Below are 72,089 nucleotides of genomic sequence, written 5' to 3'. Positions count from 1 at the left end.
AAAGTGTGTGGTAACTCCCGTTCCCCTCTTGCTTCCGCTCTGCTGCATGAGATGCCTGATCCCACTTTGCCTTCCTCCAAGTATAAATGTGAGCCAATTAAACTTCTTTTTAAAATTACCCAGTTTCAGGTATTTCTTTATAGTAATGCAAGATTGGTCTAGTACACATACTATAGATGGAATAAGGAATATACTTTGGTTTTGAACTTATATAATGGCCACAAAGTTTCTCTTTATTTTGTGAGGAGCTTTTGATGGGGTGAAATGGCAGTGCCATATCATTTTGAAATTTATCTTAATTATATGAGACATGACTATGTCATAGCTTTTCTCTTCTTTGGGTATTTTGGTTACTCTTCTGACATAGTTTCAAGGAAACTGAATTAATTGAAAAAAATATCTGATGGCTTTTATATAAAGTGCATGCTTTTTTTCAGTAGCAAGGTAAGCAAGTACATTGTCTTTCCAAAATAATAATGACATGAAAATTTGTAATTGTACGTCTTATCAAACTTCCAGAGCAGCTGACATGCGTACTAATGATACACTGAGTTTTTTAGGATAACCAAGGCTTATAATCTGGATGGCACTGCTAAATTAGCAATGAAATTGCTATGCAAGTTGTATCACATCGTTGGCAAAACTTGTCTTAGAATTTATTCCAGAGGCATAGGAACTTACAAGGAGATGTGAAGGGAGTCACAGGAAACAGAGGCCTGGGAATTTTTGAAGGGCAAAGGGATTGTGAATGAATGGCTGAGCAGAGGTTAGGTTTTTTGCAGACCAGACTTTGGGGAGAGAAAAAGCTGAGGGAAATGGATACCTTAGCATGGAGACTGTATTACTCCATTTTTCAGGGGATTAAAGTAGGGCTGAGATGTGTGCAGAGATACTAAGAGGCAAAGAAATAATGTTCTGGAATGGTCTAGTATGCTCCAGTACGGATGAAGTTATCTTATGCCTGGTGAGTGAAGCTGTGTAGACATTAACCAGTGGTCTGTAGAAGGGAATCGAAACCATGCGTCAGCATGCAGCCACAACGTGTGGAGAGTTTGGCTAGGGGACGGACAAAGGAGCCGGGTCTTTCAAGCTTATTCAGCATCTCTAAAGCCCAGCAGTGGCAATGAAGCTTTAGAGATAGGAGGCAGAAATGTGATTAGAAAAATAAAAAGCTGATAAATTCAAATTCCTTCCAGGATTTGGTTCCACTTCATTGTTTCATTGTCCCAGCAACTGTTAATGAGAATCAATGGGAATAAATGTATCTACATTCCCATTACCCCATCAGTTGTTTCCATTTTTTCTGTGTCCATTACTGCTGTTGACAATATGTGTGCATATTTTACATTGTTAAAACATTTCCCAGATACATCTTTGCATAGTGTTTTTATCATCGAACATTGCAACACAATTATTTTTTCATGCTGCTAAAGTCTCCAAGATAATATTTTTAATTATTTTATCATAATTCCATGAACGGATCAATTGCTTAACTATTTCTCTATTAGTGAGCAAAGATAATCATTTCCTGTTATACATAAGCCAATTCTAAATAACTTTTGTTTTCAGAAGGTGCGTGTGCCCAGAGCAGAGTGGCAGAAAAGCAATGTGGTCAGTAAAATTTCACTTAATAAAAGATATTTCATGGTGCTTGCAAAAACTGCAGATTATCTTTCTAAAGATTGTACCATAACTTTACACTGTCTGAATGTACTTTTGACATCATTTTTGAATATGATCATTATGTTTTAAATGCAGTTGCTTGTGTATTGCTTTCACAAGAAGACATGGCTTGGAGTAATTTTGAGGCTTCATTTAGATATTCTCAGAAAAGTTTGGGACTTTACTATTATATTATAAAACTAGATGAAAATTTTACATCTTCCACAACGCATTGAGGTTGTGGTTGATGGAAAGGCCTATGACTAAGACTCAACTCTGCAAGCTTACAGAAATTGGCAAATTCAAATCAAGGCCTCCACATCTTAGGTACTTAAAAATGATTAGGAAACTTAGGAAAATCAGGCCTTATGATTGTTTGAAGTGTTTTCCATTTTAAAGCAGATGTCTTGAATTCGCTAGAGTAATTTAGGCCATTTAAAGTATTTACATAGCTGACAAAGTGAGAGCATGACTGCCTGATGTGCAAACAGCTAGTCAGTTCAGTTACAAATCAAGGTTTTTTCAGTCTTCACTGTACTGACTTGATATTCTAGTATTAGTTGGTAAGAAACTGTAATAAATTTATAGATATAAGCAATAAGTTTGAATATTTATTGAGTGTAAAATATATGCTAAGCATGAACCTAAGCATTTTATACCCATTTAGCTTATTTAATTTTAACAACAGTCACCATTTTCTACTATATAGATTAAGCATAGAGATGATGATTTTGATGATATGTATTTTCATGATGAAGATTTTATCATTAGCTGTTATTATTGAGGGCTTATTTTTTCCAGACATTATTTTTGTGCAATCCTTGTAACAAATTCATGAGATAGATAAGTGTTCTTATTTTAGAGGTGAAGTATCTGAGGTTAAGAGACTTTTCCAATTCACACAGGTAAGAAGTGAGGAAGTTGGGATTTACTCTAATGTGAACATAGCTGGAGGTCTGTGTACACCAGAGCTCATGCTGCCTTAACCAAGATGATCCCTACTGTTTGAAAGACCACACAAACTTGAAGCTTTGATGGCAACATATGTTTTCTATTTTCATACATTCTTTTAATAATTATGATATTGACACTGCAATTAGTCAACCACAAACATTCTATTTGTACTGAGTCCAGAGATTTGCATGGAGAAACAAAATTAACCTCTTGTATAGGCTGAATGAATTATCTGTCAAATAGAAAATATTAGATCCTGAAGTTAAAAGGTCAAGATATATCTCTGAAGATTTATTACAATGATGAAGACTGAAGTTTTATACTAAGTGGGTTGGAACCATCATTTATTCTATTTCTAGACTGTATTTAGGATCCTAGATTGCCAGAGATAGAAAGATGTTAGAGGACAACCAGTTCTAGTTTCTTATTTTACAAATTAAAAATCAAAGAAACATGCAAACCAACTATGACTTTATGTTTTGTTTAAACATTCTTCTAAAATTTTTTAAAGAATTTTCTAATTCTTATTTAAATAAATAAGTTTAAGATTGAGCCAATTTAGGCAAAATATATTATTTATATGCATAAAATTAGACTCTGAGGGACTACTTTTGATTCTACAAAGATAGAATAGCCTTACTATTCTATAACTAAAAAAGTTTACATATAACACAACAAATAAGCATAGGAAGACTCTGAGAAGTGAAAAGAAGATGCCAGACTTCATAGGGACTTTAGGACTTGGGGAACAACATGATGATGAGTTCCCAGGGTTTCCTTATTATCTCCCATATACCCTGGTGAGAGTGCTGCAGTGACCTCCAACTCAGTACTGACAATAGACATGGTCTGTTCTGTCAAGCAGTTTTATTTATAATTGCCAAAATCTTTCAAGCAACCAAGATATCCTTCTGTGGGTTAATGGATAAATAAACTCTGGCACACTCCAACAATGAATTATTATGAAGTGCTAAAAGGAAGTGAACTGTCAAGCCATCTAAAGAGCTGGAGGAACCTTAAATGTATATTGCTAAATGAAAGAAGCCAATCTGAAAAGGATATATTTATTTTACAATTCTGATTCTATATCATTTTGTAAAAGAAAAAAAACTATATAAACAGTAATAAATATCAGTAGTTGCCAGGGGTTAGAGGGAGGAAGAAATAAATAGGCAGTGCATAGATAATTTCTAGGGCAGTGAAACTACTCTGTATGATTTTATAACTGTGGAGACATTTCATACATATGTCTAAGTCCATAGAATGTGCAACACTAAGAGTGAACCCTAATGTAAACTGTGGACTTTTGTGATTGTAATAGTATCAATGTAGGTTAATAAATTTTAACAAATGTTTTTGTAGTGTGCTCAAAAGCACACTACAAAAGCTTCATAATGCAATCACGAGTATAAATAGCAGAGTAGACCAACTGAAGGAAAGAACCTCAGACAATGAACACTGGCTTTCTGAAATAAGACACTCAGACAAGAATAGAGAAAAAAAATAAAAAGGAATGAGCAAAACCTCTGAGAAATATGGGATTATGTAAAGATAACAAATCTGTGACTCATTAGTGTCCCTGAAAGAGACAGGGAGAATGGAACCAACTTGGAAAGGATATTTTAGGATGTCATTCATGAGAACATTCCCAACCTAGATAGAGAGGCCAACATTTAAACTCGGGAAATGCAGAGAACCCCAGTAAGATACTTCACAAGAATGTCATCCTCAAGACACATCATCATCAGATTTTCCAAGGCTGAACTGAAAGAATAAATGTTAAAGGCAGCTAGAGAGAAAGGCAGGTCACCTACAAAGGCAAACTTCTGAGCATAAACCTTACAAGCCAGAAGAGACTGGGGACCAATATTCAATATTCTTAAAAAAATTCCAACCCAGAATTTCATATTTGAAATTCATATTTGGCCAAACTAAGCTTAATAAGTGAAGGAGAAGTAGGATTTTTTTCAGACCAGCAAATGCTAAAGAAATTCATTACCACCAGACCTACCTTACAAGAGCACCTAAAGGAAGCACTAAATATGGAAAGAAAGGCCATTACTAGCCACTGCAAAAACACGCTGAAGTACACAGACCAGTGACAATAAAAAGCAACCACATAAACAAGCCTGCAAAATAACCAGCTAACAGATGACAGAATCAAATCCACACATGTTAATACTAACCTTAAATGTAAATGAGCTAAACGTCACAATTAAAAGACACAGAGTGGCAAGCTGGATAAAGAACCAAGACACATTGGCATGCTTTCTTCGAGAGACCCATCTCACATGCAATGACACACATAGGCTCAAATTAAAGGGATGGAAAAAAATCTACCAAGCAAATGGAAAACAGAAAATAGCGAGGGTCACAAGCCTAGTTCCAGACAAAACAGACTTTAACTGAGCAAAGATCAAAAAGGACAAAAAAGGCATTACATTATGGTAAAGGGTTCAATTCAACAAGACCAAACTGTTCTAAATATGCATGTACCCAACAGAGGAGCACCCAGATTTATAAATCAAGTTCTTGGGGATCTTCAAAGAAACTTAGACTCCCACACAATAACAGTGGGAGCGTTTAACTCCTCACCAACAACATCAGACAGATCATTGAGACAGAATATTAATTAAGATATTCAGGATCTCAACTCAGCACTGGATCACATGGATCTGGCAGACATCAACAAAATTCTCCACCCCAAAACAACAGGATATACATTCTTCTCATTGCCACATGGTACACACTCTAAAATTGATTACATAATCAGAAATAAAATACTCCTCAGCAAATGCAAAGGAACTGAGATAATAACAAACAGTATCCCAGACCACAGCACAATCAAATTACAAATAAAGACTAAGAAATTCACTCAAAACCACACAGTTATATTGAAGTTGAATAGCATGCTCCAGAATGACTTTTGTGTAAATAATAAAATTAAGGCAGAAATTAAGAAGTTATTTGAAACTAATGAGAATAAACATACAACATACCAGAATCTCTGGGACACAGCTAAGACATGTTAGGAAGGAAAATTATAGCACTAAATGCCCACATAAAACTTAGAAAGATCTCAATTTGACACCCTAAAATCACAGCCAGAGGAACTAGAGAACTAAGAACAAACCAACTATAAAGCTAGCAGAGGACAAGAAATAAAGAAAATCAGATCTGAACTGAAGGGAACTGTGATGGTTAACACTGAGTAACAAGTTGATTGGATTGAAGGATATAAAGTATTGATCCTGGGTGTGTCTGTGAGGGTGTTGCCAAAAGAGATTTAACATTTGAGTCAGTGGGCTGGGGAAGGCAGATCCACCCTTAATCTGGTGGGTACAATCTAATCAGCTGCCAGCAAATATAAAGCAGTCAGAAAAACCTGAAAAGGAGAGACGGGCCTAGCCTCCCAGCCTACATCTTTCTCAAGTGCTGGATGCTTCCTGCCCTAGAACATCAGGCTCCAAGTTCTTCAGTTTTGGGACTCGGGCTGGCTCTTTTTGCTCCTCAGCTTGCAAACAACCTATTGTCGGACCTTGTGATTGTGTAAGTTAATACTTAATAATACCTTTTTATACATATATATCTATCCTATTAGTTCTGTCCCTGTAGAGAAACTGACTAATACAGGCATTGAGACATACACACAAAAAAACCATCGAAAAGATCAATGAATCCAGGAACTGCTTTTTGGAAACAATTAATAGAATAGATAGATCGATAGCTAGACTAATAAAGAAAAAAGTAGAGAAGATCCAAATAATCACAATCAGAAACAACAAGGGGGATATTACTACTGAACCCACAGAAATACAAATATCCATCAGAGGATATTATGAACACCTCTATGCACATAAACCAGAAAATCTAGAAGAAATGAATAAATTCCTGGACACACATACACTCCCAAGACTGAACCAGGAAGAAATCCACCAAAATGTCCATCAATGAGAGATTAAACAAAGAAAATGTGGTGCATATACACCACAGAATACTATGCAGCCCTAAAAAATAGCAAAATTATATCCTTTGAAGGAACATGGATGGAGCTGGAGGCCATTATCCTTAGCAAACTAATGCCGGAACACAAAGCCAAATACTGCATGTTCTCACTTATAAGTGGGAACAAAATAATGAGAGCACATAGACACATAGAGCAGAGCAATAGAGTGGCCTATCAGAGGGTGGAGGTTGGGATGATGGAGACGACCAGAAAAAATAACTAATGGATACTAGGCTTAATGTGTGGGTGAGGAAATAATCTGTATGACAAACCCCCATGACACATGTTTACCTATATGACACTATATAACAAACCTACATATTACTCCTGAACTTCAAATAAAAGTTAAAGGAAAAAAAGTAATTACAATACAAAATGCTGGCAAGAATCTAGAGTAACTGAACCACTTAGTTATAACCAATTAAAATATTAAAAGGCAAAGAAGCCACTCTACAAAGCAGTTTGGCACTTAAAAAGAAACAATAAAAAGTAACAACAAAAGCTATACATACAACCGTGCGTTTGTCCCAGAGAAATGGAAACATATGTTCACATAGATTTCAGAATATTACTCAGCAATAAAATAGAATAAAACATTGACACATAAAACAACCTGCATAGACTCCGAAATATTATCCTGAGTGAAAAAGAATCCCAAATGTTACATAGTATATAATTTTATTTATGAAATGTTCTTGAAATATCAAAATTATAGAAAATATGAGTTTCATGGTTATTGGGGTTACTGAGGGAATGGTAGCAGTAGACAGGTGTGTGTGGCTATGAAAGGGCAATATGAGGTTTTATTGTGATGAACTAATCTGTATCTTGACTGCAACAACATCAGTATCCTGGAGGCGATATTGTAGCATAGTTTTAAAGAAGTTACCACTGGGGGAAAGTAGGTAAAGAGTACAGGGAAATTCATCTGTATTATATACTACAATTGCATGTGAATTAAATGTTATTTAAAAATGAAAAGTCAACGATATAGTTTAGATATTTGTCCCTGCCCAAATCTCATGTTGAACTGTAATTCTCAATGCCTGGTTGGAGGTGTACGGATCAAGGAGATGGATCATTTACAGCTTGGTGCTATCTTTGTGATAGTTCTCATGAGATCTGATCATTTAAAAGTGTGTGGCACCTCCCTCTCACTCTCTCTTGCTTTCACTATGTGATTTGTCCTGCTTTCACTATGTGATTTGTCCTGCTTTCACTATGTGATTTGCTTGCTTCCCCTTCACCTTCCATGTTGAGTAAAAGGTCCCTGAGCCCTCCCCAGAAGCTAAATTATATTAGCACCATCCTTGTACAGCCTGCAGAACTATCAGCCAATTAAACCTTTTTTCTCATAAATTAACTAATTTTAGGTATTTCTGTATAGCAATGTAAGAATAACCTAACACAGTTAATTTAAAAATACTGTAGACATTAGCATTATTAAAAATTACCAAAAGGTAGAAGCAACTCCAATTCATATCAACTGATGAACAGATAAATGAAATGTGGTATATGTATACAATGAAACATTATTCAGGCATAAAAGGAATGAAGTACTGATATATTATACGGTATGAATGAATCTTGAAAAAATTAAGTGAAATAAACTAGTCACAAAAAATAAATACTATATGATTACATTTATATATGTAAAATATTACATATATGTAATATTATATATAATATTTTACATACGTATGTTACCGTCCAAAATAGGCAAATACATAAAGACAGAAGGCAGGTTAGTGGTTGCCAGGGCCAGGGGAGAATGGGGAGTGATTAAGTGATACATTAGTTTTGGAATTTCCTTTGTAGTGATGAAAAGGTACTGTAACTAGATGGTGTTGATGGTTGCACAACGCTGTGAATATACTCAATACCACTTAGATGTACACTTTAAAATGTTTAATTTGGTAAATTTCATGTGTATTTCAAAACACAATAAAAAGAAAAAATAAAATAGAAAATGAGACATCAATATATTAAAATATTCATTTCCGGGTAAGTGGGTTATAAATTATTTATTTTCTATTTTATACACTTGTACTTTCTGAATATTTTAAATGAGTATATATTAATGTTATCATCATAAAAACTTAAAGAAAAATGGCAATGCATATGCACTAATACTAAACCTAGCATTTAAGGAAAGTTGAAGTCAGTGAAGTGAAAAGAAGAAAAGCTATTTAAAACAGACTTTTTATTATGGAAAATGACAAACACAAACAAAACACTGAATAGTGTAATTACCTTCTATTTACCCGTCGCTCAGCTTAAATATTCATCAACTCACGAGCTATATGATTTGTTTTCATCCCCACCCACTGAGAAAGCATTAATAAGTGTTGTTGTGCTGTGGGTGGAGAGAACATGGACCTAAAGGTAGACATATTTGTATTTTAATCTCAATTATGTCATTTATTATCTGACTTGGGAGTCCAGACACCTAGAATAAATGCTAGTTCTCTTTACTGATCTGTGAGTTTCTGACTGGTTGCATAAACTACTTCCTCCTCTGTCAAAAATGATAATGTTTGTGTGTCATAAGTGAAATGACACGGGGAAAAAGAAACAAAAATATGTATGTATTAGTCTCTTCTCACACTGCTAATAAAGACATACTCGAGATTGGGTAATTTATAAAGGAAAGAGGTTTAATTGAATCACAGATTCACATGGCTGGGGAGGCCTCACAATCATGGTAGAAGACGAATGAAGAGCAAAGTCATGTCTTTTATGGCAGCAGAGAAGAGAGTTTGTGTAGGGGAACTCCCTTTTATAAAACCATCAGATCTCATGAGACTTACTATCATGAGAAGAGTAGAGGAAAGACCTGTCCCCATGATTCAATTACCTCCCACTGGGTCTCTCCTATGATGTGTGGGAATTATGGGAGCTACAATTCAAGATGAGATTTAACTGAAGACAGTGCCAAACCATATCATTCTGTCCCTAGCCCTTCCTAAATTTTACGTCTTCAGATTTCAAAACCAGTCATGCCTTCCCAGCAGCCCTCCAAAGTCTTAACCCATTTCAGCATTAACTCAGAAGTCCACAGTCCAAAGTCTCATCTGAGACAAGGCAAGTCCCTTTCACCTATGAGCCTGTAAAATGAAAAGCAAGTTAGTTCCTTCCAAGATACAAGGGGGTACAGGCATTTGGCAAATACACCCATTCCAAATGGGAAAAATTGGCCAAAAAAAGTGGCTGCAGGCCCCATTAAAGTCTGAAATCTAACAGAGCAATAAAATCTTAAAGCTCCAAAATGATCTCCTTTGACTCCGTGTCTCACATCCAGGTCACATCAATGCAAGAGGTGGGGTCACATGGCCTTGAGCAACTCTGCCCCTGTGGCTTTCATGGTGCAGCCCCCCTCCTGGCTGCTTTTATGGGCTGATGTTGAGTGTCTGTGTCTTTTCCAGGAACATGGTGCAAGCTCTTGGTGGATCTACCATTCTGGGGTCTGGAGGACAGTGGCCCTCTTCTCACAGCTCCACTAGGTAGTGCCCCAGTGGGAACTCTGTGGGGGCTCTGACCCCACATTTCCCTTCTGCACTGCCCTAGCAGAGGTTCTCCATGAGGGCTGTGCCCCTGCAGCACACATCTGCCTGGACAGCCAGGTGTTTCCATATATCCTCTGAAATCTAGGCAGATGTTCCCAAACCTCAATTCTTGACTTCTGTGCAACCACAGGCTCACCACCACACGGAAGCTGCCAATGCTTGAAGCTTGCACCCTCTGAAGCCACGACCCAAGCTGTACCTTGGCCACTTTTAGCCACAGCTGCAGTGGCTGGGATGCAGGGCATAAAGTCCCTAGGTTGCATACAGCAGGGAGGCGTCTTGGGCTCAGCCCAGGAAAGCATTTTTTTTCTTCCTAGGCCTTCAGGTCTGTGATGGGAGGCACTGCCACAAAGGTCTCTGACATGCCCTGGAGACATTTTTCCCATTGTCTTGGTGATTAACATGAGGTTCCTTATTACTATTGCAAATTTCTGCAGCAGGCTTAAATTTCTCCCCAGAAAATGAGGTTTTCTTTTCTAATGCATAGCCAGGCTACAAATTTTTTGAACTTTTATGTTCTGCTCCCTCTTGAATGTTTTGCCAGTCAGAAATTCCTTCTGCCAGATACCCTAAATTATTTCTCTCAAGTTCAAAGTTCCACAGATTTCTAGGGCTGTGGCAAAATGCCTCCAGTGATTTTGCATAGCAAGAGTGACCTTTATTCCAGTTCCCAACAAGTTCCTCATCTCTATCTGAGACCACCTCAGCCTGGACTTTATTGTCCATATCACTATCAGCATTTTGGCCAAAGTCATTCAACAAGTCTCTAGGAAGTCGCAAACTTTTCCACATTTTCTTGTCTTTTTCTGAGTCCTCCAAACTGTTCCAACCTCTCTGTCTGTTACGGAGTTTTAAAGTCGCTTCCATATTTTCAGGTATCTTTACATCAGCATCCCACTCTACTGGTACCAAGTTACTGTATTAATCTGTTCTCATGCTGCTAATAAAGACATACCCGAGACTGAGTAATTACAAAGGAAAGAGGTTTAATTGACTCACAGTTCCACGTGGCTGGGGAGGCCTCACAATCATTGCAGGAGACAAACAAAGAGCAAAGTCATGTATTACATGGCAACAGGCAAGAGAGGTTCTGTAGGGGAACTCCCCTTTATAAAACCATCAAATCTGAAGAGACTTATTCACTAACATGATAACAGCATGGGAAATACCTGCCCCCATGATTTAATTACCTCCAACTGGGTACCTCACACAACACATGGGAAATATGGGAGCTATGACCCAACATGAGATTTGGGTGGGGACACAGCCAAACCGTGTCAATATATAATACAGGTCATCAGATTAATTGTATTGGCTACCTATCTTTTTATAACCTGAATGAAAGTTAACTAGGAATCTGGATGTTTTCAAACCAAATTTAACTATGTAAAAGTTGATTAATATACATTTGAGTAGAGGAATATTATGTCTCAGATGGCCTGAGGCAGTCTGTTTGTTCCTGTGATCAGCCAAAAGTATTGTCACAGCCCTCTTTACCTCTCAAAGGTTCCCAGTTTAAATGATGCATTTTAAGGGTACCCTATATTTAGAAAATGTAATTTTAGGAAAATAACATTCAGGAGATTTCAAAAATGCAGTAAAATATTTAAAAAATGAATATTATGTGCTTTTTAATAGCATGAACTTTTCAATATTGATGAATAATTTTTAAAATAAGCATTTTTATATGTTAACTGAATTTATCTGATATTCAGCCATAATTTCATTTATATTTTAGAATAGACTGTATGATTCTGGGTCATTCCCAAATGACTGTAGTTTGGCATAAATATAAAGCTTTATAGGACTTAACTCTTTTTACAGTGCTGTGATTGCATCCGTAATGCCCCTATCTTCCTATCTGCAAAGGCAAGCGGGTTAATTCCCTCATAAAAGAAGGACCCTTAAAGCCACATGAAGGAGCCCTTGTGGACAAGTCAGATTGCTGAACTAACCATAGTACTAATGGCTACTCCATTCAAATAAAAATCTAGCTGCTATCAAGCATGGCCCTAGTGCCCGAAAACTGTAAAGTGTTTTAAAACCACCTTTAGCAAGCCTGCCTCACATCAATCCAGGGATCACAAGTTGAAATAGCTAGTGTTTTTTTTCTAATATGAAAATATACCCATTCATTCAACATTTATTGAGTACATTACACATCCCCCTTCTATACAAGGCATTAAAGATACAAAGATGCATAAGGCAGTGTCCAAAGCTACTTAAGGAGCTCAGTGTGAACTCACAGATTCTGGCCATTCAAAATTTATTTCACCAGCTACAAGTATAAATTACAATTTATCATTTGTTTTCTAGAATCTGCCATTTTGTTCTATTTCTTCAAGAAATACTGAGTGCTCACACTGTTCCAGGCATTATTCTGGGTACTAGAAATACATGAAGGCCCTGTTCTCATGAAGCTAATAGCTTAGAGCGGGGACACAGAAAATTTAAAGAAACAAATATACAACATGTCAGGTGGTAATAAGTGTTACGAAAAGAAACTGACTCAGAGTAAAATGAGATAGAGCTTGATGAGAGTGAGGAGTGGGTCATTCCATATTGGGTGGTCAGGAAAGACTTTTTTTTCAAAAGAAGCCTTTGAGGAGAGACCTAAAAAAAGATGATAGAGATATAAAGAGAATTCCAGGCAGAAAATATGGCTTGTATATTCCCCGGAATATCAAGGATGCCAGTGTAGCTGGAGAGTGAACTGGGAAGACAGTGGTAATCTGGTGGTGAGGTCAGATGGAGAGAGGGAGGCAGGACAAACTATGTATTGCCTGTGAAGGATTGCATGAAAACTGGATTTTGTTCTAAGTGTGCTTCAAAACAATCACCTGTTTTTGGGAAGAGAAGTGAGATGCTTTAGGTTTTGAAAGGGTCACCCTGGCTGCTGTGTTGAAAATGATTGTAGGAGGGCAAAGGTTGAAATAGGTAGACCAGTTAGGACACTTAGGGAATAACTGAGGCGAGTGATTGATGGTGGCTTGAACTAGGATACTAGCAGTGGAGCTGGAGAAAAATGGTTGAGTTGGGGATAGAATCTGAAAATAGAGACCATATGACTTGCTTGACAGATTGGACATATTTGTAAAACTGTACATTTTTCCTTGAGAAAAATTAACTTGCCACTTACTGAGATGGGGAAGACTGTAAGAATAGAAAGCTAGGAGACAGAAATCAGGGTTTGGACAATGGATATATTAGGTTTGTGTTTAGACACTGAAATGGAAATGTAGAATAGGCAGTTGACTATGTGAGTCTAGAGTTTGAGTGACAGATCTGTGTTAAAGACAAAGATTTTAGAATCTTCAACATATACATGGCATTTAAAGTTATGAGACTGGATATATTTAACCAGAAAGTATGTGTAGATGCTTGAAATACTGAAAGGAAATAGCCATTAATTGTATAAGAGCAACCAGGAGAAAATAGTGTATCAGATGCTAAGTAAAAAAGGTATTTAAGAAGGAAAATGTAATCAGCTATGTCAAAGGCCACTTCAGGTATCTAATAATCACTTACTAATAAGTCTTTTTTTTTCTAGGCACTCTTCTAGTTGCTTGAGATCTAAAGCTGACAAAATAGTTGTTGTCGTGGAGGTGCTTCCAGTGTGGGAGATGGCCAGGCCACATAAGCAGACCATGTTGATATATTGTGAATAGTGCTAAAAGAGTCACATGCAAAATTTACCAGGGGATCGTGTGCCTTCTGTTATGTGGCTTTCCTATTACACCTGTAGAGGCAAGTGATCGGAGTGAATAAATCTTTTGTATTAGTATAATGCAGCGACTGATTGCTGCAAAAGAGGTACTGAATTACATTCTAGGTTTTATTCCCTAAGAGGTCAGTTAAATATAAGCCAAGTTTCTTGGGACATATTTTTCAGACTAGGCAAGATTTTGTTATAATCATGAAAGAGATTGGTATTCATACTCTTTTACTTTGTATTCAAACTAGAATTATACATTGAGAAAAAGTATTAAAATACATATTGGTATAACTATATGGAAGCACCAGACTAGCATTCCTTATCTAAAGCAATTGTGGTACCCCAAGGACACTTCCCAGAGGATGTGAGAATGGACCAGCAGAATTAGCAATACACACAGCTTCCAAGGTAAGCTGCTTATTTGCTTAAGTAATTTAACTATTTCGATTCAGTTCACTCAGATGATCAGTTCAGTTATAAAATAATCATTTGCTTGTCTTTATTTACTTGCCCATAGATAAAAAGACCACATGATTGACTTAGTGGATTTGTTTAATTAAATAATCCTTTGCTTGGCCTTCAGGTCACAGTGCATACTCTTTAGTGTGACAGAGCTTTTCATCAGAGAGTTGAGTAGAGGATTTCAAATAACATACTCTTGAGTCATACTGCCTTGTCTTGAATGCTGGTTTAATATTTCACTAATTGAGTGACCTTGGAAAAATTACATGATTTCTCTATTCATTAGTTTCTTCATCTGTAAAATGGGGGTAATAATAGAACATGACTCAGAGGGTTATTGTGAGTAGTAAATCTGTTACTTACATGCATTGTACTTAACAAGGCATTTGGGGCATAGTAGTGCAATATAAGTGTTTGCTATTATCATCTGGCTCAAATCCACTGGTCTGGACTCACCAGCTGCCACTTACAAACATCCAGTATCCTTCCCGTCAATCAAAGCTGCTTAAACAGAAGAACAGAGAGAGAACAGCCAGGAGGCTGTTTCACTGATCCAAGCAAGAGTTGATGGTGCCAGTGAGGATGAGGAGAAGTAGATTGACTTGGATTATATTTTGAAAGTTGAGCTGACAATATTTTCTAATGAACTACATGTGTAGGGTAAGAGCATGAGAAGCAAAACAAACAAACAAACCAACAAACGACACAATTCCTAGCGTTTGGGCTGGACTAATTGGATGGAAGTCTGGGAAAGGAGCAGGAATTCTACTTGGAACATGTTATGATTTTGACCATTTCCAAGCAGAGATGTCAAGTAGCCAATTGGATAACACATCTGGAGTTCAGGGGAGAAGTCAGTGCTGCAGACATAAATTTGGGAATCATCAGTATATAGATACTATTTAAAGTACAAAGCCATAGGAATAGCTGAGGTTATGTAGGGGCTGATATATCTGATGATTGTCATGAAGTTTATATGAGTAAGCTAATGTGACATATTTGGCAAAATTATTGCACATAGTAAGTGTGCAATATATGATAATTATTGTTATAATTGTGATTATTATTAAGGATAATTTATTGCAATGACAGAAATTATGGAAAACCTCCATTGTTATTTAGAGATGTATTTCCACACCTTTCTTCTATCCTGGCACACGTAGAAAATAACATTTGCACAACTACTGGGGTGAACAGCACTGCTTGAAGTACCTGCCTCAGGTCTTGCCCGCCTTCCCCCATTTATGTGAATGTAAGTATCTTTGGCTGTAATATTCCATTCTTACTACAGCACTGCATCAAACTAATTGAAAACCTCTAGTCTAGAGCCTTGATACTTAAAGTATGGTGCATAGACTAGCAGTGTGGGTCTTGTTTTTCCATGCATAATCTTGGGCCCAGTAAATCTGAATCTGAATTTCTACAAGATGCCCAGGTGATTCCTGCGTACATACCTTAAAGTTTCAGAAGCTGATTTATGGGATTACTGTGCAAATCATAAGTAATTTACATTCACTGAAACTGATATATGGAATGCCAAACTTGAAATGATCATTTCTTCTTCTTTCTTTCCACAGAAGGGAAGGATATATATTGTGTCGATTATGTGCTGGGCACATGGAGACATTTGCATCAGGGTTGTTTTGGCATTGCTGGACTTATTTGTAATGTGCAAAAGCTCTGGGGTTCGTTGTTTGTTTAATTAAGTAGTTTCCATTTTACAAGGGCACTTTGTACCCACATTGTGGCCATGCTTATATGTGATGAATAACCTGGGACTATCTCTTAACCTTGCAACTATGACAGTTGATATCAGGAATAGAGTTCAGGGTGGGAAACTTGACACCTCACTTTGGGCCACATTAATGGTTGCTGCTGAACTGAGTAAATTCCATTTGGCCTGGGATAGTGACTCTTAAGCACAATGATGAAATAAGGCTATCAGCTAAATTTGATGTAGATAGAAGGGGAATATGGTTAATTCAGGCCTCCACCAAAACTAATTTCTTCCCTAATCAAGGGTTTATTTTTTTAATTACCCACTTAATTTTATTATTCAAATTTTAATTTGTTCCATATAGATAATGCCAAAGCCTAGGTTAACTTGTGTGAAAATGACCCACTTATATTTGTAATATGTAAAACACTTTTAAAAATTAAGCTAATAAATAGGTTTAATTAAATTATTATTATTATTATTATTATTATTTACTTTGGGAACATCCAAACTTGCTACTGTAGCAAGTGGAATCCTGGAGTTCTCACCCATTCTTGAGTGGGTGTGGCCTGACTCACCTCACAACAGTGGGTATTGAGCCAAAGAAATTCTTCCATTAGACATTCCAGAGAAAAAGGACAGGTTCAAGAACCAAAGTGAGTTCAAATGAAACACTGTCCCAGGAGAGATGGAAGCTCCATAGAAGGTTCCTGGTCTGTAACTGAAAATAGTCCAAGGGGCAAGAAGGAAATATATCTGTTTGAGAATATGTCTAGGTGGGTTGAGGCAGAACTTGGAGACACACTTTATGCTTTCAATCTTAAAATAAACTATACCACTGTAATACCCACAGCCTTGCCCATATATGGCCAATGGGTTTTCAGAGGGCAGAGAAGGTATTTATATAAGACAAAACTAGTTCATATTTGAGTTTAGTCACTCCAGGGTTTAATCTGTGATATGATTTGGCTGTGTCCCCACCCAAATCTCATCTCAAATTGTGGTTCCCATAATCCTCATGTGTTGTGGGGAGACCTGGTAAGAGGTAATTGAATCATGGGGGCAGTTTTCCCCATGCTATTCTCATGATAGATAGTAAGTTCTCATGAGATCTGATGGTTTTATAAGCACCTGGCATTTCCCCTGCTGTCACTCATTCTCTCTCCTGCCACCCTGTGAAGGGATGCCTTCCTCCATGACTGTAAGTTTCCTGAAGCCTCCCCAGCCATGCAGAACTGTGAGTCAATTAAACCAGTTTTTTTCTTATAAATTACTTAGTCTCAGGTATTTCTTTACAGCAGAGTGAGAATGGACTAATACCGTAAATTGGTGCCACAGAAAGTGGGTTGCTGCTATAAGGATACCCAAAAATGTGGAAGTGACTTTGGAACTTGGTAACAGGCAGAGGTTGGAACAGTTTGGAGGGCTCAGAAAAAGGCAGGAAGGTATGGAAAAGGTTGAAACTTCCTAGAGACTTGTTGAATGGCTTTGACCAAAATGCTGATAGTGATATGGACGATGAAGTCCAGGCTGAGGTGTCTCAGATAGAGATGAGCAACTTGTTGAGAACTGGAGTAGAGGTCATTCTTGCTATGCTTTAGCAAAGGGACTGGTGGCTTTTTGCCCCTGCCTTGGAGAACTGTGGAACTTTGAACTTAAGAGAGATGATTTAGGGTATCTGGCAGAAGAAATTTCTAAGCAGCAAAGCATATAAGAGGTGATAGAGCATAAAAGTTTGGAAAATTTGCAGCCTGAAAATGCAATAGAAAAGAAAAACCCACTTTCTGGGAAAAAAATTCAGCCCTGCTGCAGAAATTTTCATAAGTAAGGAGGAGCCAAATGCTAGTTGCCAAGACAATGGGGAACATGCCTCCAGGGCATGTCAGAGACATTCGTGGCAGCCCCTCCCATCACAGGCCTGGAGGCCTAGGAGAGAAAAATGGTATTCTGGGCCCGGTCCAGGGTTTCCCTGCTGTGTACAACCTAGGATTTGGTGCCCTATATCCCTGGTACTCCAGCCATAGCTAAAAGGGGCCAAGGTACAGCTCAGGCCATTGTTTCAGAGGGTGCAAGCCCCAAACATTCACAGCTTCTAAGTTGTATTGGGCCTGTGAGTGCACAGAAGACAAGAATTGAGATTTGGGAACCTCCACCTAGATTTCAGAGGATGTATGGAAATGCCTGGATGTCCAGGCAGAAGTTTGCTACAGCAGCAGGGCCCTCATGGAGAACCTTTGCTAGGGCAATGCAGAACAAAAATGTGGGATCAAAGCCCCCACACAGAGTTCCCACTGGAGTACTGCTTAGTGGAGCTGTGAGAAGAGGGCTACCATCCTCCAGACCCCAGAATGATAGATCCACTGACAGCTTGCACCGTGAGCCTAGAAAAGATGCAGATACTCAATGCCAGCTGTGAAAGCAGCTGGGTGGGGGGCTGTACCCTGCAAAGCCACATGAGTGGAGCTGCCCAAGGCTGTCGGAGCCCACCTCTTGCATCAGCGTGCCCTGGATGTGAGACATAGAGTCAAATGAGATTATTTTGGAAGTTTAAGATTTAATGACTGCCCTACTGGATTTTGGACTTGCATGTGGCCTGTAGCCCCTTTCTTTTGGCCAATTTATACCACTTAGAATGGGTATATTTACCCAATGCCTGTATCCCAATTATATGTAGAAAGTACCTAACTCGCTTTTGATTTTATAGGCTTATAGGTGGAATGAACTTGCCTTGTCTCAGATGAGAGTTTGGACTTGAATGCTGAGTTAATGCTGGAATGAATTAAGACCTTGGGGGACTGTTGGAAGGGCATGATTTAAGGTTTAAAATGTGAGGAAATGAGATTTGGGTGGGGCCAGGGGTACAATGATATGGTTTGGCTCTGTCTTCACCAAAATCTCATTTTGAATTGTAGTACCCATAATTCCCATGTGTGATGGGAGGAACCTGGTGGGAGGTAATGGAATTATGGGGGCAGTATTTCTCAGGCTATTCTTCTGATAGTGAGTAAGTTCTCACAAGACCTGATGGTTTTATAAGGGGCTTCCCCCTTCCTTTGGTTCTCATTCTTCTCTTTCCTGCCACCCTGCGAAGAAGAACGTGTTTGCTTCCTCTTCTTCCATGATTGTCAGTTTCCTGATGCCTCCCTGGCCATGCTGAAGTGTGAGTCAATTAAACCTCTTTCCTTTATAAATTTCCCAGTGCCGGGTATGTTCTTATAGCAGAGTGAAAACAGACTAATACAATCTGTATATTCCATGCAGTCTTACGGCTATCTGCCATATAATGTTTGTGGCAATATATTGGAGGGTTTAAAGGATCACAGGTTGCATGTGAAAGGAATTGAGAATCATATATCTGGTTCTTGTCAGGCTGATACATTATATATTCAGGTGAGCTTGCATGAGCAAAACTTCCCATTCCCAATATTGATGAAGGAGGGTTACTGAGCAAAGGAAAGTAAGCAAGAGAGGGCTCTGGACACAAGAAAAGCCAGCCACCAGCTCACTATGTGACTGTGGACCAGGTCCTTCTTCTCTTAGAGCCTCACTTAGCCTATTTGTAAAAAATATTGTGGACTAAATGAATTTGAGTGGCCCTACTGGTTCAGACATTCTATAATCCTAGGCAAGCTGGCAATGTCAAAATAAATTTTAGCAAGTGTCATGTCAAAAATTTTAAAAAATTGTTATACAACCTGATATGTTTTGGCTATGTCCCTACCCAAAATCCCATCTTGAATTGTAATCCCCGTAATCCCCACAGGTCAAGGGCGAGACCAGGTGGAGGTAATTGTATCATGGGAGCAGTTCTCCCATGCTCTTCTTGTGATTAAGAGTGAGTCGTGTGAGATCTGATGGTTTTATAAGTGTCTGGCATTTCCCCTGCTTGCACTCATTCTCTCTCTTGCAGCCCTGTGAAGAAGGTGCCTGCTTCTCCTTTGCCTTTCATCATGACTGTAAGTCTCCTGAGGCCTCCCCAGCCATGCAGAACTGTGAATCAATAAACCTCTTTCCTTTATAAATTACCCAGTCTTGGCTATTTCTTCATAACAGTGTGAGAACAGACTAATACACAACCGAAATCTCAACAAATATTATTCTCAAAATGTGTTTTTTCTTTTTCTTTTTGAAGCATTCACTGAAGGAAAAGAGATGCAGGGTATCAGAGTAATAGAATTCTGAACTGGGAGACTTTGAGAAAAAGAAATCAAGTAAAGTCCAGGGTCTGGTGCTCCATCCCCCCTGAGGCACTCTAGGCTAAAACCTAGAGAATGTGAGGGGAAAATTATGAGAGATGGTTCTTCATGTTTACTTTACAGTGCTCTGCAGACAACCTTCTCTCACCATGACCAATTAGAAACAAACAGTAATCAGCATTATTGAAAGGAGAAAAAATATTTCTATGTTGAAAATATACACAGTCAAATAAAAACAAGGCATTTTAAATTACCTGTAGGAATTTCAAGACAGTGGTTGTCATGCTCTTTAATTGGCTATTTTGTTCACTGTACATGGTCAGGGAATACAATGACATGGCAGTAATTTCCATTTCTGTGAAAAGATTGTTGTTTTTTTTCAGGACATATACCCCAATTAAATTTTTTTCCTCCAAATACTTAAAAAACATGCATTTAAATCACTGAGTAAATTTCCCATTTCAATTAATATTCATACAAATGAGAAATCATAAAACTATAATGTGAAATTGAACAACAAAATGACTAAGATCTAGTAAAATGAAATGTAAATATTGAACATGCTTCAGTTTTTCATATCAAGTAGTTAAAGATAACATTAGCTCATAATTGTGGTATGAACTACAAAAACCTGTCAGCTAAAACATCGGGTAAGACTTGAAATAACATCCGTTTACATAATCTCAGTTTCAGAAAGGTGCTGGAATTCCAGGAAAAACTGCACCATCAGCATTTTTATATCTGTCTTCTAAAAGTTCTTTACTCTTAGATGGGCAATATAAATAGGCCAATTTTTGGCCTGAAATCAGAAGATCTGTTTGAATTTCTACTCTACCACTGATCTTGGCTGTGTGACCTCTGTAAGATCAGTTAACATTTCAGATTTTTGTTTCCTCAGCTATGAAAGTTGGGATAATATATATTTCATGGGGCAGTTATTTATTAAGATATATTAAAAGGTGTTTCTATAGAGTAAAACATAAGAAAACCATTGAGTAGTGAATCTGTCATCTAATACTGCATAACAGGCCACACTAAGTCTTAGCGGTTTAAAACAAAAATTATTTTACTCTTTCTCACTGTTTCTGAGCTTCCAGAATTTGGGAAGGGCTTAGATAGCCAATTCTGGCTTATTGTTTATCATGTAGTCTTAGCATTTCTCCATGTGTTATCTTCATATGGGCTAGTTTGGGCTTCCTAAAAATATGCCAGCCTCAGAGAAGTTCCATTGTTTACATGGTTGCTAGCATCACCAATATTAGGCAGAAGTGTATGGCATTTTTAGAGCTTAGTTTTGGAAGCCACATAACATCTCTAGTGGTCAAGGCAGTCACAAAAACCCAAATTCAAGGGAAGGGGCCATATACGATATATTTACTTTCAAAGAGTGTTAAAGTCATTTAGTAAGAATAGCATGTGCTGCTCTGATCATTCTTGGAAAATACAACCTGTCACATATGGCATTGAACCACAATTTTGTATCATTATTGCTAGTCTGATTTATAAGATACTTTTTTTTTTTTTTTTTTTTTTTTTTTGAGACAGAATCTCACTCCACTGCCCAGGCTGGAGTGCCATGGCATGATCATGGCTAAGTGCAGCTTTGACCTTCTGGGCTCAAGCAATCCTCCCATCTCAGCCTCCCAAAGTGTTGGGATTGCAGGCATGAGTCACCATGCCTGACCTGATTTATAAGATACTTTCACCACTAATTCTCCAATGGAACCACTCCCTCAAGGTCATTATTTCACTGATTAATTTAGAATAAAATTAATATATGGCAGCATCCTCTTTCAGGTAGCAAAGAATGATATTTAATACCATATGGGATATTGGCTCTTCATCAGACAATATTCCAGATGTGTTATGTATGTTATTTAAATCCTTAATTTGATTTTGTAAAGTAGTAAATATTCTCATTTTATTAAGGAGTATGAGATTCAGAGAGATTCACTTGCCCAGGTCACAGAAGTCAAATTTGGATCTGTTACCCTTATTACTATAGTGCATGGCCTCTCTATTAGCAAATACTTAAATAATGCTTGACACGTTCCAGGCGCTCTGACACACACAAATGCAGAAACACACACACACACTCTTAATCTTCACTCAACTTTATACAGACTAAGCTTGACACATTCCAGGCGCTCTGACACACACAAATACAGAAACACACACACACACTCTTAATCTTCACTCAACTTTATACAGACTAATATCTCCATTCTATAGATGAGAAAAATGAAGCACAGAGAGATTACATAATTTATCCAAAGCCAGATAGCTAGCAAATAGTGGAGCCTGATTTCACACTAAGACCTACGTGACTCCAAAATTGTTCTGGAATCATTCATATATTAACAATTAAGCATAAATTGGCTTCTCAACTTACTTTTCTTTTTTGCATGGAGAGATGGGTTTACACTGGGCATTTGGCAGGAGAGGTGAGCACGAGGAGTTTAAAGGGACTCTTTTGCCTTTTGCTTGAGGGTGATCACAGTGTTGGTAGTGGCATGGGAGGACAGGCAAAGCACAATAGCCAAAATCTGCCTACTCCCCAATTTTCCCGGGGTGGACCTTAATAAGACGTTGACTATAAAACTCATCTTAAATCATTGTATAGGCAAGATACATTTTCTGTGGCAAAATGGAAAAATACAGATCTCAATCAAACATGGTGTGTTTCTGCTACTTTCTGACAGATGGAAGCCAGACATATGCATTTATTGTCATTATGCAGGTATTTATAAATCAAGCTCCAAGACTTTTTGCTTTATTTGAACAAAAGCAATATCACGCAGCAGGTCCTTGTCCTTATTGTTTGTAATGCAGGGTAAGGAAAAAGTCAGCATTTGCATACTTTTATTAATACAAGAAACCTAAAATTCAACTAGAAAGTAAGCAATTCATTTAGTGACAGTTACACACTGGATGTGGTATTATTCTGCATATTCACAGTAACTTTTTTTCAGGATGTGTGACACTGCAACTGTACTAGTTTCTTTTAGAAACATCTTTCAACAAAGGAATTACACTTATTAGCTGTGTAATGTTAGGCAAAGCACATAAATTGTCTGAATTTCAATTTACTCAACTGCAAAATAGGGTTAATAAAGCCATAGGAGGCCAGGCACAGGGGCTGACGCCTGTAATCCCAACACTTTGGGAGGCCAAGGTGGGCAGATCTCCTGAGGTCAGGAGTTCGAGACCAGCCTGGCCAACATGGTGAAACCCCCTCTCTACTAAAAATACAAAAATTAGCTGGGCATGGTGGCATGTGCCTGTAATCCCAGCTACTAGGGAGGCTGAGGGAAAGTGGCCGAGGTGGGCAGAGCACCTGAGGTCAGGAGTTCGAGACCAGCCTGGCCAACATGGTGAAACCCCGTCTCTACTAAAAATACAAAAATTAGCTGGGCATGGTGGCATGTGCCTGTAATCCCAGCTACTAGGGAGGCTGAGGGAGGAAAATCGCTTGAACCCGGGAGGTGGAGCCAAGATCACGCCACTGAACTCCAGCCTGGGTGACAGAATAAGACTCTGTCCAAAAAAAAAAAAAAGCCGTAGGAGTTGTAGAAAAAGAAAGTGTAAGCTATAAGGTGCATATGGCTTGCAAGCAAGCTTTGTTATTATATTAATTTATATTAGAAGATTTATCTTCATTTGGTAAGTATACCCAGATATTACTATTTATTCAAAAGAACATTTATTGTTGCCTACTATGTGCCAACTGTAGTTCTAGGTGCCCAAGATAAATCATGAGAAAAACACAACAGTTCTATTCTCATTGAGTTTTTATTTTAGTGAGGAAGGTAGAATGTAAGTTAACAAGCATATCAGATGTTCGTGATGGGTACTAGGAGGAAAATAAAGGGTAAGGAGAGTGTGAAGAAAGTTGTGGTGATGAAGTTATATCTGTGGACTGGATGAGGGAGGGGTACTTGTTTATATAATAAAATTACTGAAGACCTCTATGGTAAGAAACCATTGGAAATAAAGAAAATCTGAGAATTTTTTTTTATCGTGGTCTTAAGATGATCCCAAGTAATAGAAACAATAATTATTATAAATCATTATTATAAAACCCTGCAATATTGGTTTAAAAAAAGAATTTCATCAAAAGAGTGGTCACTAGTTTTACATTGGGCTTCTTTAAATAGTAAGAATTTTTCTTAATCAATATTTTTTTTTTCTATTTTGCTTATTTAGAACAGGCATGGTGCTTTCTTTCCTCTTAATAGTGAAATGGGAAAAGTTCCCTTATCCCCCTCACAGGGTGTGCGACAGGGGCAGTGGCTCACTTCTTTGGTGCACTGCAGCTCAAACCACTACGGGGAGCATGCAGACGGGCAGGTCGTGGGGAGCCTGGGCTCGGACCCCACGGCAGTGTCCAGGGTTGAGTGTTTACAGCTCCCGCAGCCCCAGTGGGCTTGTGTTACAGTGTTCTCTTTCAGCTTAACCACTTGCAGGCAGCTTGTGTTAATTAGCTCAATTAGACCCTCTGCCCTATCTCAGCAAGGACAGAGGGCTTTCTGTATCCCAGGTTCTTGAGTTGGTGTATCAGAAAAATCGGATCGCACGTGTGGTTGGAGGATGGGTGCAAGGTTGTATAAGTTTTTTAAGTGGAGGTAGCTCTCAATGAGGTGAATGGAGAGGCCAGAAGGGGGATGGAGAGGGAAGATGATCTTCCCCTGGAGTCGGGACACCCAGTGGCTGGACTCTCCTCCAACTCAATTCCCGTCAGCGTCCCCGTTGTTCTGCTCTCAATGGCCTGCTGGCATCTGTCAGTGTGTTCTTCTGCTGGTGTGTTTGCCTTGACATCCAGCTGTTTGTGTCTGTGCCCGCTGGGGTCTTGGGGTTTTTATAGGCACAGGATGAGGGCATGGCAGACCAGAGTGGTCTTGGAAAATGCAACATTTGGCCATAAAAAGAGGAGTGTCCGTCCTCACTTAGGTCCCTGGTCACAGGCCCGAGAGTGAAGCCTTCACCAGGGACCCTGCCCTTTTTTACCCGGCACTTCACTGTCACACTCCCATATCAATAGTTATGATTTGCTTAGTATCTTCTATGTACCTTACATTTTACATGTATTATCTCTTGAACCAACAATAACCTTGAAGGGTAGGCATGGTTCTATTCAGTATATGTGTTACCCAAAACTATGTTTAATTATCAGGTTTCATCCTCACAACAACCTGGGACTGAAATATCACTCAAGTAATTTTAAACAAGAGAAAATACTTGTAGAAATCATGTGCTCCAAGGCTGCACACCCAGTAGGTGGCAGAACCCAAATGTGAGCATAGCTTTTCCTAACTCTAACATTGCTGTGCCTTTCCTCTACATCATGCTGCCTCTCATCCCTAGCTAATTAAAATGAAATACTTATCTATTGGAGTATGTTACATCAGTTCCAATATCCAGCCAGTTTTTCACTCCCTGCTTTGTGGCTTCTGAAATAGGTTTAACAAGAGTTGAGACCTAGCCATGGATAATTAAACCGTAATGGTTAATGAAGGGGAACTTAGGGCTTTCCACATTCCAACCAGAATCTTTGTACATGACATCAATTAAAGAAACTACTAGAGCTTCTTCAATATCATATTTCTTATTTCTCTTTGATCAGCACAGAATGTCCTTTCTGATCTTTGCAAAATGCAGGAGGCTTTCTCTTGATGATGATGGGAGTCTGTAAAGTCATATGAACACACACACACACGCACACACACACACATATACATATATATGTTATATTTATAATATACAACATTCTTCCTCATGTTAAAAAAATGTATTCAATGACATTTGTTAAAGATGACAAAGGCAGACTTTAATCAAGTGGGGGTTTGGGAGAGGTATAGGGACTACAGCAATGTGATCTTGCAGCGGGGAAGAAAGATTAGACTCAACTTCTGGTCCAACAAGTTCAAGTGGGGATTTATAACCAACAAGCAGAGTAAAAGTCAATGGATGGAACATTATTAAGAAGAAACACTAGAGGTAAGACAGGTTCTTGCTAGAACAATTCAATAGAATTCTTGCTTAAGGCAGGTCAGGTTGATACAACGACAAGGGTGGTCAGACAAGGGTGGGGGATTTTCTCCAAAGTGCTTTTGCAGAGTTCTTACTCAAACTGGATTCGTTAAGGACAGAAAGAGAAGCCCAAGATTGGGCTTAGTCAAGCAGAGAACTCAGAGGAGAGAAGCCTGTTTCAAGTTTTGGGTTAAAGAGATAGTCTTTATCAATTGCCATCATCTCCCATATTTAATCACTAAGTCGTGCCAATTCTGCCTCTAAAATATTATTTCATTTTCCACAATCACCACCTTAGTTTAAACCATCACCATGTGTTCTTGACTACTGCAGTAATCTTCTTCCTAGCTGACCTTCCAGTTTCCCCACGTATCCCTTTCAGTTCATCTTTCACACAGCAGCCAGAATGATCTCTTGAAAACACAAATCTAAAGACCAAGACTTTAATGTGACTTATGAAGCTCTGGGTGCTCTGAACCTTGGTAACCTGTCAGCACCCTATGCAGACATTTTGCATTGATGTGGCTATTTTTATTCACCATTGCATTCCCATTGCCTAGCTTAAGTCTTGACTCAGATCACATACTCAAAGCACATACTCTTTAAACAGTTCTTAAATGATTTTTGTTTGTTTGTTTTTTTACAATTTGGGCATTCACCATGTCTGTCAACCTGGTGGTCATGTTGGAATAAAAGATGGGCTCTGTCTCCCTGATTACTAGGAAAAATATGGAGAAGAGCAATTTAACACCCAAAGCCATAAGTCAAGTGCAAATATTAAGTCAAGACATCTTTAAAACCCCAATTTTGCATATTAATTTATTTAAGACATTTTCTAGGTAGCACTCTACTCCACATTTAAAAAGAACTGGCTTGGCCAGGCACAGTGGCTCACGCCTGTAACCCCAGCACTTTGGGAGGACAAGGTGGGTGGATCACGAGGTCAGGAGATGGAGACCATCCTGGCTAACACGGTGAAACCTCCGTTTCTACTAAAAAATACAAAAAATTAGCCGGGCATGGTGGCGGACGCCTGTAATCCCAGCTACTGGGGAGGCTGAGGCAGGAGAATGTCGTGAACCCGGGAGGCGGAGCTTGCAGTGAGCCAAGATGGCGCGACTGCACTACAGCCTGGGCGACAGAGTGAGACTCTGTCTCAAAAAAAATAAACAAAAAAACCCAAACAAAACAAAAATAAAATAAAAAATAAAAAGAACTGGCTTAAGTCAGGTTGGGTCTAGAGGGGTATTTTTATGTGGATCAAACTATATTTGTGCGAATGTAGCCAGACATTATTGAATATCAGTCATTATCTTTCCCTACACTGGACACTGTAACCAGTACAACTCATCTATTTCCAGCAACATTACCTCCAGTATTTGCCCAGGGCACTGTCCTCTGCCACTCATGACTTGCTGTCTCTTGCTCTAATCTTCCCAGGAAATCTGAAACCTCTGGTTCCATAATGCAGCTCTGAGTTGAGCTTGTGGCCTTTCGTGTTCTCATTACCATTAGAGATGTACTCCTCTGGTGGTAGACTGGGAAGGGTCTTCAGGAGCCTGTGTGGTCATTGCCCTCTGGCTCCATACATGACAGCTCTGGGCAAGACTCTGGCCTGCTGTTTTACCCTGAGAAAGTGACTGATAGACAGCTATAGCATCTAGATGGCATTCACAGCTTCACCTAATTTTATTTATGATTATAAAGATAAAAACAGCCTTGATTGAACAGTGCATCTGATGATAAAATCACCAAATCCTAATGAGCAACCCAGTAGCTAACGTAACGTTAATTAATAAAATATTTCACACTCTTCAATTCATTTGGAAATTGACTTAGCCAGAAATAAGAAGTGTAACTGAATTTCCTTTCAATTTGACTTGCAAAAATCACTAAGTTTTCCAAGAAAGTGGCTCTAAAAGTGGCTCTGGCTTAAGTGTCCTATTAAATATTCAAAATATATATTTTTTTCTATCTCCATGGAATCCAGGTATATAGAGCTCGAGCTCCTTTATCACCAAGTCCTAGATTATTCTCCAAGGAGCTCTCATAGTCCCAAATCCAGCTGTGTGCACCTACTCCTGAAACGGCCTTTCCTTTTTTTTTTTTTTTTTTTTTTTGAGACGGAGTCTCGCTCTGTCGCCCAGGCTGGAGTGCAGTGGCGCAATCTCAGCTCACTGCAAGCTCCGCCTCCCAGGTTCACGCCATTCTCCTGCCTCAGCCTCCCGAGTAGCTGGGACTACAGGCGCCCGCCACCACGCCTGGCTAATTTTTTTTGTATTTTTAGTAGCGATGGGGTTTCACCATGTTAACCAGAATGGTCTCGATCTCCTGACCTCATGATCTGCCTGCCTTGGCCTCCCAAAGTGCTGGGATTATAGGTGTGAGCCACTGCACCCGGCCAAAATGGCCTACTTTCAACCTTTGCATTTGTCATCCTTTAGGGAGAGATTCCTCAGGTCAGAAAGACACTAGTGAATCTACTGGAAGGTAACTCATATCTAAGACTTCTACTTATTGCTGCCATTTTGGATCTTAAGATGATTTTCTTAGCAATCTGAGAGATATTCTGGCAGCAAACCTGTGATACAACATTTCCTTTTCATGTTTTGGCATCCATCACCAGTCTTTTTAGAACACAAATTGGAATTTTCCTTCAGGCAGCATCAGCCTCTTCATGTGGACGGGTCAGCTTAGACTTATTCAGAATACTGGAGTCTCTGGGCATTGATTTTGATTCAATGATGGGTACATAACTTAGGCCAAGCAAATAAAATGCACTTTTTGGACTTTTGTTTCTCCCAATGAGAGAGACATGCTCACATTTCTTTTGGGTTTGGATTTGTGAGGTATATAAACAGGGTGGTGTGGAGAGCCTTGCAACCAGAAAAGCAAAGGCTGAGTCAGAACAGGGCTGATTGTTCAATTCCCACCTATGAGTGAGAACATGTGGTGTTTGGTTTTCTGTCCTTGTGAGAGTTTGCTGAGAATGATGGTTTCCAGCTTCATCCATGTCCCTACAAAGGACATGAACTCATCCTTTTTTATGGCTGCATAGTATTCCATGGTGTATATGTGCCACATTTTCTTAATCCAGTCTATCATTGTTGGACATTTGGGTTGGTTCCAAGTCTTTGCTATTGTGAATAATGCTAGATGACGAGTTAGTGGGTGCAGCGCACCAGCATGGCACATGTATACATATGTAACTAACCTGCACAATGTGCACATGTACCCTAGAACTTAAAGTACAATTAAAAAAAAAAAAAAATGAACAGGGCTGATGCAAAACAAGCCACAGCCAGGAGATGGAGTGAGTCTCTGTGCAGGTAACCTGAACAGAGCCAAGTCTTAAGCTATGTTGACCCCTAGAGTTTTCAGTTATGGAAACAAAGGCAGTCCCTTTATTTGCTTGAGCCAGTCTGGGGTGAGTATTTTTCACCTGGAATTGCAAGAATCCTTACTAATTCAAAACTATTTTATCTCTTTGAATCCCTCCAATGCATTTTGGAACAGGGTATTCTCTGCATAAGAATCCATATCAGGTTATCTGCCTGGACTGTGAATACCACCATTCATCCATGCATACACCAGACTTACTATGAGGCATCTATCTCTAATTTTGTTCACTTACTAGCTGTATAAAGGTGTTATAATGCTCAAATGCTCAACATTTTATTATGAAAAATTTCAAACATACACAGAAGAGTTGAAAGACTTTTAGTGAATGATCATAAATAAACTCACCATCTAGATCCTATGATTAATATTTTACTGCACTTGATTGATCTCCTATCTATCCCTGTATCTATCCCTCAATTCATCTCATTTTTTGATGTATTTCCAACTAAATTGCAGACATCATTATACTTTTCACTAGATAGCTTGCATACAGCTCAGTGCTTAACTCAGTGAAACATTTGGCAGGGCACCTTCCCTGGGCTTAGGTTTTTGCATATGAAAAAAAAAATGCAGGCGTTGTTTTAGATGACCTCCTAGTGCCCTTCTTTAGGGCTGTGACATTATGTAGTTCTATGATATTTACCTTTTTAATTGATTGACATGCTTGTATAAAAATGCCTTCTTGTTTGACTCAAAAAGGATTAACACGGAAAATATACTTTGCTTACCTATGGGATATTTACCTAACCGAAATCTGTTTGCTTTACAATAACCCCATTAAGCAGTCCTTGCTGACTCTGAGTCAAACAGATGTTTTCAGGGGCAGAATGGAGAAGAAAACAAAGTATCAGATGGATATTTTCAAAATTATGGGAAGACTGGAGTCTTATCTAGAAAACAAGAGAAATAACATGCCATTGAAAATGACTTCTAATGAAAGTTAAACTTTGCCAGTTCTGCGGGAGGGAGATCAAAATGTGATGACTAGACAGCAGAAAAGTGGAAGTCAGAGGTCTGAAGCAGCTGAACCTGATACCATTATCCCTTGTTTAATTCATGTTGGGCCATTTCTGCCAGGTAGCCTTTTAGACTGATGGTCTTGATGGATGAAGAAAATGGCTTAAAAGAAACGAAAAAAGTGCATAAAAGCCTGTCTGACAGAGAAGAGGCTATTTCCAGGAACAAGGAGCAAAAGGGAGAACACTCAAACGTGGCTTATTGTGGGAAGCAACCAAACCAAATAGAGTCTGCAACCCTAACTCACTGTGGACAGCCTGCTCCGCTAGGCTATGTTGTATTGAAACAGTTTCAACTTTCCATTCCCTTGGGGACCCCTAAAATGGCCCCTTCATCAGGGATGCAAATAAGTTACTGTGGCTCTGAGGAGTAGGGGGCTGTTGCCATCTTCTGTAAGTCTAATTACCACTGAAGCAACCTTAGACTGAGCCTCCTCCCCAGATCCTACTCTTTTGACTATAAAGATTGCTCTGGATTATTTTAAATAATTCTGGCCAAAATGAGAATATAAGTGAAATTCTTCATAACTCTAATCAAGCTTCCATAAAAAGGCCTCTTTCACACAACTTTCAACATTTACCTACAAGTGTGAAATAGGAGGGCCATTGAGCTTTCTTGGGATGACCTTTATGTGCACCAGGTGGCCAGTGCCATTAAATGCTGAACAGAATGGAAATTCTTACGTGTGTTTGGGATGAAAGAATCTGGATTAAGATGTGATGTCTGGTTATTTGGTCACAGTTCATCAGTTTCAGATCTAACCTAGGAAGAAGTAGTTATTCACATGCCATTTGCATGAGGGAAATAATACTGTGGAAAATCTAAAAATATTCAATAAAACTGCGTCTCAAATAGTATTTTTCCTTTTCGATTCCAAAACTCTATTGCTTATGATGATGGCTCATTAAACATTTTAGAACCTAATTCTCAAGCTTATTTGAAAATGGCTACTCTAATTTGGCATTAAAATACAGATAATATAGTCATGCCTACATTTGTTAACCTTGTACAGACTTGGATCAGGCAATTGTCGTTTTTCTAATAATCCATATTGGTCTAATGCTGTGTCTTTGAATATATTCCATTTTTGCCGTAACAATATTTCTGGGAAGTGGAGATAGAAATTGAGGATTGTGTGAATCCACCATGATATAGGATTTCAGAATAGAATTATGTTCTAGAATTGCAGCCAGAACATGCCGTATAGATTATGGAAATCAGCAGCTGTGTGGCCTCTTCATTTGATTATTTATTATTAGCAACATTCTTGATTAGCCCTATACCCTTTTAAATGGAATTACAAAATAATTATATGTTTTGCCTCCAAAGCTCTTCATTGAGAATGACAATAAACTGCCCAATGTTCAAATCATTGTATAATACATTTATATGATTATTAAATGCTTGTAAATTGCCATTTAACACTGCATGTGTTTACTACCTAGTAAAACAAGTGTTAACCCATCTATTTAAACAACTGGAGAGCATTCATCTTTGCTGAAGTCATTGTTTTATCTTGGGAAAATTCTGCTAACATACCAGTCAGCCAGCCAGCCAGCCAGCATATCATCTTTCGTCTGCATTTATTAACGGCTTAGAATGTCCATCTGTTGTTCTTAGTAAATGGAACACTATGAAAAAAAATTCATTGAGTATATCTATATATAACTGTTCCCTTTATGGAGAAAAGCTCCTTGGAATGTTCTTCGTAAGTTCAAAACTTGGGACAAGTGTTGGTCAGAGACAAATCGTCAACGTTGGCAAACTTTCAAATGACAGGCAACAGACTCCTCTCGTTTGGGGAGAAGATAAATATATTTGCTTTAGATCAAGAGAACATTTTCTCAAAATGTGTCAGATCACATTTCTTTAGACTTTGGTGATGGTTTGTTGAGTGATATAGAATACAAGAGAAGAAAAGCTAACAAGTCTTTCACATGTATTTGCGTTCAAATAGCCTCATGTACCGATTTTATCTTGTTTGTGGTTGGGGCTAGAGGTGGAATTCAGGAAACCTACAAGGATATCAGTGAACTACAGTAGTTCTTCCAAGAACTTTAGCAGAATTGTTTGTGGCCTTGCCAAGGTAAAATTGCAGTTAAAGTGGAACCATCTGATGATATTCCAGTGACAAGAACAGAGGGAAAGTATGAAGGCTCCAAGCACATATAAATAATTCAGATGGAAGTGCTCATAGTTTAACCTTGGATGAAAATAATATAACACATTCAGAAAGAAATATAACTTTTACTGGTGCTAAAACAACTCTGTTAAATTAGGACCAGGGATTAGGGTTAATAGAAAAGTGTAAGTTTACTATCTCTTCTTGAACATATTGTTTTGATATAGTGTACATAGGAAGAAGAAAACTATAAAAGTTATTGCTTGGAAGCCGTAATTACATCACCTCAGTCTGATGCCATGGAGTCTAACAGCAATATAATTTGTATAATCATTTTGATCATGGTGGTGATATTAAGGGCTACATTTCTGGGAATGTAAACTGTTGACACACAACACGATATATCAATGTAAGAATAACATCTAGGCATAGATAATACGGAAAAAGATCCGTTGGAAAAAATACATCATTTCTAGTAGAAAAGAGGCAAATTTGATTTGGAGACATTAGTTGCAAATTTACCATAATAAGATTCTCAATTCATGCTACATACAATAATTCAGACTGAAGTATCCTTGACAAATTAGTAATGCCTCTTTCTGGTTGCTTATTTGACTTGGAAAGATAATGTGATAAGTATTAATTTTAATATAAATTATCAAAGATTTATGTCTGCAACTTGCCTACAAGTTGTCTTCTGTGTTTAATTTCTTTCAATTCTACCACCATTCATCTCTTCCTCTGGGTAGTTAAACAAAGGGAAAACTAAGTCTTGATAAAGAAGGTATTTTATTTCACTTTGTCAGCTTTGCAAAATCTTCCAGTTTTAGATAGACTTTTTTTTTCTGATAATGGCTTTACAATTGATAGTAAATAAAGATGGAAATGCAAATCAAGATTCATCTTCCTTTGGTAAAGGCTTAAAGGCTCTCTATTTACATATAATTTGAGGACATTTAAATCTTAATATTGGTAAATATTTACACTTCTGTAATCATTGTGAACCCTCATCTTCACTGCACTACGTATCATTGTGTGTGTGGAGAGAAGAAATGACTTAATTTAATTTGCCTTAATCTCGCATCTTCCCCATAGGATACATTCATTACCACTGGCTGACTTAGATAACATAGAAGAAAATGGAACTAAGTATATGTGTCAACACATGGTAGTAATCTTTTAATGAATGTCTATAGGCATCTTATCCATACTATGGAGCTGCATCTTTAGTGAACAATAAATAATGGGAATAATGGAATGAATTTTTGTTCTCATTTTGTCTTGGTTCATCTTGTTCTCATTCACTTTGCTAGTGAAATATATACATACATACATCTTGGCCACAGCATGTCAGGTTCTGTGGCCTCCTGGGAAAAGAAATTGATTACCCAACCAAAGTACTGAAACTGGTTTTGTCCTCTGAAATTGACTTTTTAGGGTGACAAGAAGCATCTTGTGTTAGTTTTTCGTATATTCCATGACTCACTGAGCAGCTCTAATTTTCCCTTAGCAAATACCTAATGAATTTTAATGCAATATAGGAATCAATGTTTTTCAACCAGCTTCTTCTGCTGTGTTTTTTACCTCAATCCAGATACAACCAGAAACCTAAGTCAGTTATCCTTGACTGCTTTACCCCATCCTTTGTATCTCAACCAATCACCAAGCTCTATTGGTTCGGATCCTTAAACATTTCTGGAAGTTGCTCTCTCCATTCCATCTGGACTACTTAGTTCAGGCCTCACCTTACCTTCTCTTATATCTAGTACTGCCACAGTCTCCTAAATTGTCTTTCTATCTCTGATCTTGTCTCTCTCCAATTTATCCGCATGGTACCCGGATGATCCAGTTAAAAAAAAATGCTTCTGCCACTCCCTGGTTTAGACATTTAAGGATCTGTTCAATACCTGCAACAAGAGGAGCAACATCAATTGTCTATAGGGTCTAGGTAGGCAATAGAACATTTGGTGCCAGGTGGATCATGGCAGATATGAGAATCCATGGCTTATCTAAAGGAAGCAAGCACCACTCAGCTTGAATTACATTTTGGCAAGTAATGTATTTCTTTAATCCTGTGGGGTAGGGAAAATAAAATCGATCCGCAGGTTACTGGAATTACGGACTACCAGTTTGCAACTTCTATTCTCTAGGATAAAGTCTAAGTCCTTTAATGTGTTATACAAAATCCTTTGTTGGCACCTTCAGGCCTACACCTTGAGCCTCATTTCTCAAAGCTCCTATCAGTTCTACCTAGAAAAACATCTCTCAACATCCTTGCATTTTTCTCTGTCCCCATTGCCAGCCCTCTATTTCAGGCCATCGTAATTGCTTCCCTGGATGACTGCAATAGCTTCTTCACTGGTCTCTGTCTCAAATCTCTTCTTACTCGAAACAATCTTTTCAAACTGTGATCTTTAAAAATGTAGCAGTGTGATTTATTGGGAATTTCATATCAGAGTGTGACCTACTGAGAAATTAACTAGTGCTTTATTTTCTTATTCTGCAATTCATTGGGAAGGGATACAAGGCATTTTTCCATCTCCTAGAAAGAGAAGCTAGGACTATGTTTTCCAAAGAGACATGCAACAGGGCAGTTCTCAGTGGAATGCCTCTGCTGACATGGCTAGGAAGCTGGGCTAGAGGACACCCTATGCCTCCAGGAGACTAACTTTATGGAACACTATGAGGAACGACCGGTGGGGAGTCAGTGCCTGCAGAGCAGGAAGTTGCACATCTGTGAACTCTATTAGGCTGGTGTCTGTTTTGTAATTATCTCTGTACCTCAATTCAAGTATGGTGCTTAATATTTCATATAGACTCAGTGGATATTATGGAGCTTCATGAGAGATTAAGCCAAAAACCTTTCATTGCTCTTTGGAAAACTATGGATCCTCTCCTTAGATATTTTAACATAGTTTTGGAACATTCATGGACAACACCTCCAAAATAATCTATAGACCTGCCACAAGCTTAGCTTTCATCCGGGAAGATAGTTTTTAAACCTTACAAATCCCTGTGTGTTAAGTTAGGGTTCTCCAGAGGGGCTCACAGTCACAAGGCAAAGTCCTACCATAAGCTGTCTGCAAGCTGGGGAAGAAAGCAGTCAGTAGTGGCTCAGTCCAAGTTTGAAAGCCTCAAAACCATAAAAGCCTACAGTGCAGCCTTCAATCTGTGGTCAAAGGCCCAAGAGTCCCTGGCAAACCACTGGTGTAAGTCCAAGAGTGCAAAGGCTGAAGAATCTGGAGTCTGATGTTCAAGGGCAGGAGGAGCAGAAGGAAGCATCCAGCATGGGAAAAAAGAAGAAAGCCAGAAGACCCAAGCAAAGTTATCCCACCTTCTTTCCCTGATTTATTTTTTTTTCATGCTGGCGGCTGATTGGATGGTGACCACCCAATTCGAGGGTGGGTCTTCCTTTCCCAGTCCCCTAACTCAAATATCAATCTCTTTTGGCACCCTCATGGGTACACCCAGAAACAGTACCTTACCAGCCATCTAGGCAGCCTTCAATTCAATCAAGTTGACACTAATATTAACCATCATACTGTGCAAAAGTAGCAGCATGTACTTATTGATGACAGTGATTTTTTTTTAATGTCCAAAAGGGACAAAAACTAGAGAGATCAAAGTAATCAAACAAAAAGGATTCTGTTTTGTGCAAGATAACAAGCAATTAAGAGCAAATATTGTTTAAAAGAAAAAATCAAATTTACTTTCTCATTTAGAAGAGGTCATTTCAGTTCTATCACCATAAGTTATAAATTAAGTACAAGTTTTCTTAGTACTTTATAACTTAGAACACCGTAGCTTAGAAACATGTACCTCGCTTAAGTCAACTTTCAAATTTTTCTCAGCGATAAGCAAATAGTTTCATTTCACATGCTAACTCTAAAGACAGCCCTATATTTCCTACTTGAGGGACTATTTCTTGAAGAATTTTGAGCATAAGCTCAGATTCAGTAGGAAAAATTTCATGATCACAGTATAATGTTGGCCATGGATATAGGACTGCAGATTGGCTGATGGTACTTGGGCCAGTTTGGGCCACATATTAATATTTCCCTCAGACCACATATTCCTCTTGGCCAAATATCCTTTCATGAGCCGCATACCTCCTTTGGTCTATATAGGATACATGTATTCCTTGGGCTTCATATTCCCCATGCTACCTTGATTAAGAATTCCTTGCCTCTTTAGTTTATTTACTCCACAGATGTTTCGGAATAAACTATCATTTTATTTGATCCCTAGTAAACCTTTTGGCTTCAATTTATAGATAAAAACAAAGACCTTCTTGAGACGTGAGGGACTTGCTACTTACCCAAGAGTTGTAAATCACCAGCCATTTCAAAGATGAATCTATTCATTATTTCTACCTAAGCCTCAGACCGTGTAGTCTAGTAGTTAAGTCATGGGTTCTGGAATCTGATAGAGTAGGGTTTAGGTTTAATTGTCAGTTACTGATAGAATGACTTTTGGCTAAATTACTCTTCTCCAACCATCCTTCTTATCTGGAGAGTAGAGATAGTAATTCATACCTTAAAAAGTTGTTTTGATAATTAAATTGAATAATAAACACAGTTCTTAAACAAATACCTAGCATGTAGTAAGTACTGTATTAATGAAAATAGTAATAACTATTTTATAATCATTTTACAAGGTATAGAAGAAACAGAATAATTTGGACTGCTCTAAGCAGATTACCAAATTATCAAACAAGTCAGAGATCATTAGATTAATAAACTCAATGCTGTATTACTTTCTAAAGTGAATGTAAAACATGAATTTATAATATAAAAACATATTTTATCTATTGCTCTCTTAATTTTTCATATAGATGCTGGGCTAAATAAAATCTGCTTTCATTTTTTTATGAAATTATTATGTTCAACATTTATCTTAAGAAGTCAGCCAGATCTTAAATTTGTTTGAAAAACATAGAGGCACTTAAAATTATTATTATTATTATTTTTGAGATGGAGTCACATTCTGTCACCCAGGCTGGAGTACAGTGGTGCGATCTTGGCCCACTGCAACCTCCGCCTCCTGGGCTCAAGCTATTCTCCTGGTTCAGCCTCCCGAGTAGCTGGGATTATAGGCATCCTCTACCACGCCCAGCTAATTTTTGTATTTTTAGTAGAGATGAGGTTTCACCATGTTGTCCAGGCTGGTCTTGAACTCCTGACCTCGGGTGATCCACCCACCTCAGCCTCCCAAAGTGTTGGGATTACAGGTGTGAGCCACAGTGCCTGGCCCAATGTTTTTTTAAATGTGTCAAGATAAAGCCTTTAGGTAGATCATTTCGGATGAATTGGCTGCTCCTTCATTGAAATTAGTGACTTTCCTTTCTTGTTTTTGCACTTACAGGACCCATGAACTTGAGATGTTTCCTAATTTATACTTAAAACTACCATGAGAGGTCAACTTGAGTAGGCTTATTTACAGCTGAAGAAAGGAGGTCTTTCCCTGGTTTTACATTCTCTCCTTTATATCTTCAGGGTAACTCTGCAAACAACAAACTCAGCAAATACATTACTGCTGAAAGAAGGAGTGAGCAAGCTAAAGCTTTGAGAATGCAGGTGACTGATGGTCTACAGATGGGAACTGTAAGTCTGCCAAAGAGGACATTTCATCCATCTCTTGAGGGCCATACTTTAATCTGCCTCTACTGAGAAAATTCTTCTGATTTGGGAGACTTCAAGAGAAAGCTTTTATTTATTTATTTATTTATTTATTTATTTATTTTTCAGTTTCACTTAATAATGCTTCCAAGAATGAAGTGGCTTTTAAAGGTAAGAACAGGTACTATTGTAAGAAGAGAGGAAAAGAGCAATTTTTCTATATAAAACAAGAATAAAAATGAATTTACTATTAGTAATGGGAAGTGTCCAGTCACCTGTTTTGAAGTCAAAGCATCAGTTTCTCATCTGTATGTTGAAGGTAATGGTCATCTGTGCCTCACAGTCTCCTGGATGGAATTGAATAATGTACATAGGAGGCACCTAGTGTCTAGTTATTTGTAACATGGCAGGGGTTCAATAAATGTTAGTATATCTTCCTTGACATCTCATTGGGCAAAATCAAAATGGCAAAATGATCCTTAGGGGGAAAAATCAAAGAAAAAAATCGCATTCAGTTATGGGAAAAAATTAAAGCTGTAAACATTTTCTAAGTAGTTCAACTTGAAAACCAACAGAGGCAAGAGAGCAGAAAATAAAAATGGAACAGCCAAACGATGTGTATTTCAAACAAAATAACATCCTTAATAAACAGTATCTGTTACAGTCAGGAGGGCTTTCAAAGGTATCACTAGTCTCAATTCTCTGATAGAATTGATCAGTATTAATTGCACAAATGTGGGCACACATAGACACACACATCCAGCTGATAGGAAACTATTTCATTAACTCAAATAGACTGTAAATATTTTATTTGAAGTTCCAATCTTTCCCATGGACCTCCATGATCACACTGCACAGTAGAAGGGTTTTCATGATACCCAGCCATTTGGGGCAGCAGCTACTCCCAGTCTTTAGAGGCTGCTGGATCCCTGGCAGTATAAGAAGAGCTCCGGCCTGATATACAAGAAATACAAGGTATTCATTACACTAGAGGTTAATATTCACAGCCAGGAGGCTTTATATACAATGTAGACACAGAATCTCTGTCTTGCCTTTAGACTAAACAACTGTTTTTTTTTTTTTTTCTGCCCTGTGTGTGTTGCAAAACTGCCATAACTACATGGACAGCTACAGAAACCAACATGCAAAACCAAAACAGAAAAAAAATTAAATACATTTCATAAACAACATTCAAAATGAGTCTAATCTAATTAAAATGCTCTACTAATTGACTTAGATATCTACATGGAGACATTGATTGAGAGAGATTTCCTTCCTGTGCTACTTTAGTTGAAACAGAGAGGTCTTGCTTTAGAGAAACCTGCTATACCAATTCCGATTTATAGCTTAGAAAATGGAGTGTTCGTATTTTAAATATTTTTTATCACTATGGAAATCTGCTGTAAAGAATATAGAAGGTTGGGCCAGGTGCAGTGGCTCACGCCTGTAATCCTAGCACTTTGGGAGGCTGAGGCAGGTGGATTGCCTGAGCTCAGGGATTTGAAACCAGCCTGGGCAACAAGATGAAACCCCATCTCTACTAAAATACAAAAAATTAGCTGGGTGTGGCGGCGTCCGCCTGTAGTCCCAGTTACTCGGGAGGTTGAGGCAGGAGAATTGCTTGACCCCGAGAGGCGGAGGTTGCAGTGAGTCGAGATTGTGCCTCTGCACTCCAGCCTGGGCAACAGAGCAAGACTCCATCTCAAAAAAAAAAAAAAAGAATATAGAAGGTGGTTCTTAATATTCTGTAAGTATTTTACAGTTTCCAATGTGCTTTCTCTGACGTAATATCACTGGATTATTACAGGAATCACATGGGAAAGTAAAGCTAGATTTAATATCTTTTCTATACACGAGGCTTCAGAGGTCTCTGGGTCATTGATTTCATAAACGGTTAAGCCAGGATGAGGGGAGCTCCATCACTTTACTCCCAGTTAAGGGTCATCTTTATTGGACAGTACATTTGGCAAGAATTCAGTTGAATAAATGCAAAGCCAGTGGACTTTTCCAGGAACACCTATAGGCATAAAGTCAAGTATGCCTGAATTGTCCGTGCTTTATCAGCCCTTAGAAGATAGAGGGGGACCAGGAAGAGCCATTTTATCCATTTGGCATGGAAGGAACAGAATATGGGACCTGTGAGCTTTGAATGAGATTGTGGAAATGGTTGAGACCTAAAAACAAAATTAGCTCCCGATTGGGGGAAAAAAAAAAAAAAACAAAAAAGTAAAAATGAATAAATGTTTGATTGACTCTTTAACATTATGACATGCAGTCACATGCATCTGAAGTCTACCACTGTGCATAGATATTAAGAGATTAATTTGGATAAATTTAAGTATATATGGTACAACATGGGATGAAACTTCTAAAAGTTACCATGTCTAGTGCATATTAGGTTCTAAAGTTGTCAAGTTGAAAGAGTTGGGGGTTGGAGTAGAGTCAATGGTAAGTGAAAGGGTATCCTGGGAAAAGTTTATTTCATGTTTTTTTCTTTTTTGCCTGGAGTATATCACCGGTTGTCTTTTTACATGTGTCTTAGCAGCTTGATATACAGCAGGTCAGGCTACTCGAGGGATGGTATTGAAGGTGGGAGCATTAAATGTTATTTAATTATCAACCCATATTCTCTTGAGGCTAGAAGTTGCCAGATTTAGCAAATAAGAATGTAGAACACACAGTTAAATTTGAATAACTGATGAGTAGTGATTTATCATTGGTACTTCAGCATAAGTACACATTTTTTAGTATATGTATACCCCATGCAATATTTGGGACATACTTATGCTAAAATATGCATCGTTTATTAGAATTTCAAATTTAACTAAATGTCTTGTATTTTATCTGACAACCCTACTTGAGGCTTTTTAATCTGATTTACTTATGTTTATACATTTATGATTTGAGAGCCCTAGAGCCATGGCCAGCTTAGATTTGTCACTTAGTTTCTGGTGTATTTTTAACAAGTAGATGTTTAAAGATGACTCAGTTTAACAGGAATATTGCCCAAAGTGTTAATTTGCTATCTTAACTACCTTTCCCTTGTCCCTATACACTGCTTACTTAAGCCTAAGAAACTCTTAACTCCTCGAATCTGTGAGGAAGGTACATGCATCAATAATGTGCAGATGACAGCAAAAGAAAATATCAGCAGAGGGAACAGATAACCTAAAAACTGGGAGAAAATTTTTGCAATCTATCCATCTGACAAAGGTCTGACATCCAGAGTCTACAAGGAACTTAAACAAAGTTACAAGATAAAAACAAACAACCCCATTAAAAAGTGGGCAAAGGATATCAACAGACACTTTTCAAAAGAAGACATTAATGTGGCCACCAAACATATGAAAAAAAAAGCTGAACATCACTGATCATTAGAAAAATGCAAATTAAAACCAAAATGAGATAATATCTTATGCCAGACAGATGGCAATTATTAAAAAGTTAAGAAACAACAGGTGCTGGTAAGGTCGTGGAGAAAAAGAACACTTTAACACTGTTGGTGGGAATGTAAGTTAGTTCAGCCATTGTGGAAGATGGTGTGGTGATTTCTCACAGATTTAGAAGCAGAAATACTAGTTGACCCAGCAATCTCATTTCTGGGTATGTACCCAAAGGAATATAAATCATTCTATTATAAAGATACATGCACACATATGTTCATTGCGACATTATTCACAATAGCAAAGACATGGAATCAACCCATATGTCCATCAGTCACAGACTGGATAAAGAAAATGTGGTACGTATACACCATGGAATACTATGCAGCCAAAAAAGGGAATGAGATTATGTCCTTGGCAGGGACATGGACAGAACTGGAAGTTGTGATCCTCAGCAAACTAATGCAGGAACAGAAAACCAAACACTGCATGTTCTCACTTATAAGTGGGAGCTGAACAATGAAAACACATGTACACATGGGGGGAACAACACACACTGGGGCCTGTAGTTGGGGGCAGGGGGAGAGAGAGCATCAGGAATAATAGCTAATTGGTGCTTGGCTTAAAACCTAGGTGATGGGTTGATCTGTGCAGCAAACCACCATGGCACATGTTTACCTATGTAATAAACCTGCACATCCTGCACATGTACACTGGAACTTAAAATAAAGGTTGAAGAAAAAAAAGAAAATGAGAAAATGTGACATTTATATATAAACAATGGAATATTCTTCTGCCATCAAAAAAGAATAAAATCCTGTCATTGGCAGCAACATGGATGGAGCTAGAGGTCATTACATTAAGTGAAATAAGCCAAGCACAGGAAGACAAATTTTGCATGTTTTCACTCACATGTGGGAGCTAAAAATGTGGATCTCATGCAGACAGAGTAGATTGGTGATTACTAGAGTCCAGGAAGAGCTGGGTGAGGGGGAATGAAGATAAATTGATTAATGGGCACAAATATATGGTTTGACAGAAGAAATAACACCTAGTGTTAGATAGATCAGTAGGGTGACTATAGTTTAAAATAATCTATTGTGTATTTCAAAATAGCAGAAAAATGCAGATAGTTGTAGCATAAAGAAAATACAAATATTTAAGGTGACAGCCCAGATATGCTGCTTTGATCTTTACCAATTATATGAATATGTTCAATTATCACATGTACCCCAAAACTATGTACATCTATTATATATCAATTAAAAATAGTGCTTTGTAAAAAAAAAAATAATGTGCAGATGAGTTTGATGTGGAATGGGGAGTCTGGCCATTTTTTCAAATTGTGTTGCTCGTGGTTTGAGTGAGAGAGGCCTGGTTGTCTTTAGTACATAAAGGACTCCTGGTTGTCCTTCTTTTTTTTTTTTTTGAGACAGAGTCTTGTTCTGTTGCCCAGGCTGGAGTGTAGTGGTGTGATCTTGGCTCACTGCAACCTCCACCTCCCTGGTTCAAGCAATTCTCCTGCCTCAGCCTCCCTAGTAGGTGGGATTACAGGTGCCTGCACCATGCCTGGCTAATTTTTTGTATTTTTAGTAGAGGTGGGTTTTCACCATGTTGGCCAGGCTGGTCTCGAACTCCTGACCTCAGATAACCCACCCACCTTGACCTCCCAAAGTGCTGGGATTACAGGCGTGAGCCACCGTGCTCGGCCTATAATTATATTCTGGACTAGTATTTGTAAGGCCCAGACAATTTCTGACTTATCTTTAAATACCCAAACCATTGTACAGTTTCCAGACTTATGACAATACGTGCTGTGAAGTCACACACGTGGATTTAAATTCTGATTTCTATTTCCTACTTGTATGACCTTTGTAAGATGTTTTTATGTAACTACATGTTTTTATGTGTAAAATAAAAATATGAATACCTAAAAGCATGCAGAATTTTGTCACGGTTATTTCAAACGAATATATGTGTAGCTTCTGATAAATTACAAGAAGTCAATATATAGCTGTGACCTAATGGGTGCATTCATTTAGGCTATAATGAACTGTTTTCTTCCTTTAACTATTTATTGGCAAAAGCTAGCATGATGGTAAACGTAACAGTTTCTTAATACCTCACCCATTATATTTCACTTGTGGAGACTTGCTTAATTGAATTTTAAGAAATTTGATTCATGTATCCTTTGCACATGAGAAGCAGCATTAGAAATATGAATAATACTTCCCTGCCTGTGAAAATGTGGCCATATTCTCCAGGCTTTAAGTACAAGCACCATCCAGTCTTGAGTTTGCTTCTGTAATGAAGAGATTAGGAGAATTTGGAAAACCACATGATGCCATCTTTATGCTTTTTTTCTTTTACTGATGGTGGGGCACCAAGAATGTAGGCCATTTTCACGACACAAACAAGGTAGATACAGAGCAGTTAGACACTATTTCATGCCAACTGTCCAGGATCAGTCATTCAAAATACATTCACTTGGCTAAGAAAGAGAGTAGAGGTGTGGCTGGCAAGATGGCCGAATAGAAGCAGCTCCAGGCTGCAGCTCCCAGTGAGATCAACACAGAAGGTGGGTGATTTCAGCATTTCCAACTGAGGTACGCACTCATCGCATTGGGACTGGTTAGACAGGGGGTGCAGCCCACAAAGGGCAAGCCGAAGCAGGGTGGGGCATTGCCTCACACGGGAAGTGCAAGGGGTCTAGGAACTCCCTCCCCTAGCCAAGGGAAGCCATAAGAGATTGTGCCAAGAGGAATGGTGCATTCTGGCCCAGATACTGCACTTTTCCTATGGTCTTCACAAAATGCAGACCAGGAGATTCCCTCGGGTACCTACACCACCAGGGCCCTGGGTTTCAACCACAAAATTAGGTTTTGTGCAAACTACCCATTTGGGCAAACACTGAGCTAGCTGCAGGGTTTTTTTTTTTTTCATACCCCAGTGGTGCCTGGAACACCAGTGAGACAGAACTGTTCACTCCCCTGAAAAGGGGGCTGAAGCCAGGAACAAAGACACAATGCACCAGAATCTCTGGGACACAGCTATAGCAGTGTTTAGAGGGAAATTCATAGCACTAAATGCCCACAGGAGAAAGTGGGAAAGATCTAAAATTGACAACTTAACAACACAACTAAAAGAACTAGAGAAGCAAGAGCAAACAAATTCAAAAGCTACCAGAAGACAATAAATCAATAAGATCAGAGCAGAACTGAAGGAGATAGACACACGAAAAACCCTTCAGAAATCAATGAATCTAACAGCAGTTTTTTTGAAAAGATTAACAAAATAGATAGACCGCTAGCTAGACTAATAAAGAAGAAAAGAGAAGAATCAAATAGACACAATAAAAAATGATGAAGGGGGTATCAACATTGATCCCACAGAAATACAAACTACCATCAGAGAATACTATAAACACCTCTACGCAAACAAACTAGAAAATATAGAAGAAATGGATAAAGTCCTTGACACACACACCCTCCCAAGACTAAACCAGGAAGAAGTCGAATCCCTGAATAGACCAATAACAAATTCTGAAATTGAGGCAGTAATTAGTAGCCTATGAACCAAAAAAAAGCCCAGGACCAGATAGATTCACAGCCAAATTCTACCAGAGGTATAAAGAGGAGCTGGTACCATTCCTTCTGAAACTATTCCAAACAACAGAAAAAGAGGCACTCCTCCCTAACTCATTTTATGAGGCCAGCATCATCCTGATACCAAAATCTGGCAGAGACACACAAAAAAAGAAAATTTCAGGCCAATATCCCTGATGAAAATCGATGCAAAAATCCTCAATAAAATACCGGCCAACCGAATCCAGCAGCACATCAAAAAGCTCATCTACCACAATCGAGTCGGCTTCATCCCTGGAATGCAAGGCTGGTTCAACATATGCAAATCGATAAAAGTAATCCATCACATAAACAGAACCAATTACAAAAACCACGTGATTATCTCAATAGATGCAGAAAGGGTCTTTGATAAAATTTAACACCCCTTCATGCTAAAAACTCTCAATAAACTAGGTATTGATGGAATGTATCTCAAAATAATCTGAGCTTTTTATGACAAACCCACAGCCCATATCATACTGAATGGGCAACAGCTGGAAGCATTTCCTTTGAAAACTGGCAAAAGAGAAGGATGCCCTCTCTCTCCCCTCCTATTCAACATAATATTGGAAGTTCTGGCCAGGGCAATCAGGCAAGTGAAAGAAATAAAGGGTATTCAAATAGTAAAAGAGGAAGTCAAATTGTCTCTGTTTGCAGATGATATGATTGTATACTTAGAAAACCCCATTGTCTCAGCTCAAAATCTCCTTAAGCTGATAAGCAACTTCAGCAAAGTCTCAGTATACAAAATCAATGTGTGAAGATCACAAGCATTCCTATACACCAATAATAGACAAACACAGAGCCAAATCATGGGTGAACTCTCATTCACAATTGCTACAAAGAGAATAAAATACCTAGGAATACAACTTACAAGGGATGTGAAGGACCTCTTCAAGGAAAACTACAAACCACTGCTCAAGGAAACAAGAGAGGACACAAATGAATGGAAAAACATGCCATGCTCATGGATAGGAAAAATAAATATCGTGAAAATGGCCATACTGTCCACAGTAATTTATACATTTTATGCTATCCCCATCAAGCTACCATTGACTTTCTTCACAGAATTAGAAAAAAAACTACTTTAAATTTCATATGGAACCAAAAAGAACCCGAATAGCCAAGACAATGGTGATCATTAAAAAGTCAGGAAACAACAGATACTGCAGAGGATGTGGAGAAATAGGAACGCTTTTACACTGTTGGTGGGAGTGTAAATTAGTTCAACCATTGTGGAAGGCAGTGTGGCCATTCCTCAAGGATCTAGATCCAGGAATACCATTTGACCCAGCAATCCCATTACTGGCTATATACCCAAAGGATTATAAATCATTCTACTATAAAGACACATGCAACATCTGTTTAGTGCAGCACTGTTCACAATAGCAAAGACTTGGAACCAACCCAAATGTTCATCAGTGATAGACTGGATAAAGAAAGGGCACATGTATACACCATGGAATACTATGCAGCCATAAAAAAGGATGAGTTTATGTCCTTTGCAGGGACATGGGTAAAGCTGGAAACCATCATTCTCAGCAAACTAACACAGGAACAGAAAACCAAACACCTCATGTTCTCACTCATAAGTGGGAGTTGAACAATGAGAACCCATGGACACAGGGAGGGGAACATCACACACCAGGGCCTTTCAGTGGGTGGGGGGCTAGGGGAGGGATAGCATTAGGAGAAATACCTAATGTAGATGATGGGTTGATGGGTGCAACAAGCCATCATGGCACGTGCATACCTATGTAACAAACATGCACGTTCTGCACATGTATGCTAGAACTTAAAGTATTTAAAAAGAGACAGAGAGAGAGAGAGTAGGAAGGTAATTACCAGAGGCTTGGAAGAAGTGGGGGGATGGGGAAGAGGAAGATATTGATCAAGGGGACCGAAATTTGAGTTCTGCTGGAGGAATAAGTTTTAGTCATCGATTATACTGCATGGTGGCCACAGTTTATAAAAGAATATATATATATTTTTTAATGTTCTTACCACAGAAAAGATAAATTGGAAAAATGATGAATAGGTTTTTTGAATTTTTAAAATATTTTTATTTGTATAGATTTCAGGAGTCCATTTAAGCTGGGTGCAGTGGCTCACGCCTGTAATCCCAGCACTTTTGGGAGGCCGGGGTGGGAGGATCATGAGGTCAGGAATTCGAGTTTTAAGGAGTTCAGCTGTAGTTTTGTTACATGGATATATTACATAGTGGTGAAGTCTGGGCTTTTAGTGTAGCCATCAGCCTAATATTGCACATTGTATCCATTAAGTCATTTCTCATTTCTCACCCCCTCCCTCTCTCCCAGTCTTCTGAGTCTTCAATGTTTATTATTCTACTGTCTATGTTAATGCGTACACATTATTTAGCTCTCACTTATAAGTAAGAACTCGCTGTATTCGACTTTCTGCTTCTGAGTTACTTCACTCAAGATTAACAGCCTCCACTTCTATATGATAGATAAATATGTTAAATTGCTTAATCAAATCTTTCTACACTGTATATGTAGAACAAAACATCACATTATGCCCTGTACATATATACAATTATTATTAGTCAATGAAAAATAAAAAGGAAGGAAGGACAGAAGGATGGAAGGAAGGAGAGAGACAGAAGAAAAGAAAAAAAAGAAAAGAAAAAGAAAGAAAGAAAGGAAAAGAAAGAGAAAGACTGAAAACTTTACATTGGGAAGTTCTTTAGTAAAGATTCAGAATCCTGATTTAAAAATTCAAAATAAATCTGAAAACATCTATGGCTTGTATTTCTTAAGAAGTCCTCAATACCTTAAACAATGCAGATTGGCACCCATAGGCTTTCTGCCAGTGGTATGCTGGAATTTGTTCAAACTGGCCCAGGAGAACCGCTTGTTAAATTTTCAGAAATTTCTCTAGCTGGTTGTTATACCTTTGGTAGCTTGAAATCTACTATGGTGATAGTATGTATACCTCCAAAAATAAACCCACAAATTTACAAAATACCCACTCTTCAACCTCTTCACTGATATGTCACTGCTTTCTGCATGCCCATTTGTAAGGAAGATTATCCTGAGAGTCTTCCTCATTAGAAGATTGTTTTCATAAATTTATCAGAAAAACAATCTCATCTCATTATTTCAACTGGGAAGGAGAATGAGCCAGGTTAAGAAGAAATAGAAGAGAAGTAATTGCATTACTACTTCTACACTGGAAGCTTCATAGTACACAGTTTGTTGGTGGATCCTAAAATTACTATTATTACTCATAATAACTGACTCTTTTTGAGTTCTTACTATGTGTCAGGTGCTGTCTGAAGCAGTATGCAGTATGCAGAATAACATGCTATCCTCACAACAGTCACATGAGAGAATGATCTCCATTTTATAGTTGAGAGTAAATGAGATTCAGAGAAGTTGGGGACTCGTAAATGGTCACACAGTCAGGAAGAAGCAGAATTGAGATTTGAATGTGGGTCTCTGTCTCTAACAGGTCTGTGTTTTTCTGACTGTGCTAGGCATTTTTATGCTAGTCATTGCCCAGTGCAATGTCTTGTACATTGTAGAATCTCAATAAATATTTGTAGAATCAAATCATAACTTATGTATATATTATTTAACCTCACACCTAATTTAGATACTGCGAGATTCTAGTAACAGTGTTTTGTCTTATTTCTATATCCTCAACCCCTAGCAAAATCCTGCACACAAAATTCTGGTGCATTAAAAGCATTTGTTGGATGGAAATAAATGAGTCCACTTCCATAGCAGGTAGTCTGACTTAGGAGAAGAACAGGAGCTGATCTCTGGAATAAGCTTAGCCAGAGTGGAAGCTTTCTTGGCATTTCTGAAGTTTTGTTACTCTAAACATGGTTTTGAATAACAGTATTTGGGAGGGGACATAATGTTGAATGCATTTCCCTTGGTGCTAATAGACTATTCTTTCTATTTCACATCTTCTGTTAAAAAAAAAAAAAAGGAAAGAGAAAAGGCAATTAATATTTATTGATGACCAGTCATTTTGTTAGGATATTTCAAATCTATATTTGCACGGAAAGCAATCCTAATAGGTAGATACTATGACTACTTGCCTTTTATGCATAAGGAAACTGAGATTCAACATAGTAAACACAGTTGGAATTGAAAGCAGATTTGGAAGCCAAAACCGAGATTCCTCAATTTGGACTCTGATAATAACGGTATCAACCGCCTTTACTATTTATAAAAATTCTCCCTAACTCCTGTTTTGAATTAACCAAGAATATAGTTTTCCCAGGTTTGGATGTTGTATCTCTGACAACTATCATACCCTTTAACTCAAGAGATTGAGTGAGGGGGTCTGTCCTACCTAATGAAAAAGTCTCCATCTAGTGGTTACAAATCAAATAGCGTTCATATGCCCCGAAGGTGCTTCTGGAATCCATATTGGGTACAGTGTGCACTACTTGGGCGACGGGTGAACCAAAATCTCAGAAATCATCACTAAAGAGCTTATCCATGTATCCAAAAACCACCTGTCCCCCCAAAACTATTGAAATAAATACAAAAAAACCCCACAGGTTTATATTGACTGGTGCAGGACCAAGACTAGTGTAGGGTGAGTGAGGGGCAATTGCCTTCGTTGCAAAATTCAAGGATAGCCAAAAAACTCAGTATAATGATAAACAATACTTTAATCCAATGTTTTTTAAAAATCAAAATTAATGCATTAGATACACAATGAAGAAAACATCAAAATTTTAAATAAAGACAGGATCAGTATTACTGACTTTTCCTTTTCCCTCTGGCTTCATTATAGCTCTACACGCCACTAGACTAGTGTGAACGATGTAGAATGTTCATACACATTTTCTTGGCATGTAACCACAGCGAGGTCAAACCTCAATGTCCTGGCTTAAATATCCACGTCATAATATCAGAAAACAGCAATCACATGCCTTGAACAAAATCTCCTTTTCATAAGATTTTAGACATTATTGAAAATGGAGATGGATGGAAACTAAAGGGTGCCTTACTTATTCAATGACTTAACTGTTCGTAGGTAAAATGACTAACTTACTTGCACATGAAGGCACAACTTTAAGATGACCATTTGACCCAACTCTTCTACTGCCATAAAAACATAAAAAAAGTCTATTCCATTATGTTCAATTCAACCAAATATTGTAGTTTACCAATTATTATAAAATTGAAAGTGTTTTAGGACAAACGTGTCAACAGCAGATAACTCAATAAAGGTTTATTCAATCAGCATTTGGGAATTTTAATTAAATTTGAACTAGCTGTGCTTTAATAGACTCTGAATGGTTATTAGCACAACACAATATTTTTTTAAAGAAGTAAAAACTGTTTTTGCTGGAACTTGATTGGTTCTGAGTTCCAAAATTGGTAAATATCTACGAAATTAATCTGTACACGCTGCCAAACATCAGGAAGAAAAGCAGAAAACTTCGGTCAGTCATTTAGATGTTTCTTTTTCTCAGCTGTCATCTATCCTATTTGGAAAGAGCCAGTGTCTTGGCCCTAAATACTTTCTGACAGTGTCAGAGTACTATTAAATGGCACTGTCTATACATCAAGCATGGTTTTTAGCCAATTCAAAAATAATGCAAACTCACAACCTTCTTCTCTGAAATTTCAAAAATTTAAACGAACTTTGTCAACATTGGTACCTATTTACTCCATCTGAACAATGAGTAATTTGATTTATTTTAGGGACATAATTAGGCAGTTGATCATTCGAAGCTAATGCTTTACTAATAATGAGCTTGTCTAATTGTGTATTCCACAGAATGAACTGACCCAGGTAACATCGCTGTAGACTTAACTGAAACCTGGAGATGTTCTCACAGATGAACTGCAGGGGAGGGTTGTCATGGAAACAACAGGCAGGCCCAGGCATCTTTATGTAGACTTTAAAGTAGAAGAGATGTGGGGGTAAGAAGAAACCGCAGCAGCGTGGTGAAGGTTGGGTTTCCATTCAGATTGAGTTTGAAGGAAGAAAAAGTAGAGAAGAGTTTTGCTGCTACTTGAGACTGGGCAATGGTTCTTTACACTGAACATCTCTGAAAGCCAATATTATGGGTGATTTTCCTTGAAGACCGATGACAAAAGAAACTCTATGGAATAAACAGTGTACTTGAGACCATTAAATCCTTGTAGAATTAAGAATACAAGGGAATATTCTTTCCTATGACTGAATTGCAAGAAATATATTAGTGGATAGGTGTGTAACTGAATTACCTTAGTAGGTTTCATTATTTCCCCTTAGTTTAGTAATATAAATAAAATGACATGCAGCAAATACACACACACACACATACACACACACACAAGTGTTACCCACTGCTGCCCAATATTTACGCAGAAGCAGGCTACACACATGAGATACTTCCACCTTACCTGGTTGTGAACAATTAAAGGGCAAACATAATATCTTTTTTCACCTTCTCTTACAGACCCCTGCAGAGTGAGTACTCAACACTGTTAACTGAAGGAAAGATACAGTCCTGTAAACACTGTTATTATCTCCTCTGTGCTACTTACACAGTTTGATAGTTTCCTTTTGAAAACTCCCAGAGGAGACTAAAACTGCTTCCTTCTTGAAGTTGAATGATCCTGTTTAATACATACATAATTATTAACATTTGTTGTTACTGTTTTATTTTGTTATTTTAAGCTGAATTTGGTGGCAGGGTTTAACTACCTTGTAGTCCACAGGCTAATAAAGAAAATGTCTTTGTGGTGTTTTGTGAGTGGGTGAGGTAACAGCACTCAGTCATGTAGATAATGTTTTAGTATTTATATTCATATTGAGAATAGATACGGTTGCTGTTAATAGTAGGTAAATTAGTAGACTTAAGATTGTAATGACATGATTATAAATTAAAATTGCAATTATTCAAACTTTATCGGCAATTGACGTATATGCTAACATTTTTCAGACCTGTGTTTGATTGAGCCCCCCTTAATCTCCTACTAAGATAGATAGTGCTGCAATTGTTAATAGCGTATTTAGGTCCACCAAGGGAAAGATTTGGAATATGATAGAAATTGGCGCTAGTATCTGTCATTAAGAATAATTATACTGATATTAGTGCGATTCCTTATGTTACTACAAGAACTCAAAAGTGAAAGGAGGATATTTCCAGTTTCTGTACTAGAACAACAATAATTATCAGGAATGCTGTTTGGTTCAGCATGTTTGAAATTGTTCATTGCCCAGAATACATTATATTGATAATAATGGCTGTTATTAGACTTATGGATGTGGCTCCTCGTATTTGGAAGGAGGTATTTGGTGGCTGCTTCTGTGGAACAGAGTTTAGCCTTCTTGAATAAAATAAAGATGATGGCCAGCATGTTTATTTCTAACCCTATTCAAATGAAGAGTCAGTGTGAACCGATTGTGATTAGAGTTCCTGTAAAAATAGTGAAAAGGATGATGCGGTGACCTAAGGGCTGATTAGTACAGGAGACATATAAACCAACGTTTTCAGGGTATGGGCCCAATAGATCATATATGAGTATGATCTCACACTGCTAATAAAGACATACTTGAGACTGGGTAATTTATAAAGGAAAAAGGTTTATTTGACTCACATTTCTACATGGCTGGGGAGGCCTCACAATCATGGCAGAAGGTGAATGAGGAGCAAAGTCATGTCTTACATGGTAGCAGGCAATAGAGCTTCTATCGGGGAACTCCCCTTTATGAAACCATCATATTTTGTCAGACTTATTCACTGTCATGAGAACAATACGGGAAAGACCCACCTCCATGATTTAATTACCTCCTACTGGGTCCCTCCCATGACATGTGGGAATTATGGGAACTATAATTCAAGATGAGATGTGGGTGGGGACACAGTCAAACCATATCAGCTTTTCTAGCTGGCCTTACTGTAGGATATGGTAATATTAGGTAGCACAAAGAATTTTGAACTCTCAGGGGTAGATTCAATTCCTATAATTCTAGAAATAAGAGGGCTTAAACCTTTATGATTTACTCTATCAAAATAACTATTTTATCAGACATATTTCTTATGTTTATGGCAGGATACTAGATATTACGATGGGCACTGAAGGGTGTCATATGCATAACGCTAGTGTAAGAGATAGAAATCTTTTTCATTAAGAGTTGTATAAGTTGGTCATATTGGAATCATAGGTATGATGCTTGAATTCATAGGAAGAGGGTTGTTAATAGAACAGTTTTAGTAATGAAACTAATTGTATATAATTCTGGTATGAAGATATCATGTAATGCTCCTAGAAAAATGATAGTGGTTAGGGTGTTTATTATAATAATATTAGTATATTCTGCTATGAAGAATACAGGAAATGGGCCTGTAGTGTATTTGATGTTAAGCCTGAGACTACCTCTCATTCACCTTCTGTTAAATCAAATGGACTTCATTGGTTTCTGCTAGGGTTGAGATTAGTCATACCATGGACAGGGATCGTGACAAACTCTAGTGTAATAATAAGAGTTGACCAGGTGAATTACCTACTCTGCAAAAGGACTTATAAGATAGTAATGGCCAGGGTAACTTCGTATAAAATTGTTTGCGCTACAGCTTGCAATGTGCCGATCAAGGCATATTTTGAATTGCATGGTCATTCTGATGATAGGATTGAGTAGACGACTAGGCTTGGTGTGGCCAAGATGAATAATACTCCTATATTTACATTAACCAAGGGGTAAGGTATGGGGAGGCGGATCTATATGATGAGCACAAGGGTTGGAGCAATAATATAAAGGGGAATAGATGATGTTAGTTGTTTTAATGGTTCTTTAATGAACAGTTTAATTGCATCTGCAAAGGGTTGGAGTAGGCCAAATGGGCCTACAATGTTGGGATCTTTACGAAGTTGTATGTAACCTAAAATTTTTACTTCAATCAATGTTAAGAGTGCTATTGTGAGGATGGCAGGGATAATAAGTAGAAGAAGGTTGATTACAAACATGTTAATAAAAAGAGGAATTGAACCTCTGATTATGCAGTTTTAAGTTTCATGCAACTGCTGGGCTCTGCAATCTTAACAAACCTTTTTTTCTTGGGCAGAGTATAGTAATAGTGTATTAGATTAAGATAATATCATCTATTAAATGGAGGGCCCTTTTTGCAGCAGACTTTATTTCTCTTGTCCTTTTGTACCAGGAGAAATATTGAATAGATAGAAACCAACCTGTATTACTCTGGACTAAACTCAGATTACGTAGGACTTTAGTAAAACAAATGAACCATTAATAGCAGTTACACCATTAGGATGTCCTCATCCAACATCGAGATCGTAAACCCTATAGTCAATACGGACTCTAGAATAGGATTGTGTTGTTATCCCTAGGGTAACTTGCTCAGTTGGTCAAACTATTTGTGTCAATGTATGATACGTTACTTTGACTAGTGCGGTCTTAGCTAAAGTCATTTTGGAGCTTGTGTTATTATCCGAGGTCACCCCAATCAAAATATTTCTTTCATTAGATAAAATATTAAGACTTGTAAGTTTTATTTTTTCTAAGTTCATTTGTCCTAATAAATTGAAGCTCCATAGAGTCTTCTCATCTTATGTTAGTATTTCTGCCTGTTTTTTGTTTGTTTGTTTTTGAGATGGAGTTTCGCTCTTGTTGCCCAGGCTGGAGCGCAATGGCGCGATCTCGGCTCACTGCAACTTTTGCCTCCCGGGTTCAAGTGATTCTCCTGCCTCAGCCTCCCGAGTAGCTGGGATTACAGGCACCTGCCACCACGCCCAGCTAATTTTTGTATTTTTAGTAGAGATGGGGTTTCTACATGTTGGCCAGGCTGGTCTCAAACTCCTGACCTCAGGTGGTTTGCCTGCCTCAGTCTCCCCAAGTGCTCGGATTACAGGTGTGAGCCACCACGCCCAGCCTTTTTAAAGTATTTCTGCCTCTTCATGGGTAGGTCAATTTCATTGACTAAAGGTAAGAGACAATCAGACCCTCTTGTGGCCATTCATACAGGTCCCTATTTGGGGAAAAACTGATTAGGCTACCTTTGCATGGTCAAGATACTGCAGCCGTTAAACATACGTCACTGGGTAGGCGTTGCCTCTGGTACTAGTAATGCTAGAGGTGATGCTTTTGGTAAACAAGACGGGTTTCCTTTTGCTGAGTTCCTTTTACTTTTAAAAAAATCTTTCCTTAATGCATGTTTGTGTTGGGCTAACAGTTGGAATAATAAAGAATTTGTCATCTGATTATTTATATTGGGTTGTTAACTATTAGTGGATTTTTCAGTCTCATGTAAGCTTATGCAAGAGGAATTATTTTTTGTTACTTACGTTAACAGCATTTCTTCAGTTTAGAACTATTTAGAAACACTATACTGGACCAATCTATTAGGTCGATGCAAAAGTATTTGTGGTTTTGCCGCAATTACTTTTGCACCGACCTAATAGATTCATTCAATATAGTGTTAAGAGTTAGATGTATTGTTTAAAATCAGGGTTTTTAAATGTTGAGCTTAAATGCTTTCTTAGTTGGTTGCTGCTTTTAGGCCAACTAAAGGACTTTAGTATCTTATTCTTGTGCAAGTTTATTTCCTATGTCTAAAGAGCTGTCCCCCTTTAAACTAACAATTAAACTTACAATAGGATTAGGTGGTTCTGTAGGTAAATTTAAAGTTGAATTTCAATTCTATCTTGGACAACCAGCTATCACCAGGCTTGGTAGGCCTTTCGTCTCTACCCATATATTGTCTCATTATTTTTATACATAGATGAGTGTGTTCTTTTGACTGTCCGTGAGTAGCTCATCTCGTTTCAGGATTTTTAGCTGAAGTTCTTTTTGTAAAACTATGCTAGTTGATTCATTATGCAAAAGGTACAAGGGATTAGCTTTGCCTTTTTGTAATTGGAATAATTCTTTCATCTTTCCCTTATGGTACTTTATCTATAGTGCCTAAATAAGTTAATTTCTATCTCCTATGCTTCTGTCTCGGGTAAATGTTTTGGTTTAGAAGGTGTTTGTAATATAGTTTGCTGAGGCAAGGGATAGCATTAGTCCAAAGAGGTCAGGTCATATGAAATCTTCTGGGTGTAAGCCAGATGCTTTGAGTTGAGCTACATTTTGGTTATTCCAAGTGCATTTTCCAGTACACTTATCTTGTTACAACTTATCTCCTCTATATATGTATAAGTTTATGTTATTTAGACGGTTGGTAGAAATATTTTGAGGAGGGTGATGGGAAGTGTGTGAGTGCTTCATGTTTTGATTCGATCAAGATCTCTATTCTCGATTTACTACTAAATCCTCCTTTGACCTTTAAGTTTCATGAGGGTTGTCATGGGTGTTCTAGATTTAGAAAATGTGGCCCATTTCTTTCCATCTCATGGGCTACACCTTGATCTAACATTTTAATACTTGTGCTTACTTTAAGACCTTTTTAGCTGAAGATGATGGTATATAGGGTATGTGGCAAGAGATGGAAGGGAATATCAGGGTTTATCAATTATAGAACAGGGTCCTCTAGAGGGATGTAAAGCACCGCCGTGTCCTTTGAGTTTTAAGCTATTGCTTGTCATACTCTGGTGAATAATTTTGTTTGTTAAATTATTTGAGTTTATAGCTAAGCATAGTGGGGTATCTCATCCCAGTTTGGGCCTTAGCTATCATGTCCTCAGGGCAATAAAGTCACTTTCATAGTTTATTTTTATTTTAACTGCAGCTTTTTATGACTTAGTTTAACTATATTATGAGGGTTATCTTAAACACACTTTTAACCAGGTTTTATTAGCTTGGGTAAATTGTATGACCACGGTGGCTAGCATGAAATTTACCAACCCTAGAGGCTTAGTATCGCTTAGTCAAACTTTCATTTATTGTTTCGTTTTTATCACTGCTGTTTCTTGCGGAGGTGTGGTTGAGCAAGCTATTATGAGCTGCGTGCTTGATGCATGCTCCTTTTGATACTAGATGATCTACAGGTCATTATCACTGGAATGTTTATACTTGAATGTGTAATCTTACCAGAAACCATTAAGGCCAAGCCTTTATATTCAAGGGGTAATGTGGACTCATTCAGGCATTTTCAGTGCCTTGCTTTGACCTATTAAGCTGCATTAACTCAGATCTAGAGAATTTCCTTCTGACTCAAAAATGAAGGGTTGAAGTGCTATGCTAGTATTGGGGCAATATTTAGTAACCTTATAAATAATTAAGTGCCCTTTCTAGCTCACAAAACCTAGTTTTATTAAAAATTATGCATTTTTGAAATTAAGTTAATTGAGCGTTAGACTAAAATTTGTTTGTAGTTGAGATTATAATTGGGTTTGGGTTGTGGACCCTGGCTGTAATTAATGATGTAGATTTCTTGTTTCGGGGGTTTAGCACAAATAATAGCTTATATCTAATAAAATTAGGTTAGTACAGGAATAGGTGGGTCGAGGGGGGGTTGTGGAGTTAATCATATACATGTTTAGAGAAAAATGTGTGTGAATGTGCATGAATGTGTGTGAACTTGCATAAATATGCATCTTATTATCATTATGTTTTTCATGCATGAATGAATTAGCACCTTGAGGTTGTAAATGCTGTCTCTTAATATTCAATGTAAGTCTAGCTACAACCCAGTTGGCTGGGTTCAGATTCCTGCCATGCTGAATCATGACATCCCCAAATTTTAAAAATACCAAATGCATGACAGTGCTCCTGGGAGTGATCATCAGCGAATTCGTCACTAATCCATCGAGATGTTTTATTTAAGGGGAATGAGTGGAAGGAATGAGTCCTAAAATGTTAGAGTGAAAAGGGAGTTTAGACACTGATTTCTACATGGACCACATTTTACAGATAAGGAGGATGAGGCTCGGAGATGTTTTCAAAGATTCCCAGATAGAGTTCTTTCCGGCTCTGGCCTCATGGGAGTTTGTTCAGTGTACTTTGAGAGCATAATTCAGTTTCAGTAGCACAACCCTGGATGAGGTTAATATCAAATACCAGCATCCTTTTATGTTTGTGAATGTAAATTGTGAATCATGAGGATGAAAAGAGTGGACTATGCTGAGAGAAAAACTTGGGTTTTAGTCCCAGCTCTGTTATCTACAAGGTACATGATTTTGACTGAGATAACAAACTCTCTCAACTTCAATTTTCTCATGTGTATAGGAATAATGATATTATCTGCCTTACAAAGGTATTAAGGGATTTAAATAAGATTGTCTATATAAAGTTTTCCTTCCTTCCTTCCATCCTTCCTTCTTTTTTTTTTTTCTTTAGCAAGAATTTACCAAGCACCTACTGCATATCACATGTTATTCTAGGGTGCTGAAGATACAGCAGTGGACAAAATGATGCCTATAAATTCATGCAGCTTACCTTCTAGTGAGGAAGACAACACTAAGCAAACACAACACAATTAAAATATGTAGTGTGTCAGCAGGTGATGTACTGTATGTAAATCAGGGAAGAGGTGTTGGTCAAAAGTGCTGCATGAGATAGGGTGTCCTATTTATGTGAAGTGATCAGGAAAGGCTGCTTTGATACTGTGATAACTGGATACACACCTTAAAGAAAATGAGGAAACAAGCCACATGTTGAACTGGGTAGAGCATATCAGGATGACGAAACAGCAAATGTAAGGACCAGAAAGACCTTAAAACAAGAATACCCTTAAGGTTTTCAGAAAGTTCAAGGACCACCATGGCTGTAGTCAACTGACCTTAGTGGAGGGAGGAAAAGGGAGGAAAAGCCGGCGATTAGGTCAAAGAAGGTAATGGGATCTCGTCATAAAACATCTTGAAGTCGGCTGTAAAAACTTTGGTTTTTACTCTGACTGAGGTGGACGGTCATTAAGGGGTTTTGAAGAAGATGAATAATGTAATCTGACACTCTTTAAGACATGTTACAGAATCACCCCTAATACTTATTGAGAATAGACTGTTTCATGGCAATGGTGAAAGCAAGAAGACTAGTTAGAAGGCAATTGCAGTAGTCTAGTTGTGAAACTACTCAATAAATAGTAGATAAAGATGATGATGTTTCTCACTAAATGGCAGCTATTTTCACACAGTAATAATAGCAATTTGTAAGACGTTGGCTACAGTTAATTACATTTTATGGAAAAAAGCCTAAATTTAAACATGGTATATAAAAGAATAAGAATTAATTTTTGTTATAAAAATATGCATAATAATACAAAGCAACTCCCTCATCTTTGGGTATATAATAGCTATGTCTGCATGGTACCAAAATAGCTGGTGGAAAAGTTAAATTTTAGTCATCAGATAAAAAATAACATAATAGAATGCATTTATTCCACCATTTGTGGCTTTTAATTAATGTCAAATTGAATTTATCGTCAACCCGAAGCAAAGAAGATAAGAAGGAAGAGGCAAAGGAGAGAAAAAGAAAGAGAAGGAGTTGTATCATTTATTTATTTTTTATTTGAGTCACAGAAAAGAAAGAAGTCTTTCAAAGGCTTATTGAAAAGCGATATTTAAATAACATTTTTTTTCTATTCTGTAGTAAGACATACTCATTACAGAAAAATTGTAAATAAGAAACATTATAATATTTGGAAGAAAAAATATCATCAATAGTCTATTGCCAAAAGTAACTATATTTTTTTACTGGTTTATTACTATTATTATTTAAACATTTTCTATTTCATGCTCATAAAGCATACAGATGTATTTTTCATTTTCACATAACACCAAATAAATTGTATTGTTCCTATGCTCTTAAATTCTTTATAAATATTACCAAATAGGCACACAGTATTTTCAGTACATGTGTCATGAGTTACTTCTAACTTTCTATTCTTAGACAATTTTAAATATTGTTTTATATTTCAAATAGTATTGCAGTGACTATCTATGTGCATAAAGCTTTCATTCCCTATTTACAAGCATTGTTTTAAAATAAATAACTGAGATTGAGATGATTAAAATATTTTAAGACTTTTATGAAGAATTCACAACCATAGGAATAAACATACCCATGAATAAAGGAATAAAAATGACAGAACCATCACAGGTGACATCAGCAAGATGTACAGAGTTACCTGGTGCTCATCCCCCCAACAGAAAGAAACCAAAACAATGAATAAACAATTATATTTCAACTATAGTGACTAAAGAAGTATGCCAGAGAGCACAAGAGCGATGATAAAATCCCATCTAGAGCACAGAACGCAGGGGAGGACCACAGAAAGAGGAGCAAGGGATTCTGCCTCTGCCACACTGTCTCCCCTGCTGGGAATGGCTCAGAGTAAGGAGACCTTCTCCCTATGGGGAAAAGGTAAGTTTCCCAGTTACTATAAGTTTAAAATAGTCTATTATAACCAAAAGACACATTACATTGGACTCATGATAACTGTTACCAAGCAAAAAGGCTTACTACCTGATGTGCTAGAACCAATACTGTTACACTGGATTTTCGAGGAAAGTAAGACTTTTATTGTAAGCCAACCAATAAGAAGGCCAGAGTTCCACTTAAATTGGTCTCCTTGTGCTGGCTTAAAGGCATTTTTTTTTTCCGGAAAAGGTTTAGGGGGTGGATTACGGGATTGGCAGGTAACTAGTGGAAGAAAAGAAGAGGTCTGAAAACCCCTTGGGCATTCACAGTTATCTGTTCATATCTCACATGTTACATGTGGCACTTCTGGGGAGTTAGTATAGAACAAGCGGTGGCAATTTGGGCTGTGATGTTAGCAAGCTTGTTCTGCATACAGTCCAGTTGGCCACATTGATTCCAACCAATTTCAGCCATATTCAGAGGGAAAGCACAATTAGTGGGCAGAGGGAAAATACAGAAACTGAGCTGAATGTTTTTATCAGGCTACAAATTTTCCAAACTTTTACGCTCTGCTTCCCTTTTAAAGATAAGTTCCAATTTCAGATCATCTCTCTTAAGTTCAAAGTTCTACAGAACTTTAGGGCAGGGGCAAAATGCCTCCAATCTTTTTGCTAAAGCATAGCAAGAGTGACCTTTGCTTCAGTTCCCAACAAGTTCCTCATCTCCATCTGAGACCACCTCAGCCTGGACTTTATTGTCCACATCATTATCAGTATTTTGGTCAAAACCATTCAACAAGTCTCCAGGAAAATTCACACTTTCCCACATCTTCCTGTTTTCTTTTGAGCCCTCCAAACTATTCTAGCCTCTGCCCGTTACCCAGTTCCAAAGTCACTTCCACATTTTCAGGTATCTTTATAGTGGTATCCCACTCTCTGTGGTACCAGTTTACCGCATTAGTCCATTTCACACTGCTGTAAAGAACTACCGCAGACTGAGTAGTTTATAAAGGAAGGCAGTTTGACTCACAGCTCTGCATGGCTGGGTAGTCCTCAGTAAACTTACAATCATGGTGGAAGCAGAAGCAGGCATGTCTTACATTGCGGCGGGTGAGAGAGAGCATGTGAAGAAGTGAAGCAGGAAGAGCCCCTTATAAAATCATCAGATCTCATGAGAACTCACTATTATGAGAACAGAATGGGGGAAGCTGCCTGCCATAATTCAAGCACCTCCCAAAAGGTCTCTCTTTCAACACCTAGGGATTACAATTCAAGACGAGATTTGGGTCAGGAAGCAAAGCCTAACCATATTGTATATCCAAAGGAATAGAAATTGTTTTGCTATGGAGACATTTTCACACATATATTCACTGTAGTACCATTCACAATAGCAAAGACATGAAATCATGCTAAATGCTTATCAATGGTAGACTGAATAAAGAAAATGTGGCACAAACACACCATTGGATACTATACAGCTATGAAAAAGAATGAGATTATGTCCTTTGCAGGAACATGAATAGAGCTGGAGGCCATTATCCTTGGCAAAATAATCTAGGAACAGAAAATCAAATACCATAAGTTCCCACTTACAAGTAGTAGCTAAATTATGAGAACACATGGACACACAGAGGGAAACAACACACGTTGGGGCCTATTGGAGGGTGGAGGGTTAGAGGAGGTAGAGGATTGGGAAAAGTAACTAATAGGTACTCGGCTTAATATCTGGGTGCTGAAATAATCTGTATAAAAAACACCTGTGACACAAGTTTAGCTATATAACAAACCTGCACATTTACTCCTGAACTTAAAAGTTAAATTTAAAAGATCATAGCAACTGTCTATTAATTATCACAATAGTATAAAACTATAAATAATAAAATCTTTGAAAATTTAACATATACATGTAAAAATGAGTCAATGAAGTAATTTAAAGTGAAATTAAAAATTTCTTGGCAACAAAAAAGAAAATAAGCATATCATACTAAAACCTATGGGACACAGCAAAAGCAGTTCTAAAATAAAAATTTATAACAACAAATGCCTGCATTAAAAAAAGAAGAGACATTTTTGCATTAGTCCATTTTTGCACTGCTATAAATAAACACCCAAGACTGGGCAATCTATAAAGAAAGAAGTTTAATTGACTCACAGTTCCACATGGCTGGGGAGACCTCAGGAAACTTATAATTATGGCAGAAGAGGAAGCAGGCAGAAAGGACCGTTGTCACACGGTGGCAGGGGCAGAAACTTTCAAACACTATAAAACCATCAGATCTCATGAGAACTCACTCACTATCACAAGATCAGAATGGGAGAAACTTCTCCCATGATCCGATCACCTCCCAATAGGTTCCTTCCTCAACACCCGGGGATTACTATTCAAAATGAGATTTGGGTGGGAACACAAAGCCTATCCATATTAATTTCCAATCAACAACCTCAAGTAACTAGGAAAACAAAAGCAAACTACACCCAAAATTGATAACAGGAAGGAAATTAGAAAACTCAGAGAAAAAATACATTAAAGACTAAAAATATAATTCAAAGATCAATGAAATAAAGAGTTGGGTCTTTCAAAAATTAGCAAAATTAACAAGCCTTTAGCTTGACTAAGAAAAAAAGAATATTTAAATCAATGAAATTGGAAAGATGAGAATGAAGACACTGCAATTGATACTGCAGATATACAAAAGGTCATAAGAAATTATTATGAACAACCATATGTCAATAAGTTTGATGAGATAGAAGAAATGGATAAACTTCTGCACACATACAACCTATCAAGATTAAATTATCAAGAAATAGATAGCCAGAACAGACCAACAATGAGTGAGAAAAATGAATCAGGAATAAAATGCATTTCATTAAAGAAAAGCTCAAAACCTGATTGCTTCTTTGATGAATTCTACCAAATATTTAAAGAAGAAACAATACCAATTTTCCTCAAACTATTCTAGAAAATCAAATTGGAGGGAATACTTTTGAACTCATTTTATGAGGCCAGAATTACCTTGAATCCAAAACTGGACAAAGACACAACTAAAAAAGAAAATTACTGGTCAATGTCCCTGATGAACATATATGAAAAAGTCTCATCAAAATAGTAGCAAACCAAACCCAACAGCACATTAAAAAGATCATTCACTATGATCAAGTGAAAGATCCAGGGAGGTCCTTTAACATACAAAAATTGATGAATGGGATTAAACCATAGTAATGGAAAGACAAAAATCTATATGATCATTTCAATAAACAGAGAAAAAGCAGTTGACAACATTTAACATACCTTAATGAAAAAAACTCTGACCAAATTAAGTATAGAAAGTCCTTCAACATAGTAAAGACCATATATGACAAACTCATAGCTAACATCATACTGAATGAGGAAAAGTTGAAAGCTTTTTTTCTAAGATCAGGAAAAAGACAAGGCTGCCCTCTGTTACCACATCTATTCAACATAGTACTGGATGACCCAGCCAGAGCAATTATGCAAGAGAAAGAAAGAAAAGGCATCCAAATTAAAAAGGAATGCACTATTCACAATAGCAAAGACTTGGAACCAACCCAAATGTCCATCAATGATAGACCGGATTAAGAAAATGTGGCACATATACACCATGGAATACCATGCAGCCATAAAAAAGGATGAGTTCATGTCCTTTGTAGGGACATGGATGAAGCCGGAAACCAACATTCTGGGCAGAGATTTTTAAATCAAGACCTCGAAAGTACAAACAACAACAACAAAAATAGACAAGTAGGATTATATCAAACTAAAATACTTTTGCACAGCAAAGGAAATTATTAAAAAGAAAGCCTACATTATGGTAGAAAATATGTGCAAATTATACAGGTGACAAAGGGTAACTATCCAGAATATATAAGGTACTATACCAGTAAACAAAAAACAAAAATATCCTGATTAAAAATGGGCAAAAGGGCTGGGCACGGTGGCTCATGCCTATAATCCCAGCACTTTGGGAGGCTGAGGCAGGCAGATCACTTGAGGCCAGGAGTTCAAGACCAGCCTGGGCAACATGGAGAAACCCTGTCTCTACTAAAAATACAAAAATTTGCTGGGTGTGGTGGTGCACACCTACATTTCCAGCTACTCGAGAGGCTGGGACATGAGAATTGCTTGAACAACCTGGAGACGGAGGCTGCAGTGAGCGAAGATCATGCCACTGCACTCCAGCCTGGACAACAAAGTGAGACCCTGTCTCAAAAAAAAAAAAATCCTTATCATCATTCTCCACAAACTAACACAGAAACAGAAAACCAAACACCACATGTTCTCACTCATAAGTGGGAGTTGAACAATGAGAATGCATGGACACAGGTAAGGAACAACACATACTAGGTCCTGTTGAGGGGGTGGGGGCAAGGGGAGGAGAGCATTAGGACAAATACCTAATGCATGTGGGGCTTAAAACCTAGATGATGGGTTGATGGGTGCAGCGAACCACCATGGCACATCTATACCTATGTAACAAACCTGCACATTCTGCACATGTATCCTGGAACTTAAAGTAAAATAGAAATTAAAATAAATGGGCAAAAGACCTAAATAGACAGTTATTAAAAGACATACAAATGTTCAAATATATAAAAAAATGCTCAACATCACCGTCATAAGGGAAATGTACATTGAAACCACAATGAGATAACAGTTCGCTCCGGTGAGAATGACAACATGTAAACCCAAACTCTTGAGACAGATCTCAATCAACTTGGAGGTTTATTTTGCCAATGTTGAGTATGTGCCTGGGAAAAAGAAACACAAGTTACACTAGGATCTGTGGCTTGTGTTTCTTCCAAAAAGAGTTTTGACGACTTCAATATTTAAAGAGAAAAGAGTGGGCAGGAGGGGAAGGAGAAAAAGTTAAAACAAAGATAATTATACATTCATCTTGTGCATGCTAGATCTACATTTAACATAAGATAAAGTAAGCATGGAGCAGAGAAAGAAGTCAAATATATATTTGTCTTGGGGTAGGCTAAGGCCTGATTTCTAGTCTTGTCTTTTTTTGGTACCTGTGAAGTTAAGCTGTTAATTTACATTGTCAGGATGAGATTAAACAGAACTCTGATTCAGGATTAATTTGTAGGGGGATACGTATTGTGAAAGATTTTGGGATCCTCAAGGAATTTCCTCATGAGCAATTTGTGAGCAAGGCCACTTGGGGAGATAGGGTGGCCTTCGATATTGCAGTTATCTGTTTGGAAACATAAAGGATCGCAGTTGTTTTGTTTTGCTTTGTTTTGTTTGTGTGACTCAGTTCCCAAGCTGAATTATTCATTTGGTGTAGTGAATTTGGGGTCCTGAGATATTATTTTCCTTTCACATTCCCCCTCCATTCTTCAAAATATTTCACAGAAAGCAATGTAGAAGAAAATAAGTTGGTTATGGGTTTTTGCCTGATCCCTTGTCACTGAGGTTTATCCCTAGAAGGTTAGATCCCACGTTGTAAGAAAAACTCATTATAGGAGGTCATGAAGTCTGGTGTCCCACAGAGAGAAATAGAGGGAGGAAGTAAGAAGAAAAAAAAAGGGAGGAGAAAAAAAAGACCAAAGCCAGATTATAGCAACAAAGAGAAAATCAATTCTGGAAAATTGATTTAAGCTGTATTACTGAGACATCCATATATCAGCAGGTAGACACACACACACACACCCACCCACACACACACACAGAGAGTTGCTATTATTTCTCTCAAAGTTTAAGTTGTCTAGCATAAGCTTGCAGGACTTTAAGAAGAGCACAGTTTTAATTTTTAGTGATTCTAAGTCAGAAGAATAGGAGAGAAAAAAAATTGAAAATGTTAGTTTGGAGGCCTGTAGGCGGGAAAGAATTCAGGATCTAGTCCAGGAAAATTGTAGACAAATAATAAAAATGGAAAACAATGCACAAGGCTAGAATTTAATAACAGGTATACTACACTTTCTTCAGAATCATATTTTTCCTCTCTCCAGCCCCTCATTTTTACTACAGACAAATCATACTGGGACCAATTTATTTGCAAAATATGTTTTAGTCTTACTATTCTTGGTCTGATTATTTGCATGAAGTGAAGCAAGAATAACTATTTGCCATGCAGGCTTTTTTTTTTAAATTGGTGAGGATGAGGAAAAAAGGATCACTTACACACTGCTGGTGGGATTGTAAACTAGTACAGTCATGATGAAAAACACTATGGAGTTTCTTTTTAAAAAATGAAAAATAGAATTACCACATGACTTAGCAATCCCACTACTGCACATATATCTAAACGGAAAATATATCAGTATGTCAACACGATACCTGCACTTCTATGTTTATTGCAGCATTATTTACAATAGTGAATATGTAAAATCAACGTATGTATCCAACAATGGATAAATTGACAAAGAAAATATGGTATATATACACAATGGGATGCTATTCTTCCATAAAACAGAATGAAATTCTATTATTTGTGACAGAATAGATGAACCTGGAGGACATGATGCTCATTGAAATATACCAGACACAGAAAGACAAACACTGCATGATTTCACTCATATGTGGAATCTGAAAAAAAAGGAAAAAAAAATGTTGTCGTAGAAGCAGAGAAGAACAGTGGTTACCAGAGATGGTGAAAAGGAGGGGGTAGGAGGTTTGGAAGATGACGGGTAATGGGTACAAAGTTACAATTATGTAGGAGGAATAAATTTTGGTGTTCTATTGCAGGTGCAATAGATGGTTAACAGTAAAATAATGCATATTATAAAACAGCTAGAAGAGACACTTTTGAATGCTCTTAAAACAAATAAATGATGAATGCAGGAGGTGATAGATACACTAAATACTCAGACTGAGTGATTATATAGCAAAGATATGTATTGAAGCATCAAATTTTACCCCATAAATATCTACAATAACAATATATCAATTTTAAAACATAAGAATTAAAAAACGAAATGGCAGAAGTGCTAAGAAATAAATATGGTAAGAAAAATAAAACTACTTAAGATTGATTTTTTTTTTTTTTTGAGACGGAGTCTCACTCTGTTGCCCAGGCTGGAGTGCAGTGGCATTATCTCAGCTCACTGCAACCTCTGTCTCCCGGGTTCGAGCAATTCTCCTGCCTCAGCCTCCCGAGTAGCTGGGACTACAGGCATGTGTCACCATGCCAGGCTAATTTTTTGTATTTTTAGTAGAGACAGGGTTTCATCGTGTTAGCCAGGATGGTCTCAATCTCCCTACCTCGTGATTCGCCCGCCTCGGCCTCCCAAAGAGCTGGGATTACAGGCGTGAACCACCGCGCCCGGCGTAAGATAGACTTGTATTAGCCCTAAGTTAAGGACTTTACAAAGAAGAAATTTAGAGATTAATTAAATTAAATGGTAAGAAATGAAATAATATAAATCCCAAGGTCATTAGAAGTCATCCTTCAGAGTTCTAAATCTTAAGATCATAGATCATTTATTAATGCAGAATGGATTGTTTTTAAATGATGGATTCACTGAGATCAGATAATTACAGAGTCTACATTTAACTTGAGTATACTAAGTTGTCAATAAGCATCACGCATGATGCTTATTAGTCATTTTAAAATTCTTGTATTTTGTAATTAAATTAGTTCTACTAGTCAATGTGAATTAAATAATGTATCAGCAAGTTAAGTGTTCCCTATTGTTTCAGAAATTTGGCTGAAGCCTCAAACTTAGAAGAAAGTACAATAGTGTCTGCATATTCTAAAGCAAGGTGCTAGATGTATCTATACAGAATTTGCTAAAATAAAGAATAAATCCAACCATCATTATCACTTCTAACTTTTCTCAGAAAAAAGAAAGAAATTCAAAAGAAATCATTGGAAGGGAATTAATAAAAATAGATTAAGCTTTGACTTTTATCTTTTTCCTTTCAAACTAGGTAAGATAGTCCCCAGGGTTAAGGGTACTTGTAAGAAAGACAGCTCACCCTTCTCCCCATTTGAATGCTGGGTGGGCAGCAGAAAATCTGTAGGTTCTTCTTGCCACCTAGGTGACAAATGGTGAAAAAAAAACTTACTGGGAGAGCATAATCAATGTTTCCCAGATTTTGAAGACTTGTGCATAAGTACAGAGTCAGGTGCCAGTTTTCAATATAGAAGATTCCATATGGCAGTGAGGGCAGCCAACTTGTTCACCATCTTGGCGTGGCACTAATATTTGAGTTTTACTTTGGTCAAGTGGATGTTTTAGAAGTAGTTGAATTTGTGCCACCTTAAAGAGATCCCAATATCTGAATATTAGACAGTTGTTGTAAGTGACCAGTGAGTTATTGCATCTGAAAAAGGTGTCACTAAAATATTGGTAAGCAGATTGATCAGAGTTGAGATAGAAGTATTACAGGCAATTCAATAAACTGGTTATTACACTACGCTAACTTACAAAACGAAAGTAATGACAACTAACTTTTACATGTGGGGACATTTTGAAACCCTCTAACAATAAAATCTTGCTAGTTACAGTTGGCAGATAAAACACAAGATGCCCAGTCCCAGTCTGCCCAGTCGGCAGACTGGGAGGGCATGGTCTGAAAGCTTCAGTTGCTGTCTCCATCGGGAAGGCTTAACTCTTGATCCCTTGCAGACATTCCCCAGCACCAGCCTGGAATGTGGCAGCCCTACTCTGCAGCTAGACACAGAGGAACAGCAGCATTAACAGTAGTCTGGCCCTCAGGGACTTATACTCCTAGGAAAAGGAAGAGTGCACCATATTAAGAGAATGCTCCATGGGACAAAATAATCCAGATGATAGGCCTTGAGTCCCAGAACTTTCTGCTGGTGGGAAGTTTCTTTCAGCAGAGGTGCAGGTGCTATGCTGGGCTAAATGGGGAAAGTCAACAGATATTACCCAAGAGTCAGGCAGCTCTGGTACTTGTGAATAGTCTTTAGGAAGGGGATTCATTTTCCTCCCTCATCCACCATTGCAGACACAGCTGAGGCTTCTCCCGTGAAAGCTCAGTGTGGGCACAACTATAGATAGCCTTTCTGGAACACTTCAGAATGACTGCATCCTACAGAAGGAGTAACCTCCAGGTTCAGTCTTGCACAAGGGCTAGAGTCACAATTCCTCTCTACTTGGAAAAGCAACATTCCTGCTGATAAAAGAGGTGCCGGTCTGATTTGAATAGCCAGAACAATGGGTCAGGAGTGTGTCTGCAAGTTGCATTGCTTTTCTGCTGGTTTGGCAGGGGAGCTGAGGTGGTCCCCACTTTTCCTGTGATAAGACCTCAGTGTATTTCACTGAGAGCTCACCCAGCCACCTCTGTCAAAGCTGGGACATTTGCATCATGGCTTTTTGCAGATGCTGGGACAGCCAGCATCTGCAAAAGCCATCATACAAAGGCTCTCTATAACCAAGAATCGATATGAAGTCTTTACCTCTAAAAGGACCAAGAGCCAAATTAGGCTACAATAAATTATACTCATTAAGTTACAATCTTAAGAGATAAAATAACAATAATAAAATAGTCTAATGGAAAATAAATTCAAGAACAATTAGAACAAATTGTCTACCCAAATAAAAGGAAACAAGAAAAATAGTTCTGGTAATAATAAGAAGGAATCAAAAGAAATAGATAAAGTCTCCAAGAAATATGGGATTATGTAAAATTGCCAAATACAAGAATAATTGGTGTACCTAAGGGAGAAGATAATGCAAAAAGTTAGGGAAATTTATTTGAGGGAATAGTTGAGCAAAACATCCCTGGCCTTGCTACAGACTTAGATGTCCATATACAAATGCTCAAAAAATTCCAGAGGGATTAATTGAAAAAAGGGAATCAGCAAGGTGTAACATCATCACGCTATCTACAGTAAACATGAAGGATAGAATTCTAAGATCATTGAGACAAAAGCATCAAGTAACCTATTAAGGAAAACTTATCAGATTAACAGCAGGCTTTTCAGAAGCAACCATGCAAGCTAGAAAGTACTAGGGTCCTAACTTTAGCTTCCTTAAACAGAATAAGCATAAGTCAAGAATTTTGTATCCGGGAAAACTAAGATTTTATGAATGAAAAAGAAATACAGTCATTTTCAGACAAAAAAATGCTGAGGGCATTTGTTAATACCAGAGCAGACCTACAATGGATAATAAAATGAGCACCAAGTCTTGAAACAAAAGATCAATATGCACCAGAATAAAACCTCTTGAAAGCATAAAGCTCACAAGGTCTATGAAAGAATAACACAACAAAGAAAACAAAGTATTTAGGTAACAATTAACATGATGACTGGAAGAGTACCTCACGTCTCAATATTAGCATTGGACATAAATGGCCTACATCCTCCACTGAAAAGACACAGATTGGCAGAATGAACAAAAAGTAACAAACCAAATAGCTGGTGTCTTCAAGAAACTCACCTAACACATAAGGATTCATATAAACTCAAGGTAAAGGGGTTAAAAAAGATATTCCATGCAAATGAAAACCTGAAGTGAGCAAGATTAGCCCTTTTTATATTAGACTACACAGACTTTAAAGCAACAACAGTAAAAAAAAAAAACAAACAGAAGGACATTATGTAATGATAAAATTATCAATCCAATGAGAAGATATCACAATCCAAAATTTATATGCAACTAACTTTGGAGCTCCCAGATTTCTAAAACAATTAGTACAAAACCTAAGAATTAAGACAGAAAGTAACACAGTAATAGTGGGATAATTGAATACTCCACTGACAGCACTATACAGATCATTGAGACAGAAAGTTAACCAAAAAATCCCATGGTTATCAACTACACTCTAAAACAAATGAATCTAACAGATACTTACAGAACATTCTACCTAACACCTGCAGAATATACATTCCTCTCATCAGCACACAAAACATTCTCGAAGATAGACCATGTCATGGGTCACAAAGCAAGTTTCAACAAATTTGAAAGTTCAAACTCATGCCAAGTGTCTTCTCAGACAACAGTGGAAAAAAACTAAAAATCAACTCAAAAAGGAACCCTCAAAATTATACAAATGTACAGAAATTAAACAATCTTCTCCTTAGTGATTTTTGGATTAACAATGAAATCAAGATGGAAATTAAAAACAAATTTTGAGATGAATAATAATAGTGACACAAGTTGTCAAAACTTCTGGGATACAGCCAAAGCGGTGCTAAGAGGAAAGCATATAGTGCTAAACACTGACATCCAAAAGGCTGAAAGATCACAAATTGACAACCTAATGTCACACCTCAAGAACTAGAGAAACAAGAACAAACTAAACCCTAAGCTAGCAGAAGACATTAAATAACGAAGGTCAGAGCAGAACAAAATGAATTTAAAACAGAAAATAAAATACAAAATATCAATGAAACAAAAACCTGGTTCTGTGAAAAGATAGACAAAATTGATAGACAAT

Source organism: Gorilla gorilla, chromosome X, assembly GCF_029281585.2.
Source record: "Gorilla gorilla gorilla isolate KB3781 chromosome X, NHGRI_mGorGor1-v2.1_pri, whole genome shotgun sequence".
In the NCBI taxonomy this organism is placed as follows: domain Eukaryota; kingdom Metazoa; phylum Chordata; class Mammalia; order Primates; family Hominidae; genus Gorilla; species Gorilla gorilla.
The sequence above is the reverse complement of the archived record's forward strand: the minus strand, read 5'-3'. Positions refer to the sequence as shown.